Genomic DNA, 66,180 nt, shown 5'->3' with positions numbered 1-66,180 from the left:
TCCGGGGCCCTCCTGGGGGGCGGGCCGGTGAGGGGGGGGCCGGGGCGCAGGCCCAGCCTCCCCGGGCAGGGTCAGGGGGCCCCGATCCGGGAGGCGCCCCCAACTGGAAGAGCCGGCCCCTCGGCTCGGGGCGCACACCCTCGAGCAAGTGGGGTCCACCCTGACCCTCGGTCTCTTCTCAGATGGGAATGATCTGGCATGGAACCCACTTCCTGCAGCCCCGGGGGGGCTGGCCAGCAGCTGTCCGCCCAGGGCCCCTGCCTGGTCACCGCTGCCCCCGGGGACCACTTGGGGGGCCACTGAGGAAAATCTGGGCCTCACTAGTCTGAACTAGTGCACCCATTTCCTCTCCCTTCATTCATTCATTCATTCATTCATTCACATGTCAAAGCCCCCCGGCACCTCCTCTCTGAAGAGCCCTAATGGGTGATGCTGGGGTCCCCAAGGGGCCACGCCCCCCAGCCTCGCCCCCTAAATCTCGAACACATCTCAGCGGGGCCCCTGGAGCACGGCTTGAGACCACGTGTCCCGCGCTCCCGAGCCACCGGGAAGGACACATGACTCAGCCGTGCGCGGCTCCAGGTCCCGCCCTCCACACGAGGCGCGCACCCGGCGGGAATGCAGATGTGATGGGGAACCGCAAGCAGCCGCTTTGGGCCACGAGGTAGAGGCCGCAGGGCAAACGCGGCAGCGCAACGAGGTGGCGGGAGCCCAGTCCCTGTCCCCTCCGTGGGCTGCCACGGGAGGCCGGGGCGTCTGAGACAGTGTCAGGAGACTGGCGCGAACGTCCCCCTTGTTTAGCCGCCGGCCTCTGGTCCCTGCTCCCCCAGCGCTCACCTCGTTGGACTGGCGGATGCTCTGCAGCGGGATCCACACGGTACCCACCATCGTGTCCCAGATGAGCCCCTTGTTCCACACCTCCACCGTCAGCCCCAGGTCCAGCCGGTTGATCTCGCTGTGGAGAGAGGCGCGTGGGAAGAGGCTCAGAGAGGTCGATTCTCTCGCCCAAGGACACACAGCGGCCAAGCCAGGAAGGTGAAACGAGAGGATTGCAGTGGCTCCTGTTCCACAAAGGGGAAACTGAGGCCCATGGGGAGAGGTGACCAGCTCGGAGCCTAAGGTGTGGGGGGCGGCGTCACACACCAGCCCACCGGCCCCCGACGACGCGGGTGAGCGAGGAGGAGGCTCGAACACCCCGCCGTGGCCCCCCGTGGCCGCAGGAGGCACCTCCCCCCTTCCGAGGGTCGGTGCCCCCCCGAGCCCGCGCCGCACCCCCTGCAGCCCCCGCCCTGGAAAGGAGGGGTCCTGGCGAACGGCCGAGCTGACCAAGTCACGCCCGCAAGGACGGCTGTGCTCCGCCGAGCGACCTGCTCGTTGGCTGTGGCCTCGGGGGCTCCCCCGCCACAGCCCTGCCCCCTTCTCCCAGAGCCCCCCGTCCAGACCCCAAGTGGGGGCTCTCCTGGCCCCACCGTGGGCCGCCCCCAGCCAGGGCCGTTCATTTACTGAGTCACTGGGCAGGTATTTATTGAGCGCCTACTGTGTGCCTAGTCGTAAGTGGGGACAGAGGCGGGGCGCTGCCCGGCCCTCCTGGAGCTCAGAGCCCAGTGGTGCGTCCAGGAGTGACGGCCACGAGCAGACAGCAGCGGGGCAAGGCCTGGGGGGAACCGCTCGGACATTGCAGCATGGGGGGCGGTCAGGGAGGGCTTCCTGGAGGAGGTGCTGCGGCCGAGCCATGAAGGACAAAGGCGGAGCAAGTGCAAAGCCCCGGGGCCGGGGGCTGGTGAGCTGCGGGGGGCCAGTGGAGGTGGCGGGAGGGGCGCGGGCTGGAGGGGGCGGCAGCCGGGGGAGGTGGGCCACAACAGGGGGCCGGGCTGCGGCCTGCAGTTTGACTAATCGCCCCCTGGCTCCTGGACAGCGAGGCAGGGGTCCTGGGCAGGGAGGGCAAGATGTGGGGTGGGGTGGGGTCCCAGAGAGCTGGGCGGGGGTCCCAGACGGCTGGGTTCTGGGGGCGGGGCTCCAGTGGGGCGGGGTCTGGTGCACCAGGGCGGGATCCAGGGGGCGGGGTCCCTGGGGGCTGGGTTCCTGTGGGCAGGGGCCTGGGGGCCGGTGCCCAGGGCAGGGCGGGGTGGGGACCCAGAGGGGCGGGTCCCGGGCAGGCAGGACCGGGGATCGGGGGTTCCAGGGGGGGCGGGGTCCCGGGCAGGCAGGGTCGGCGATCGGGGCTCCAGGGGGGCGGGGCCCGGGCGGGGCCCAGGTGGGTGGGGGCTCAAGGGGGCGTGGTCGCGGGGCGGGGGGTGGGGCGGGGCTGGGCCCTGGGGGTGGGGTGGAGCCCAGAGGCGAGCCTGAGGCCGGGGGCGGTGGCGGGGCAGTCCCGGGGGCCGGGCTGGGGGCGGTCCTGGGGCAGTCCCGGGGGCGGGGCGTGGATCTGGGGGCGGGACCGGGGGCTGTCCCGGGGGCGGGGCTGAGGCGGGGCGTGGATATGGGGGCGGGACTGGGGCGGTCCGGGGGCGGGGGGCTGAGGCGGGGCGTGGATATGGGGGCGGGACCGTGGCGGTCCCGGGGGCGGGGCTGAGGTGGGGTGTGGATATGGGGGCGGGGCCGGGGCCGGGGCGTGGATCTGGGGGCGGGGGCCCGGGGGCGGCGCGGCGGCGCTCACAACATGAAGTCCTGCTCCCAGCTGGGGCGGTCCCGGGGGGCGTGGCTGGGTGGTCCCGGGGCGTGGCTGGGTGGCCCCAGGGGTGGGGCCTGGGGCGGGGCGTGGATCTGGGGGCGGGGCCGGGGCGGTCCCGGGGGCGGGGCTGAGGCGGGGTGTGGATCTGGGGGCGGGGCGGGGCGTGGATCTGGGGGCGGGGCCCGGGGCGGGGCGGCGGCGCTCACAACATGAAGTCCTGCTCCAGCTGGGGGCGGTCCCGGGGGGCGTGGCTGGGGCGGCGTCCCGGGGTTGTGGCTGGGCGGGCCCCAGGGGCGGGGCCTGGGGTGGGGCGTGGATCTGGGGGCGGGACTGGGGCGGGACCGGGGCGGGGCGTGGATCTGGGGGCGGGGCCCGGGGCGGGGGCGGCGGCGCTCACAACATGAAGTCCTGCTCCAGCTGGGCTGGCTGCCGCGCACGGCGATGGTCGTGCTCTTGACGTTCTGCACCTTCAGCGTCACGTACGTGTTGAATTTCTCTGGCGGGAGAGCAGTGGGCGGTCAGCGCTGGGCCCGGGCCCCGCCAGCTCTCGCGACACCCCTCAGGCCCCCCGGGGGCCCCGCGGCTCGGGACGCCCCAGGTCAGGGGCCAGAGCGCAGGAGGCGCCCCGCGGGGTGGAGGGTGCCTGGGCCGCGGCTGTGAACGACAGTGCCCAGTGCCGGGGAGCCGGGGCCGTGGCCGTGGGAGGGCCCGGGAGAGTGGGACCCCTTCTCCTCTCAGAGCCGGGGGTCTCAGGGCCCCCCAGGACCCCGAGCCCGTCCAAGGCCTGCCCACCCCTCGGTCTCTGCGCCCGCGGACACCCACACGGGCTCGGAGCCCCCCACCCCGAGGCTCAGAGGGACAGACAGGCAGGCAGACAGGCGGACAGACTGACAGACGGTCCAGGACAGGGCAGGAGGAGAGCACGTACCTTGAGCACCATCAAACTTGCTTTTTTGACTGTGAAGAGAGACAGAAAAAGGGAGGGGGGAGAGGGAGAGAACAGTGGGGAGGGGACAGCCAGAGACAGAGAGACACAGGGACGGAGGAGAGCAGAGAGCGAGAGCGTGGAGAGAGAGAGAGAGCGCGGAGGGAGAGAGAGAGAGAGCAGAAAGTGGAGGGGAGAGATTCAGAGAGATAGGAGGGGGGAGAGGAGGGGGAAGGATGGGGGAGGAGGGGAGGGAGAGATTCAGAGAGATAGGAGGGGAGAGGAAGGGAGAGGAAAGGGGAGGGGGAGAAGGGGAGGGGAGGGGAGGAGGAGATTCAGAGAGACAGGAGGGGAAGAGGAGGAGGGAGGGGAGGAGGGAGGGATGAGGGGGGTGAGGGGGAGGGGAGGAGGAGGAAGAGGAGTGGGAGGAGGGGAGGGGAGAGAGGCCGTCAGGCGCGGGCACAGTGGCCTGGGGAAGAGGCAATGTGGCCCTGGGAGCAGCCCCCCACGGAAGCCCCCACCCCAGCCTCTACCCACAGTCGAACAAGACTCAAAAGAAGGAGCGGGGCGGCAGCGGCCTCCCCCAGGAAGCCTCCGGGGTCGCCTCAGCTGAAGGAGGGAAGTTGAGGAAAAGAAGGGTGGGGGAGGCTGGGAGCTCCGATGCCCCCCCAAGCCCGGGCACCCCTCCCTCTGCCCGCAGCCGAGTCTGCCCCCCCCCAGCGCTCCTGGGCCGTGGGGTCAAGCCTCACGGGGGGAGGCACGTCTGGGGGGGCTGAGGCCAGGCCCCCTCCCGGCGCCTCCTCCTCCAGCCCTCACTCCCCCGGCCCGCCTCCCCTCCTGCTCCTTCCTTTCCAAATCCCTTATGTCCCCGGAGGTCAAGGTTTGGGGGTGAATTCGAGCCCCCTCCCCGTCCCCCGCGTTCGGGTCCTCACCCGACCGTTAGGGGGACCTGCTGGAAACGGGGCCTCTGGGAAGCAGGAGCGAGGCTGGGTGAGGCGGGCCCGCGGGGGGGGGGGGCAGGGGGCAGCGCCAGGGGCCCCAGCCCTGCAGATCCCGAGGCACTTCAGTGCCCCGCGGGCTTTAGGGAGCTGCGCGGAGGTGGCACGGGTGGGGGGACGAGGTCCTGTTCCGCCCCCGCCCAGGAACGCAGACCCCCCCCGCGGGGCCTTTGAGAAGCCCCCCCTCGTCCCTGAGCCCCCCGCGCCCCGCGCCCCGCAGGGTGGGCGCCCAAGCTGCAGCGCGAAGTCTTGGGAGTGGGATGGAGCTCGGTCCCCCCTCTTCTGGGGCTCCCCGGGCAGGCGCTGGGCGTGACTTCTGCTCCCCCCCCCCAGTCCCCCCGCGGAGTTTCTCTCACAAAAGCCCCCGGGGGGCCGGCGCGGAGCGAATCCGCCAAGGGCGGCTCCCAGCGGCGTCGCCAGGCCCGTCTGTTCCCCCACAGAAGGCGGGGGGCCCAGCCCGAGGCACCGCGGGAGGAAGCCCCCTTCCCGGCCTGCGCCCCCCCCCAAAAGCGCGCCCCGACCTCGGATGCAGCGGCCGGGCCTGACCTCGGCCTCCCGCAGGCAGTGTGGGGGGGGGAGGACCCCATCTGCTCCTTCCTGGGGCTCCGACGAGAGGGGAGCGGGTGCGGGGTGGGAGGGGGCCCAAGGGAGCACCGCCGGGGGGGGGGGGGGAACTCAGGAAGGGGGAGGCGTCCATTTGGGGCGGGGGTCGCGGGGGCTCCGAGAGCAGGAGGGGGCTCGGCGGGGCGGCGGGTCGCGGGCAGAGGCGCTCCAGGGAAGAGGGGCGCGGGGCGAGGAGGGGTAGGGGCGACGCGGGCAGGGAAGGGGCGCCCCCCGCCCTCTCGGGTCCGCGCCGCCTCCCTCCCGCGGCCTCGTCCCAGCCGCCCGCCCCCGCGCCGCCGGGCTGCGGTATCCGGGTCACCGGGGCGGAACCCCGCAGCTCCCCGCAGGCCCGGGTCACACGCACGGGCTATTTATAACGCGGGCGCCGAGCGCGCGGCGGCCGGGCGGAGCAGGGAGGGTTCCGGCCGGCTCGGCGGCGTCCAGGAGGGGCGTGGGGGGTGGCCGGTGGCCTCGACGGGTGTCCCCGCCCCGCCCGCGTACAGTGGGTGCGGGGGCGGGGGGGCGGAACCCCGGGCGCGTGGCCTCCCACTCCCCACGCTGCCCCCCGCATCAGCTAACACTGTTTCCTTCCTCGTTTGTCTCTGGGGTGGGCTCCGGGGGTGCCCCTGATTCTGAGGCGGGGTCCGCTCTCGGGGCGCCTGGGGCGGGGGGGAAGCGAGGGGCCATCCAGCCACCAAGGCGCAAGCCCACCCGCGGCCCTCACGGGTCAGATCACGCTAGAAAGTCGCGGTCGTCCGGTCAGCCTGGCCGGGGTCAGCGCCCGGAACACGCGTGGATTCCAGGACTCGTGGGAGCTCACGGGCCGCGGCGGGTGGACCCCGAGGGAAGGGCGCTGCCCGCCTTGGCACGCTAGCCGGAGGCCTCGGGGTGAAAACAAACGGCGGGCCCAAGGGGGTATCTGCGCTCCGCAGGGCGCACTGGCACACAGTAGGCGCTCACTAAGAGCGGCTCGTTGAAAGGACGGCGTCGCTTCACCCTCTGCCCGTGTCCCCGCTCGTTGAGCCCTCCTCAGGCCTGGGCACGCCGCGGACTCTTTCCAGAGCCTTTTCGCACCTTCAGCGCCGAGGCCGCCGCCGATTCGCGCGCCTCTGGCTCCGCCCTTGGCCCTTCCACGCGGGCATCGCGCCAGATGGGCACATGGCACGGCGGGCAGGGGTAAGGCCGAGTGGGGATGAGCCAGAACAGACCCCCAGTTTGGTGGTTTGGGGGGCGGCTGGGGGCACAGGGGGCAGCGAACGAATGGAAGGCGCTGTGCGCCCACGGAGGGGGACTCCCCACCCGCAAGGGACTTGGTGTCTCCAGGGTCCTGGGGGCGAGGGGAGGCGTAAACCTCTCCCCGAGCAGGCCGAGGGGTGGGGGGCCGCCCTCGGCCCCGTTTTCTGCCGTGAAGGCGGAGGCGGGCGTCGGGCTAAGGCCCCGCATGTGGGCGCCGAATGCAGGACTGGGGGTGAGCGCGTTTAATTTGGAGGCCCGCCAGCGCCTCCTGCGTTCCGCGGCTGGTTGGTCCGTCTTGCGGAGCCTCTGAAGCCCCGGAGCGGAAGTGCCTGAGCCAGGAAGCTCTGGGCGTGGATCCCCACGCCCCCCACCCCACCCCCAGGTGCCAGCGCTTCGCCTGCGCTCCAGCTCTGACGCACCAGCTGGGTGCCCGGAGCCGTGCCTGGCGTGGAGTAGGTGCTCACTTAACACGCGCATGGAGGGGTGGCTCCAGGGAGCCAACACCCAGCAGGGGGAAAGGCGAGGGGGGGGGGAGGCGCGACAGGTCCAGGGTGGGCTGTGGGCGCCGGCGCCGGGTGGGTACCCAGGAGCTGGCGTTGGCGTGGGCTCGTGTGCACGGGCAGGGAGGCGTTTGCTCGCCTTACGAGCCTGGCAGCTGCGTGTCCCTGGATGCACGTGTGGAGGTAGGCGTGCTTGTGCCTGGGTGGGTGTGCCTGGGGATAAGTGTGCCTGGGGAGGTGTGCTTGGGGGGATGTCACGGCTTGCAGGACGTGCAGGCCCCTGTGACCTCAGGTGTGCGCGGCCCAGTAGGTGAGCTGTTAGGCGCTGGGGTGTGTGCGCCTTACGCAGGTGTGCGGCCACGCGTGCGCCCGGAAGTGGCCTCTTCAGTCGTCCCGGCTAGTGGCGTGTGCGCACAGCCCCCACGCGCGCTTACGTGCACACGCGCGTTCCTCGGGACTGGTGCATGTGCGCGTGTGGGGACGGGGTCCTCCCGCGGCAGGGCCGTCGTGGACGCGCCTGAAGCACGCGTGCGCGCAGAGGCCTGGGCGCCCGAGGTGGGGCTCGCGCACTCGTACCGCGTGCGTGCGTGGCCGGGTGTGCCCCCAGGGACCAGTCCGGGGGGTGAGCGGGTGTGGTGCGGGTGGGGCCGCGGGTGGGGGCGGCACTGCCTTGACTCCCCAGGATGAGCTCGCCCCGCTCGGCTCCCGCCCCCCGCCCCCTCCCCCTCCCACGGCGGGCTCCCGCGCGGTTTCCCTCCCCCCTCCCCCCGACCTCCCCCCCCCAGGCTTTACCCCCCAGCCTTGCCCCTCCCCTCGGCTCCTGACGCCTTCCCGATAAGGTCCCCAGATTCTAGCGATCCTCCCCAAGGCTGTTTCTGGAGGCCTCCCCCTCCCGCTGCCCCCTCCCACGCTGTCCCCCCCCAGCCTGAACCTCCAGTGTGCGTCAGAGGGAGAGAATCCCGCCTCAGCCCCGCGAACCTTCCAGAGAAGCTCCGAAGGGAGGTGGTGAGGAGGGGCGGGGTGGGGGGCAGAGAGGAGGGAGGGGTTTGCGGGAACCCCCCCCCCCAAGGGCCAGGCGGGTTCAGCGATTGGAGGAGGGGAGGGGTCTGGAGGGTCTGCAGCTCACCCCTCGCCCCTTCCGCCCCCCCCCACGGCGGGGCTGAATGGGGTCGCCTCCGCCCCCCCCCCCCCAATTCCACAGGTTCCCATAGGCCGGAGGCCGAGGATTGGATGAATTGACCTTCCATCCTGCGGACCCTCCGGCCCCCACCCCACGCCCGGAGCGAGCCCGGGGAAAGAGAAGGGGGCAGGGGACCGCGGCCGCTGTCGCTTTAAGAACCCCCGCGTCCACGCCGGCGCCGCCCGCTGTGCGCTCGAGAGGCGGCGGCGGGAGCGGGCGGGGCCGGGTTTGTGAATGGAGCGGGGGAGGGGCGGCCGGCGCGCGCTCCCCGCCGCCCGAGGTCTCCCCGCCGCCCGAGGTCCCCGGGGTCTGACCCCTCGGGCCGGCCGCCACACCCTTCCCCCCACCCCCCTTCCTCAATGGGGGGGGGGGACCCCAGCCTCAAGCCGGGGGTTCTGGCCCGTGTGTCCTGGGGCCCGGCCCGCCGCCCGAGGTCGGCCTGGCCCCCACCCCAGCCTCCGGGCGCAGGGGGACGGCCCCCCCACCTCCGCGGCTCCCTGCTCCCCCCGCCCCCAGCGCGGCGCCTGGGCGTGGGCCCGGGTGCAGACGGCGCTCCGGCCCCAAAATAGCCGTCCCCCCGCGTCACCCTCCCTGCGCCCGCGCCGGGTGGGTGAGGCGAGCGCGGGCCAGCGGGGGTCGGGCCACTGCCCCCCACGGCTCGGCGCCCTGCCGGGAAGGCCGCGCGTGCGTTTGGGGGCCGGGGGGAGGGGAAGGCCGCTTCCCAGCCCCCACTCGGGGGGCGAAAGGGTGAAGCGGCAACGCGCCCCCAGACCCCCGCCCCGGCCCTGGGCGCACGTTGGGCGGGGTCTCCGCGGGCCCACCCCTGGGCTGGGGGCGCTCGGCACCCAGATGGCCAAGGCCCCAGCCCAGGCCTCCCGCCCCCGGGCCCTGGAGACCCCTCCCCTGCCGCCCGCCTCGGGTTCCAAGGTGGGTGCGGCCCCCGGCCCCCGGCCCCCGGCCCCGGCCCCGGCCGGGACCCCTCGAGCGCCCAGCCCAGCCCCCGCCACGCGGCCGCGAGCAGCCGCGTCTACACAGGCGCCCGGGCCGAGACCGTGTCCGGTGGAGCCCGGGTCCCTACCGGGTCCCCCCGGGCCTCCGCGTCACGCCGCGTCCAGGGGGCCCCCCGCCGCCTACCTCCCACGCACAGCAGCGACATCTCTCCGGGGCGGCGGCGGCCGGGGCGGCCGGGCGGGGGTCGCGGCGGGGCGCGGGCTCAGCGGACGCGGGGCAGGGGCGGCGCGGGGGCCCGGCGGGCGCCGGCCATCTTGGTTCAGCACCGGGGGGCGGACAGCGCCCGACGCGGCGCGGCGCGGGGCGGGGCCTGGGGGCGGGGCCTGGAGGGGCGGGGCGGGGCCTGGAGAGACGGGGCGGGGCGGGGCCTGGAGAGGCGGGGGCGGGGCCTGGAGAGGCGGGGCCTGGAGGGGCGGGGCCTGGAGAGACGGGGCGGGGCCTGGAGAGGCGGGGGCGGGGCCTGGAGAGACGGGGCCGGGGCCTGGAGGGGCGGGGCCTGGAAAGCTGGGACGGGGGCGGGGCGAGGCCTGGAGAGGCGGGGCGGGGCGGAGCCTGAAGAGACAGGGGCGGGGCCTGGGCCGACGGGGCAGGGGCAGGGCCTGGAGGGGCGTGGCCTGGGGGCGTGGGCTGGAGAGCTGGGGCGGGCTTGGAGAGGCGGGGCGGGGCCTGGAGAGACGGGGCGGGGCCTGGGCAGATAGGGGCGGGGCCATGGCGCCGCGGTGGGGGTGCGTTAAAGGGCCCGGCTCCTGCCCGCGACCTCACACGCCCCTCGAGGCCGGGGGCGCCCCGCAGACAGAGCTGTGCGCCCTGCCTGCTCCTGCCGCCACCTGGGTGCCCTCCCGGTGTCCGTCTGTCTGCCGCTGCTTGTCCGTCCCCCTCAGCCTCTGCACGGGTCCGTGCCTCCCTCGGAGCCGCCCCGGCTGGGGTCTCGAGCACCCCGGCGGCCTGGCTGCCCCTCCTGGTGTGTGGGTAGCAGGTGAACGGGATTTCCTGACGTTCCCTCGTTAAGCTGTGGCCACGCCGAGGGGGGGCTTGGATCCGGGTTACTCCTGGGGCCCTTTGTAAGCAGAGTCAGGGGAGAGAGAAGCCACGGGGGGGGGGGGGGGGGGGTTGGGAGAAGCTGCCATGGGTAACGCCACGTGATATGGGAGCCAAGCAACCCCCAAGACTGCGGGCCAGCCTCAAGATGCCGACCCCCGGGAGGGAGCGAGCCTTCTAGGCCCTGAAACCCTGCGTCGACACCTCACCCTTGTATGGTATTTGTTTTAGCAAACTCCTATTCATCCATCAAAGTGTGATGCCCAGTGTGAAGATGCCCCTCCTCCAGGAAGCCTTCCCTGACTCCCCCAACGGGAGACTTTCCTCTGCCCTTCCGGGCTCCCCAAGCCCAGACCCCTTGCTCGGATCAGCTCTGCCCACCTCTCCCCCGACCCCCAGCACCCCGCGTCTAACTGGACAGCTCTGTGGGGCCGGTATCCCCCAGCACTAGAGAGTGACCCTCTCTGGGTCCCCCGTCCCCACCACACAAGGAGATTCATAACGCGTGAAATGTGCACGGAGACGGTTGCCAGTGCGCCTCAGGCAAGCCATGTGGCCCCTCTGAGCCTCAGTTTCCCCACCCGTAGAACGGGGACCCCGGCGGGCCCTGTCCCCGGGCTGCAGGTGCTCGGGTTCGCACTAACGGCGGCCAGTGCTGACCGCTGTCCTTCCTCTCGCTGCCCCCCCCCCCCCCCGGCGTTTGCTCAGTGTCGTTTCTCTGGACGTGAGGAAGGGGCGGCGCTCGCCCCAGGCTTGGAGAAGAGCATCCGGGCCACAGCGGGCGCCCCCACGCTTCTCCCCACCTCGCCCCCTCCGCTCAGACGGAGGCCCTAACCCCCAGCTCTTTTCATTCCCCTGCTTTGCTTTTTAAGAAAGCAGTTTCATTGAGATATATTCACACACCGTACAGTCCACTCAAAGCGGGCAATCACTGGCTTTTAGCATAATCCCACTGTTGTGCATTCATCGTCCCAAAAACTTTCAGAACCATTTCATTCCTCCAAAAAGAAAGCCCCACACCCCATGCCACCCTTCCCCAGCCCTGCATACTGATCGAATTTCCTCTTCATGGTTTAGGGGAGCGGAGGCAGCTCAGTGGCTGAGCACCTGCTTCCCATGTGCGAGGTCCTGGGTTCAATCCCCAGGACCTCCAAAAATAAAAATAAAATAAATTGGTTTATATTTACATTTTGTATACATGGACTCATACAATATGTAGTAATTTGTGTCTGGTTTCTTTCACTTAGTGTTTTTGTTTTTTTTAATTGCCTGAGATTAACATCTTGTAACATTAACATACGTTTGTTCAATTTCATAGAAAAACAGTCTTGTATTTGCAATATTATCCATGTTCATATTTCCCATGAGGTTTTGCTATTCTATATAGTCCCGTGGGATATATTTTTAAGCTTTCCTTCTAGTAATATGCATGACCTTAGACTTTTCTTTCAACCACAGGCATACCCATGTAATAACACCAGTAGTTACAAACATTGTGTTTCTATTCATTTCCAAAGATTAACACACGTCCTTTTTACCAATTCTGCACAAGTTACCCTCAGCTTTCCATTCTCTAACCTCGTTCTATCTTCTGGTGACCCGTCTTGAAGTTATTACCTCCATGAGATTACACAAATTCCCCTGCTTTTCTGCACTGTTTTTTTAAAAGGATTAATTTTATTCATTTACTCCCCTCCCCCCTCTCTGTTTGCACTCGCTGTCTGCTCTGTGCTCATTTGTCATGTGCTCTCTGTGTCTGCGCGTCTTCTCTTTAGGAGGCACCAGGAACTGAACTCGGACCCTCCCGTGTGGGAGGGAGGCGCTCAATTGCCTGAGCCTGCTTGCTCGTGTCTCCCATTATCTCTCCTCTTTGTGTCTCCTTGTTGCGTCATCCTGTGTCAGCTCGTTGTACCTGCCCATCGCACCAGCTCGCTGTCTTGCTTGTCTTCTCTGGGAGGCACCGGGAGCCCACCTCAGGACCTCCCCTGTGGTAGACGGGAGCTCACTTGAGCCACCTCCGCTTCCCTCTGCACTGTTTGACCGTGTTTATCCGTAAACCACACCGGGCTTAACTTTTATGTTTCTGAGCTTTACGTCAAAATCAAATGTTCCCTATTTGTACCTGTTTACTCATCCTGTATGTGCATGTTGTTGTGCCACGGTTCATCTGAGTTACCGCGCGTGGCTGTAAGTCGCTCCTTTCTCAGTGCTGTATAGTATTCCGTTGTGCGAATACCCCTTCAGTTATGCACCTTTCACTGGGCGTGTTCCACGTGGCTTTAGCGGAAACAGCCTTTGTGAGCAGTCCTTCGTGTCTGCTGGGTCAGAGGGCACAGGCTAACGCCGACGGGTTTGCCCCAGCGCCTGCAGCAGCTCGTAGCGCGCCAGCCGCATGTGGGATTTCAGCCGCTCCCGCTGTCGCAGCACGGCAGGGGCGCAGCAGTGTCTTCTGGTTTTCATCCGCTCTAATCGCTAAGGAGGTTGAACTTTTTATGCGATTATTGGTGAAGTAACTGTTCAAGTCTTTAATGAATGTTTTAAAATTTTGATCATGTGTCTTTCCGTAGTTCCTTTTGCATATTAGATACTCATCTTTTGCTGGTTTCCTGTGTTGTAACAATTGTTTTTCTTTTTGCAGGCGGTCCCAGGGTTTGAACCCAGGACCTCGTGTTTGGAAGCAGGTGCTCCACCACCGAGCGCCACCTGCTCCCCCATCGTCGCTTCTGAGGCTCCTCTACTTACGGTGTCATTTCCTGAACAGAACCTCTTCATTTTGGAAAATGTTTAGACATGCAGACAAGCTGTGAAGACTGTGCGGGGAGCTCCTGCATCCACTTCACAGCTTTTCCTGATGTTACTGTGTTACGTTACCGGGGAACACGTGTCAAAACCACACCTGGCTCTGGCAGTCACTGCTCCCTAAGTCACAGCCCGCCCGGGTGGACTGCCCTTTCTGGTCATGTTCTCTCTGGGGTCCAGGACTCGACCCGAGGCGCCGCACCGCCTTCTGGCCTCCTGAGTCCTTGGCCTTCTCCACGGTGACAGTTGCTTTGTCTGTTCTTCTTCTTTTTTAAAAAAGATTTATTTTACTTATTTCTCTCCTCTTCCCCCCGTTGTCTGCTCTCTGTGTCCATTCGTGTGTTCTTCCTTTATCAGCAGCACCAGAATCCATGTCCCTTTTTGTCGCATCTCCTTGTTGCGTCAGCTCTGTGTGTGTGTGGCATCACTCCTGGGCAGGCTGCACTTTCTTTCGCGCTGGGCGGCTCTCCTTACGGGGCGCACTCCTTGCACGTGGGGCTCCCCTACACGGGGGACACCCCTGAGTGGCACGGCACTCCTTGCGCGCATCAGCACTGCGCATGGGCCAGCTCCACACGGGTCAGGAGGCCCGGGGCTTGAACCGCGGACCTCCCATGTGGTAGACGGACGCTCTAGTCGTTGAGCCAAATCCGCCTCCCTGTGCCTGGATCTTCAGGAGAACGCCTCCACCCTCCCACCGTCGGGCTGGCGTGTGCACTAGGGGATTTTGTTTGTTTCTTTAGAAAATCAGGTTAAGGAGCTTCGTTCCGAGTGCCAGTTCCCTACGATTTCTTCTTTTATCACAGATGGGCGGTGGCTGTTGGCAGAGGCCTCCCTGCTCAAGTGAGAAGCCTTTTCTCCTTATTCTGTTCAACCCCCGAATCGCATTGACAATTTTCTGACCCGCTGCTCTCTCTCTTTTCCTTTCTCTCCCACCCCTCAGGCCGTTCCTTTCAGCTGAAACCACTGGCACATTGACCGCTGGATCCCGCTGTGTTACCGCCCTGCTGCCCCTTCCCGTCCACTGGCCCGCCCGGGCCTGCCCCTGCCCCCGCGGCCGCTGTCCTCCCTCTCCTCCCGCCGTGCCTCCCCAGCTCCCGGGGGGCCTTTTCCTGTGTCCTTTCTCGGCTTTTGGTGCTCGCTCTCCGCAGAGAAAAATTGTGGAAAGGGGCGCGATGGCGAGCGGCCTCGGGCCAGGGGCCAGGCCGTCCCCCAGGGACCAGCCCTCAGGGAGCTTGCCGGGCCCCGGGCCAGGAGCACCCGAGGCTGACGGAGGCGGGCCAGGTCCGGCCTCTGCGGCGCCGCGCTCGGCTTTTCCACCTGGAAGGGGCAGAGCTTCCCGCGGCCGCGACGCCGCGGGGCGCAAATCACTTCCCAGGCCCTAACCGGGCGCGTCCGCTGTTCCCGCGCGGGGGTCTCGGCGGGAGGTCCGCGGGGTGAGCGCTAGTACCGCCTGGGCCCGGAGCTGCTTCTGTGTCCCGCGGAGGGACGCGGTCCCCGTCCCCACGGCGCCCGGGATGAGAGAAGGCTGTGGGGAAAACGCGCACGGGAAGGGGGCTGCGCGCGCAACCGGGAGGGTCACAGGCGAGAGAGGACAGAGACGGCCCTGCGTGGGGAGGGGGCTCTCAGCCGAGACCCCCCAAGAGCAGCAGGGGCTGGCGAGGCGAGCGCGGGGGAGAGCTCCGGGCAGCCAGGGGCAGGTGCAAAGGGCCTGGGGCGGGCGGGGGCCCGGTGGGCTGAGGGGACGGCGAGGGCGACAGGAGGGGCGGGGGCCTGCAGGAGCGGGGCGGGGAGGGGCCTGGGGTCCACTCTGCGGTGAGGGACCCCGAGGCGGGGCCGGGGGCTGAGTGGGAGGGGGCGAGGCGGGCAGGTGGGGGGCGTGGGCAGGTGCGGAGCTAGAACTGGAGGCGGAGGGAGAGGAAAGGGGCGACGCGGCGGGTGGGGTGCGGGGCCCGGGGGGCCGGGGCCGCCGCCAGGTGGGCGAGGGGGCCCGGTGCCCGCGCCGGCGCAGCTGGGAGTCGCGGCGGAACTGCCAGGGCGAGCTCGGGGTCCCCCGGGGTCCCCCAGGGCCCCCCGGGGCAGCGGGCGGGGGTCTGTGCGGCGCTGGAATCCGGGGACCTCCTCCCCCGCCCGTCTGTGGCCGGCGGCCCCGCCCGGCACGGGGCTGGGTGGGGGGCCCGGGGTGGGCGGGGGCGGCTGCTCTCCACCAGGTCGTGCTCGGAGCCCCGCCCATGCTCTCCGCTGAGTCCGCCGCTGCCTGGGGAGGGCTGGGAGCGGGGCGCAGGGGGCTCAGTCCTCCTCCCCTTCAACCAGCGGCCCGGGTCCCCCTTGGGGGCGCATCCAGGACCCTGGGGTGCTGCTGGAGTCAGGACGAGGGGTGGGAGCCGCGGGACCCAACCCGGGCTGGGCCAGAGGGGGAGGGCGGGCCCGGGCGGCTTCCTGGAGGAGGCGGCGCGCGGGGGAGGCGGAGAGGGGCATGCGCATGCGCTGCCCGCCGTAAAATGGGGGCGAAGCAGCAACCGGCCCGGACCACCAGGGGGCGGGCTCCGAGCCCGGCGCGGGCGGGAGCGGGCGGGGCGGGGCCAGCAGAAAGGAGGCCTGCGATTGGGCGCGGCGGCCGCGGGGCGGAACTAGCGCGAGGGAGGACGCGATTGGCTGAGGGGCTGAGGCGGGGGCGGGGCCAGCGGCGAGCGGGTGAACGCGATAGGCCCCGGCGGGCGGCGCTGGGCCAATGGGCGGCCCCGGGCGCGACGAAGGCCCGGGGTCGGTGTCCTGGGGGGGAAACTGAGGCTCAGGGCGGCCGCCCCTTCGCGCGGGCCCCGGAGCAGGCAGGGCGGCGTGGGCTTCGCCCCCGGGGCTCCCTAAACCGGCGGCTGCCCCGGCGCCGCCCCCAGATTTACAGGCGAGGAAACTGAGGCAGGAGGAGCGAAGCTGCGAGTCCGGGAGATGCTGATCCCAGTGTTGGGGAACCGGCGTCCCGGCCGCTCAGGGTCCTGGGGCCCAGCCCGACCCTCTGCCCAGCTCGAGGCTGCCCCCCGCTCGTGCCGGCTGCACCCCATTCCTGTCCTCTCTGCACCCCACTCGTGCCGGCTGCACCCCATTCCTGTCCTCTCTGCACCCACTCGTGCCGGCTGCACCCCATTCCTGTCCTCTCTGCACCCCACTCGTGCCGGCTGCACCCCATTCCTGTCCTCTCTGCACCCCACTCGTGCCGGCTGCACCCCATTCCTGTCCTCTCTGCACCCCACTTGTGCCAGCTGCACCCCATTCCTTTGTCCTCTCCACACCCCACTTGTGCCAGCTGCACCCCATTCCTTTGTCCTCTCCACACCCCACTCGTGCTGGCTGCACCCCATTCCTGTCCTCTCTGCACCCCACTTGTGCCAGCTGCACCCCATTCCTTCCTCTCTGCACCCCGCTCGTGCCGGCTGCACCCCATTCCTGTCCTCTCTGCACCCACTCGTGCCAGCTGCACCCCATTCCTGTCCTCTCTGCACCCCACTTGTGCCAGCTGCACCCCATTCCTGTCCTCTCTGCACCCCACTTGTGCCAGCTGCACCCCATTCCTGTCCTCTCTGCACCCCACTTGTGCCGGCTGCACCCCATTCCTGTCCTCTCTGCACCCCACTCGTGCTGGCTGCACCCCATTCCTGTCCTCTCTGCACCCCACTTGTGCCCAGGGCTGCACCCCATTTCTTTGTCCTCTCCACACCCTATTTGTGCCCAGGGCTGCACCCCATTCCTGTCCTCTCCACACCCCACTCGTGCTGGCTGCACCCCATTCCTGTCCTCTCCACACCCCGGCCTAGGAGGGGGCAGCACTCAGAACACACACCCCGACAGCCAGGAGCCAGATCTGGAACCGGGGTGTCTGCCCGACGCCCCCAGGGCTGCCGGCCCCGTCCGTGGCCCCTCGATGCCGAGACACGTGGGCGACTCGAGGCGCGCATGCGCCGGGGCTCCTAAGCGCAAAAGGGCTGCTGGGGCGCCGAGCTGAGGCTTAATCCAGCCCCGGGCGCCAGCTTCCTCCCGGGGGAGACGCGGGCGGCTGCGCCGGCTGTTTTTTCGGAGAGTTATTTGTGGCCAGCCGGTGTCCAAAGCAAAAGGCTAAATTACAAAAATAACCAGCCCTCCAGGGCAACGCAAAGAGTTGGTGACGCAGGAGCCCCGTGTGGTGCTCTGTGTTCATTTTGTAAGTTCACAATCTTTACTATGCACTTCCTGTTTATGCGTGTTCGTGTGTGAATGATATACTTAAATAAAAAGTAAAAAAATATAACAACTAGCACGGCCAGCCCTTAGCCCCCGGGGTGGGCTGCACAGCGGCCACGTTTTACTACTTTAATCTCATAATGACCCCTAATCTAGGGGCTGACCTTACAGCTGTTTAAGAGGCTGGGAAACTGAGGCCCAGGACAGTCCTGGGATTTGAACGCCGGCAGGCTGGGGGCTCGTGCCCTTTTTTATTTTCCTCTGGAGGAGCCAGGAATTGAACCCAGGGCCTCTGCCGCGGGCAGGCGCTCGGCCGCTGAGCTGCCTCCGCTCCCCGGTTTCGTGGGCCGTGTCATCCTCAGCCTCGTGTCTCATGTGGGGGACAGGCGGGGGACAGGCCCAGGGGGTCACTGGGACTGCTTGGCTCCTCCATCCCTCTGGACCCGCCCCGAAGGCCGGCCCACCCCGACACAGCCCCTGGGGCTTTTTTGTTGTTGTTTTAAAGATTTATTTTACTTATTTATTTCTCTCCCCTTCCCCCCACCCTGGTTGTCTGCTCTCTGTGTCTCTGTGTCAGGCCACGCGGCAGCTTCGGCCTGGACCCCGCTGGGGGCAGCGACGGGAGGGGAGGGGCGGGGCAGGACCCCGTTGGGGGGTGCAGTTGGCTGTGGCCTGCCCAGAGCCCCTCCCACTGGCACAGAAACACCCCCAGAACGGGTGCCTCCCTCCCCCATCTCGGGGTCCCCCCGGCCCACCCCAGGGGCCTAGAGGAGATGCAGGGGCCAACGCAGGGGCAGGTCCTGGGGACCGAGGGGGGGACAGCGGGCGGGGCTTGGGGTCCTTGGTCCTGGGCTGCGAAGGGCCCCGAGCCTCCTCCCTTCTGCACGCGTATTGAGCGCCTGCTGTGTACCAGGCATGCTCCCCAATCCTTAGGGCCAGATTAATTCATCCGTCCACCCTCCACTCTCACCCGCGGCCTCCACAAATCCCCGGGCCCCGGCCCTGCCCGCGCCTCCCGCACTCCCGCCTCTCCTGCCGCCCCCGCTGTCTCCTGCGGCCCCGTCCCCCCACCCCTGACGTCCCCTGCAGCCCCGTCCCCCCACTTCCCCTGCAGCCCCCACTGTCTCCTGCACCCCCACTGTCCCCTGCAGCCCCCCACTATCTCCTGCAGCCCCCACTGTCTCCTGAAGCCCCCTCCCCCTCCCCCCACGTCCCCTGCACCCCCACTGTCTCCTGCAGCCCCGTCCCCCCACTTCCCCTGCAGCCCCCCCACTGTCTCCTGCAGGCCCCACGTCCCCGGCAGCCCCCCACTATCTCCTGCACCCCCACTGTCTCCTGCATCCCCGTCCCCCCACTTCCCCTGCAGCCCCCCCACTGTCTCCTGCACCCCCACTTCCCCGGCAGCCCCCCACTATCTCCTGCACCCTCCACTGTCTCCTGCAGCCCCCCCACTGTCTCCTGCACTCCCCACTGTCACCTCCACCCCCCATCCCCTGCAGCCCCCCACTGTCCCCTGCAGCCCCCCCCGTCCCCTGCAGCCCCGTCCCCCCACTTCCCCTGCAGCCCCCCCCCGTCCCCTGCAGCCTCGCACAGGCTCTGCTGGCCCCACAGGAGATGCTCGTCCTTCCACTGGCCTCGGGCACTGCCCCCCAGGTGCTCAACGCCCCTGCTACCTCAGGTCCTGGCTGCAGCACCGCCTCCTCCTCCTCCGGGAAGTCCTCCCGGGTCAGACGCCGGCCAGGGTCCCAGATCCCATTTAGCCGCTTGACCTCTGACCCTCAGGTTTCCTTCAGGCGTTCACTCAGCGCACAGGCGGGCTGTCACGAGGATGACACGAGCTTGCACAACTGCGCTGAGCGACGGCGACGGCGACGCGCTGGATGCACGTGGACAGGGTCTGCGTGGGAGGGCGGGGCCGGCCCCCCGTGTGGGCCTGGGGGGGCGACACGGCTCGGCCACCTCTTTCCGCCAGGGGCCCTTTCCAGGGAGAACGACCTGGACGCACAGGAAAATGCTCCAAGCCGCTGGACTGGCCGCAGCCCCGGGCTGGACACGTCCACGACCAGGTAAGCGGAGAGGCCTGGAAAACCGGCACCCGGTGGCTACAATAACAACGATAAACAAAATAAAAAAAAAAAAACAGAAAGTAACAAGCGTGGGAGAAACCCGAACCCTCCCGCGTGGTCGCGAGGACGTAAAAGGGCGCAGCGGCCGGGGAAAGCGGTTTGGCGGCTCCTCGAGAAGGAAAGCGCGGAGTTACCCCACGGCCCGGCAGCCCCACGCCGCTCGGGAGATGCACAAGAAGAGGAGCAGGCGCTCAGACAAAACCCCGGCCACCGCGTCCCCGGCTGCGGTGCTCACGGCGGCCCCCAGGTGGCAGCACCAGGCCCCGTGGACACGCGTGGGTCCCCGTCCGGCGGGGGCGACGCGCGCCACGACTCCACCTGCGCGAAACGCCAGGACAGGCAGGGCCCCGGGCGCGGGCAGCAGCCGGGGGCCAGGGGCCGGGGTGAGCGCGGGCAGGGTTTGCACCGGGTGATGAGAACTTTCTGGAATTAGGGGAGACGGCTGTTCAGCATCGTGGGTGCCCCGATCCCACTGAACTGTGCGCCCCGAGGCGGGTAAAGCGGCGATTTCTACGTTGTGTAGGTTTCCTAACAAAAGAGGAAAAACGCTGGTGTGTGGGAGGACCACACCGCCGCGCACCTGCCCCTCGCCATGACCAGAGGCGCGAGGTCCCCTCTGATCCCGTTTGGGTGACGTTTAAAACCAGAGAAGGGGAGCAGAGGTCGCTCAGCGGTTGAGCACCTGCCTCCCACTCACGAGGTCCCGGGTTCGATCCCCATTACTTCCGAAAAACAAACAAGCACACAAACGAGAAACCATCTCTGGGTCAAGAGCCCGAGTAACTCGGTGGTTGAGCACCAGTTTCCCACTTACGAGGTCCCGGGTTCAATCCCCGGCCCCGATACCTCAAAACAAAAAACTAAAAAATGATGAAAACCAGGTAAGACTGTGTTACAGCAACACGGGACAGGCCAGGGGACACCAGCGGGGAGGGGGTCCACGGCATCCAGGCTAACCCTCCGCCCAAACTTCCAAGAGGAGGAAGAATTGCAGGGGGGAAGCTGGGACCCCCCGGCGGCCTTGGGGGGGGGCAGGCTGTGTCCCCACAGGTGCTGTCACCTGGCCCCTCTGCGGCCGTGGACAGAGGCGGGAGGGCAGGGCCCCGAGTGGGATGCCTGGGGTTTGGGAAATGACCCTCAGGTGCCTCTTCCTCTGGGGAGGGGCTTCCCAGGCCCCCCGCCCCAAAGACCAAGGGGGGGAGGGACTCTTCTCTGCAAACTGGAACCCCGTGGAGACATGTCTTGGCATCTCGAGACCCCCCAAAAGCAACCGGAATTAATATCAAAGCCAGACCTTGGCCTCTGGCGCAGGGAAGCTCCGGGTTCGAATCCTGCCCCGGTCCGGTCCAGAAGTCCGTATGGCAGCCTTCCCGTCCTGCTCCAGGCCAGGGACCCAGGGAGCCTCAGGCCGGGGAGACGCGGCCTGACCCCGGCCACTGCTCAGAGCAACCACGAGGAAATCACGGGCGCCAGGACGCGAGCCGGACAGGGCGGCAGCCAAGTGGGGGCGGCGGGGACAGAGGAAGGATGCGGGCCCCAAGGAGAGAGGAAGTTAGAGTGTCGAGGCTGGCGGCCCCGCGGCCGTTACACCCTGGCCAGGAGGAAGTTGGGAGAAGGAGAGGCGGCGGGCGGGACGCCGAGGCGCCCGGGGCCTTCCTCTCCCGGCCTCTTAAACGGCCGCAGGCACGGCGGCTGCCTCGTGGACCTGGGCTCGTAGGCAAGGCGCTAATGGAGTAAAATGACACCGAAGGCGCTGCGTGTGTCGCCAGCTCATCGCTTTCTCCCCTCCGAACCTTGGCACTTGCTGTAACTTGCTCTGGCCCCATCAGCCCCGACCCCGCACGCTTACTGAACTCCTACACATCCCTCAAAGCCCTAAGGACAAGAGGAGTTTTGTTTCTCTGGCCAAAACCGAGACTCGGGGCCCAGTGCGCGGGGAGCGCGGGGCGGGCCCCGAGTCCCCTGCAGTCACGTGACGCGCGCTCCCGAATGAATGAATGAATGAATGAATGATGGGCCGGGCGGGGGCCCAGGGCAGGGCCCGGAGTCGGCCGAGGGCCTCTGCGCCCCCAGCCCCCGCGCGCGCCGAGCCCGAGGGGCCACGGGCGGGCGGACAAAGGCGCGCGGCGGGCGGGGGGCTCGCGGGCGGGGCGGCGCCTGCGGCCAGCGCGGCCGGGGCCTTTAAGGGGCGGGGCCCGCGCCCGGCGCGCCGCCTTCTGATTGGCCGCGGGTGACGTCACGGCGGGGCGGGGCGGCGCCTGCGGCCAGCGCGGCCGGGGCCTTTAAGGGGCGGGGCCCGCGCCCGGCGCGCCGCCTCCCGATTGGCCGCGGGTGACGTCACGGCGGGGCGGGGCGGGGCGGCGCCTGCGGCTCCCGCGCGGCCGGGGCCTTTAAGGGGCGGGGCCCGCGCCCGGCGCGCCGCCTCCCGATTGGCCGCGGGTGACGTCACGGCGGGGCGGGGCGGGGCGGGCGCGGCGGCGCGAAGATGGCGGCGGGGCCTGCGCGGCCGGGGGCGGCGGGCGCGGCGGGGGCGGCGGGGGCGCTGCTGCTCGTGGTGGGCGGCGAGTGCGGGCGCCCCGCGCTGCTGGGCTACGCGCGGGAGCAGCTGGAGCGAGGTCGGCGGCCGGGCCGGGCCGGGGGGCGGGGGGCGGGGGCGGGGGGAGGGGGAGGGGAGAGGGGGGGAGGGGGGAGGGGGAGGGGAGGGGTCCCGGGGGGGGAGCGAGCGCCCGGGGGGCCTGGGGGGACCTGGGGGCGATCGCGGGGTCGCGGGGGGCCCGGGATGAGCGCGGGGCACGGGGAAGGGGGGCCCGGGGAAGGGGGAGGGGGGCGCGGGGCCACCTCGGGGGGGGGGGGGACCCGGGGGTCGGGGCCGCCCCCCCCCCCCTCCGGGCGCAGGCCCAGGCGCTCCCCGCGGGCGCCCCCTGGGGTCACGGCCGGGCCTCGGGCCCGCGCTCGTGGGGAGGGGCCCGCGCTGCAGCCCCGCGGGGCGCCCCCTCTCCGCCCCCGGGGTCCGTCATGCGCCAAGTGGGTCGCGCGCGCAGACGCCCCCCCTTCCCCCGGCGGCCAGGCCCCCCGGCCCTGCGCCCCAGGCCCCTTTCGGGGCGCCCCACCTCCCTGCAGCGGGTGGGGGCAGGGCGGGGCCGGGGGGCCTCGTGCCGGGGGGGGGGGTGGGGGGTCCCTGCGGGTGCGGGCAGGGAGGGCGCCGGGCCAGGCCCGCGGGGCGCGCTTTCCGCACTGGGCGCGGCCGGGGTGGCCTGGGGCACCTGAAAGCACCGGGTGAGTCAGGCGGCACCTGTGCCCTCACCTGGCAGCGCTGGGGTTCACCCCTGCCCCACCCTCAGAAGCACCCAGGGGCGTGTCCCGAGCACCCATGGGCCGGTGCAGGGATGCGCGGGGTCAGGGTGGGGAAGGGCCCACAGCTTTAGGCGCGCCTTGGCAGGTGGGCTTGGAAGGGCCAGTAGGGTGGGGAGGGGGCGTCCCCAGGAGAGAGGCCGGGTGGGGCCTGGGGTGGCACTGCCCGGCAGGTGGGGGGGCTGGGGGTCCGCGTCCGGGGGTGCTGGGACAGGTGGGGGGGCGGCCGGCTCACACCCCCTGCCCCGCCAGGTGTCCGCTCCTGGGACGTGGACCCCGGCGTGTGCAGCCTGGACGAGCAGCTGAAGGCCTTCGTGTCCCGCCACTCGGCCACCTTCTCCAGCATCGTGAAAGGTGGGGTGGCGGCAGGGCTGGCGCGTCGCGCCGCTGCACCGATGGGGAAACCGAGGCGTGGGGGGGCCGGGACCCTGGCTCTCGGGGGGCTGGGAAGCAGGGCCTGGGCGTGGCCGGTGGAGGGAGGGGCCTCACGGGCCTGGCACACAGTAGGCGCTCAACGCACGGGGACCCGGGAGGCGCGAGGCGGGGGCTGTGGGGTGCCCGGGGGCCGCGGGGCGGGGCCCGCGTGTCGCCATAGGCTCCTGCTGAGTCACCCTGGCGGTCGGCGGCAGGAAGTGACCGTCCCTCGTCCCGGCCGGTCCTCGCGGCTCCCTGACCCCTCGCGGGCGGGGCTGGGAGTCCCGTCCACTCACGGCGCGGCAGCCGCGTGCCCGCCCCGTGCCTTGATCTCCCCGATGCGCCCTAGGGAGCACCACTGGCGGGGTCCGAGCTGGGGACGGGGGCCTCGGGGCCTCGCAGAGGGCACGGCGCAGGCTGTGGGCGCCGGAACCCGCCCTGCCCGCGCTCCTCGGCCTCCTGGGCTCGTGCCTGGCCGGGAGACGGGGCGCCCGAGGGGCTCACAGCCCTGGATGCCCGAGCCAAAACCAGGGGGGCCTGGCTCCCGCTCCTGCCCCCCGACGTCTGCCTGTCCGTGTCCCAAGGCCCGGTCGGGGCTCCCCCACCCCGCGTGGCCTCGTCCGAAGGACATGTCTTCAGGGGCCCCCGTTTGCAGACAGAGTCACGTCCGCGGGGCGGGGGGTGCCTCGACCGGCCCTTGGGGGACACGGTCGCCCCACCGGGCGCCCGGTGCTCGGCCCGATGAGGGGGCTGCTGCGCGGGCGCCGCCGTGAGGGCTGCTGGGCTCACACCCGCTACCCGCAGGCCAGCGCAGCCTGCACCACCGCGGAGACGCCCTGGAGACGCTGGTTCTGCTCAACCCATCGGACAAGTCCCTGTGTGACGAGGTAGGACGGCGCCCCGGGGGTCCCCGGAGCTCGGCCCCAGCTCCCAGGCCCACAGGGGAGACAGAGTGTCAGGAACGGCCACAGGGAGTCCAGGGGGAGCAGGGCGGGCTTCCTGGCAGAGGCGACGCGGGGCCGGGCGTTGCAGGATGAGCAGGAGTCTGCCAAGGGCACAGGGGGGGCTCCGAGCTCCTTCCCGGCGCACGGCAGGGACACAGTCTAGGGTCGGGGGTGCACCCGGGGTGCCGGCTGCGTCCTGCGGGGGCACGCCCTTGATGCTGTGCCCTCCTCAGCTCCGGAACCTTCTGCTGGACCCCGCCCCGCACAAGCTGCTGGTGCTGGCAGGGCCCTGCCTGGAGGACACGGGGGAGCTGCTGCTGCAGACGGGCGGCTTCTCGCCCCACCACTTCCTGCAGGTCCTGGCGGACAAAGAGGTGCGCCCCCCCACCCCACCTCCGTGCGGGCATCCGGGGTGCCGGGGGCCAGACTGACCCCCGAGGCGGGGCGTGAACCTGAGCCCGCGTGGAGCCGAGTCACGCTGCGTGCCTGGGTCCTCGGGGCTGTTGGGAAGGTCGGGTGAAGCCCCCAGTGTCCCCAGGCAGGAGATCAGGGGGCGGCTAAGGGGGAGCGGCTCCCCAAAGGGCTGCGTGTGGAGAACGGTGAGTGCAAAGGGCCTGGGGCAGTGAGGGGCTCGGGCGGTCTGGGGCCCGGCAGGGCGTCTCGCTCTGGGGTTTCGGCGGAGGGGCCTGGGTGAGTCGGGGGGCGTCCTCACGCGCCACCCCACCCGCAGGTTGGGGAGCTCCTGGCCTCCACGCCCGCGCCCCCCGCCCCGCCGACGCTCACCATCGCCTGCCCGGCCTTCGGGGGCTGGGACCGGCTGGCGTCGGGCGCGCCCGGCCTGGGGGGCCGCGTGCGGCTGCGGCTGAACCCCCCGGCGCAGCTGCCGGCCTCCGAGGGCCTGCGCGAGTTCGTGGAGTACGTGGCGGAGTCGCTGGAGCCGCCGTCGCCCTTCGAGCTGCTGGAGCCGCCGGCCGCCGCCGGCTTCCTCAAGATCGCGCGGCCCTGCTGCTACGTGTTCCCCGGCGGCCTGGGCGACGCCGCCTTCTTCGCCGTCAGCGGCTTCACCGTGCTGGTCAACGGCGGCTCCAGCCCGCGGTCCAGCTTCTGGAAGCTGGTGCGCCACCTGGACCGCGTGGACGCCGTGCTGGTGACGCACGCGGGCGCCGACAGCCTGCCCGGCCTCAACAGCCTGCTGCGGCGCAAGGTGGCCGAGCGCGAGGCGGCGGGCGCGGCCGGCGGGGACGACGCGCTGCGCAGCCTCGTGTCGCCCGACCTGGGCGTCGTGTTCCTGAACGCGCGCGGCGCGCCCGGGGCCCCGGCGGCCGAGGCGCCGCTGGTGCGCGGCGAGGACGAGGCGGCGCTGGCGCTGCGCCTGCTGGGCCGCCTGGGCATCGCGCCCCTGCCCCTGCGCCGCGGCCCGCAGCCCGCGCAGCCCGCCGTGCTCTTCCAGAAGCTCGGCGTGGGCCGCCTGGACCTGTACGTGCTGCACCCCGCGGCCGAGCCCGAGCCCGCGCCCTCGGCGTGCGCGCTGCTGGTGTGGCGGCCCGCGGGCGCCGGCGACAAGGTGGTGCGCGCGCTCTTCCCGGGGCGCACGCCGCCCGCGCGCCTCCTCGAGGGCCTGGCGCGCCTGCAGCACCTGCGCTTCCTGCGCGAGCCCGCGGTCACCGCGCGCGACCTGGACGCGCCGCCGCGCGCCGACAGCCGCGAGAGCCTGGGCTCGCGCGACAGCCTGCGGCGGGAGGGCCGGCCGGCGTCCGCCAGGCCCGGCCAGGAGCGCCCCGGGGCCCCCCGCAAGGAGCCGGCACGGCCCGAGAGGGAGACCCGGGTCCCCGGAGCGCGCGATGCGAAGAGAGAGCCCCGGCCCGGCAGCGCCCGGACACAGCCCCGGGACGCGCGGCGTGTGGCATCCGCGCCCGACCCCAAAAAGGCGGGGGCCCCTGGGACCAAACCCCGGAGGGCGCCCGGGGCCCCTGCAGAGGGGCCGCACAGCACCCCCAGCTTCCGCTGCGCCGAAGGAGGGACCCCCCCGGGCCCCGGCGGCGGCTCCCCCGCCTCCCCGCTGGCGGCCACGCCCGGCCTGGAGCACAGCCTGGAGCTGGGCCCGAGCCCGGGGGGCGGGGAGGGCCCCGAGACCAGCCCGCCGCGCCCGCGCTCGCCCGAGCCCCCCGAGCCCCCCGAGCCCCGCCCCGGGCCCGACGGCTCCGGGCGCCTGTCCCTGAGCCCGCTGCGCGCCGGGGAGCCCGCGCCCGACGCCTCGCCCACCGTGACCACGCCCTCGCTGCCCGCCGAGGTGGGCTCCCCGCACTCCACCGAGGTGGACGAGTCGCTGTCCGTGTCCTCCGAGCAGGTGCTGCCGCCGGCCGCGGGCGAGGCGGGACTGGTGCTCCCGCTGCGCGGCCCCCCGCGCGCGCCGCTCCGCCTCGCCGCACGACGTGGACCTGTGTCTGGTGTCGCCCTGCGAGTTCGAGCACCGCAAGGGCGCGCCCCGCGGCCTCGCCCGGCGGCTCCGACGGCAGCAGCGCGCGGTCCCAGCAGCGGGCGGGCGGCCCGGGGCCCGAGGAGACGCCCCCCACGTCCGTCAGCGAGTCCCTGCCCACCCTGTCCGACTCCGACCCCCTGCCCGCCGCGCCCGGCCCCGTCGACTCCGACGAGGACCCCGAGAGCTTGGAGTGTCCTCGCCGCCGCGACCCGCCGCCCGCCCCGCTCAAGGACCCCCGCCCGCTGCCCGCTGCCCCCGGCATCTGCATGGTGGACCCCGAGCTGCTGCCCCCCGAGCGGGCCCGGAGGCCCCCTGCTCGCTCCGGCTCCGGCCCGGGCCCGGCCGGCCCCAGAGCCGCTCCAGCGGCCGCTGCCAAGGCCAAGGCGCTGGCCAGTGGGGACCGGGCTGCGCGGCCGTCCAGCGCCCGGGGAGCGCCCGGCGAGAAGGCTGGCGCGGCGCCCCTGTCTCGGAAGCCCTCCGTCCCCAAAGCGGCCGCACGGGCAGTGTCGGGTGAGTGCAGGGCGCGCCCGCGGGTCCGCTGGGAGTTTCCCACCCGCAGGTCGGGAGGTGGAGAGGGAGGGGCGCCCTCAGCAGGAACCACGTTTCCTTTCAGGTGCCGCCTTCTCCGGGGGTCCCTAGAGCGTGCGCCCCAGCCAGGCTCAGGACCCGCGGGGGGAGGTGGGGCGGGGCCACTTAGGGACCCGGCCACGTGGGGACCCCGTCCAGACCCCGGAGGACGGGACTGCAGCACGAGCAGCTCGGGCCCTCGAGCCCCCGTTGCTGGCGGGTCCCAGTTCCCAGCTCCGCCCGCAGCCCCTGGGGGCGCGCCGCCTCGGGCTCCATGCAGCTCTGGCCCTGAGCCACGTCTGGACAGGCCACCCGTGCAGCGGGCCCGGGCGGCTCGGGGGCTCTTCTCGGCCCGCGGGGTCCCGCGCTCTTAGCTCAGCGCGCCCAGAGCCTCGGGCCGGCGGCTGGGAGAAGGGCGGGGGGGCGGGGGGGGGGCCGGGGTCCTCACTGGCGCGGCTCACGGAGGGTGTCCTCCCGGCTGGACTGGGTTCCGGGGGTCCCCAGGCCCTGCTCCCGACGCGGTGGCGGGAAGGGGTGGCACCCACGGCCGGGTAGGTCCACACGGGGCAGCTGTTGTCCAAAAGGGGCTCTCCAGGGCGGGGAGCACGCGGCCCCCTCCCGGCGCTCCTGCGGCTCAGGGAAACCGAGGCTGGGGGGCGCCACTCACCCCAAGCTTGTCCGCCCCGTAGCGCCCACCCGGGCTCCTGAGACCCCCGCCCTCACTCCCAGCGGGTGGGGGGAGCCCCCTCCTCGCTCCGGCCGGGGAGGGGCTTTGACCAGCCCCCCTCCCCGCAGGGACCGCCGGCAGCCGGTCAGGGGGCGCGGTGGCCGCCCCCGGCAGCCCCGTCTACGTGGACCTGGCCTACCTGCCCGGGGGGCGCAGCGCGCAGCAGGTGGGCGAGGAGTTCTTCTCGCGGGTGCGCGCGCTCTGCTACGTCATCAGCGGCCAGGACCAGGGCAAGGAGACGGCGCTGCGCGGCATCCTGGACGCGCTGCTGGCGGCCAAGGCGCGGTGGGACCGCGAGCTGCAGGTGCGCGCCCCCCTGCCCTCCCCCTCCCCTCCCCTCTCCTCTCCTCCTAGCTCCCTGGAGTCGGAAGGCGTGGGGGTGCGCATGCGCTCGTCCCTGGCGGACCCAGCGCAATGGGAGCCTAGCCGGGGGGGCGTGGTCAAACCCGGGGGCGTGGCCAACCCCTCCCCGGACGTGGGGGGGCGTGGCCGACGGGGCTGTAACCTGGCGGGGGCGTGGTCGGGCCTGGGGGCGTGGCCGGGGGCGGAACCCGGTGGGGGCATGGCTGGATCCAGGGACATGGCTGGGACAGGGGCATGGTCTGGTGGGAGTGGTCGGCCCGGGCCGGACCATAACCTGGTGTGGGCGTGGCCGACGGCTGTAATCTGCTGTGGGCGTGGCCGGCCCGGGGCGTGGCCTGGTATGGCCTGCGGGGCTGTAATCTGGTGAGGGTGTGGCCGGCCCTGGGCGTGGTCTGGTGTGGGCGTGGTCTGGCGTGGGCGTGGCCGACGACTGTAATCTGGTGTGGGCGTGGCCGGCCCAGGGGCGTGGCCTGGTATGGCCTGCGGGGCTGTAATCTGGTGAGGGTGTGGCCAGGCCCGGGGGCGTGGTGTGGGCGTGGCGGGCCCTGGGCGTGGTCTGGCGGGGGCGGCCCCGGGGGCGTGATGTGGGCGTGGCCGACCCAGGGCTGGTCTGGGCGTGGGTGGCCCGGGGGCGTGGTGTGGGCGTGGCGGGCCCTGGGCGTGGTCTGGCGGGGGCGGCCCCGGGGGCGTGATGTGGGTGTGGCCGACCCAGGGCTGGTCTGGGCGTGGGCGGCCCGGGGGCGTGGTCTGGCGGGGGCGGCCCCGGGGGCGTGATGTGGGCGTGGCCGACCCAGGTCTGGTCTGGTCTGGGCGTGGGCGGCCCGGGGGCGTGGTGTGGGCGTGGCCGGGGGCGTGGCCTGGCATGGTCTGCGGGGCTGTAATCTGGTGAGGGTGTGGCCAGGACGGGGGGCGGGGCATGGCCTAGCGTGGGCGTGGCTAGCATGGGCGTGGGCGGTGGCCCGGGGGCGTGGTGCGGGCGTGGTCTGGCGGGGCGGCCCGGGGGCGTGGCCGGTGGCCTGGGGGCGTGGTGTGGGCGGGGCCGGCGGCGCCCTCACCTGCGCCCCCCGCAGGTCACCGTGGTCCCCACCTTCGAGTCGGCGGCCATGCGCGAGTGGTACCAGGAGACGCGCGCGGCGCAGCAGGCGCTCGGCGTGACGGTGCTGGGCAGCAGCAGCACGGTGGCCATGCAGGACGAGACCTTCCCCGCCTGCAAGGTGGAGTTCTAGCCCCGGGAATAAACGCCTGCCCCCGGCTGCCGCCTCTTCCTTCTGGCTCGCTGGCGGGGAAACTGAGGCGGGGCGGGCCTTCCAGCGCACACACCTGCGACGGCTGCAACCCCCCCCCCAATCAGGCCCCGAGACTGACCGCGGGTGGTGGTGCGTGGAGGGGAGTGGGAGGGGGGCTGTGGGGGGGTGAGGAGCCTGCTTCCAGTGTGGGGGGGGGCGGTCCCCTAAACGGCTCCCTCCGGGTGCTGGCCGCGGCCTGGGGAAGGGGTCTCTGCAGGTGTGCGGCCGTGAGGGTCCCAGATGACGCCCACTGGGTTATCCGGCGCCCCCTGAACCCAGCGGCAGGTGTCCCTAGGGAAGGAGGCAGCAGGCACGGGGAGGGGGCCGGGGTGGCAGGGCGGGGGCCACAGCAGCTGGGAGGGGCAGGGTCCCCCCCCCAGAGCTGCGGGGTGACAGAACCCTGCCAGTCAATTCCCGCTGTTTTCAAACGAAGATCACGGCCTGTCCTGAGCCGGTGCAGACGACTCCACGTGGCCTGTGGTCCCGAAGGGTGTCCCCGTGTGGACCCTGTGTCCACAGGCGATGCCAGAGGCAGAGCCACCGGCCAGTGCAGGCTGTGCGATTCAAGCTGAAATTAAACGTAGAGAAGGACAAGCCGGAGTGAAATGGGAGGGCCCTAAAATCCTCATGTTATTTGAAGAGGGCCACGTTTAATTTGGATGAGCAAAGTAAGAATATTTAAAGTTTCTACAGTAGAAATAGTCCATAACCTTCACATCAGTAGAGGAGGAAAATTAGAGTTAAAATGAATGAGAAAATTCAATAGAAGGCTCATAAAGGTGGTGGTACACATGGAAAGCCCAAAGATCATGGAAATACATAAAAATTGCTGGTATTTTTAGAAAATATAAACAGATGAAAATTCTACTTAAAAGGTAGTGTCAGGCTTTTTTTTTTTTTTAACTCAAGCTCTATGTTGGTTACAAGAAATGCTTAAGTTAAAGATGCTGAAAAATTTAAAGGATGGGAAAAGATAAATCTGGTAAATATTTTAAAAAGCAAATTGGAAAAATTAAAGCAGATATAGTCATGCCAATAATAAAGTTATATTTTTGGTATGTTCCTGGAAATAAGGCGCATCAAATCAGACCTTTTACTTAAGCAAGATCTAACCGTTCCAAACTTGTACACACTTAATAACAGAGCCCCAAAATGCATAAAGCTAAGAGTCACTGGAGGACATCACAAGTTAGTCTTCTTTTCCTTATAGTCTAATAAATTTCCTAAAATTGATATGTTTCAAGGAAGAACTCCACCTGGTCTTGGTAAACTTGTGGAAATCTGGGCTTTTCACTCTCAGTCCTTGGTGGTTCTCCCGTTGCCGCTGTGTCCCTCCTCACATGGGCCTCAGGTCACGAGACGGGGGCTCCGGCAGCTGCCACATTTCCTTGGACACGGCAGGTGACAGGAGCCTGCCCACAGCTGAGCAGGGAAGCTCCCCCTGCCTTGAACCCAAGACCCCCAACACCCCTCCGTGCTGCTCACTGTTCCCCGCAGAGTTCCTTTTGCCTCAGGCAGCTGGTGATTGTCTGAGGCCGTGGGGCGCTCTGGGCCCTGCGGGCGCTGCTCTCCCGCTGGGGGATGAAAGCGTACGTGGATGAGCGGGGCCGTGTGCCAATAAAACTTTATTGACACAAACAGCAGTGGGCCAGACGCCTGGTCTGGGGCCTCCGTCCCTAACCGTTTCCCACCCATGTGGGGCCTGGGGAGCTGTTTGGGGAAGGAAAGACCCCCGAGGCAGGATTTTGGCATGAATTATTAATAGAATGTTTTCAGGTACAAGGAAGGGGCCTGCTGTTGTTTTTTGAACAAATGAAGTGAAAGGGGAATTTATCGGCCGCCACGCCTGGAGTCCAGGAGGGTGCAGCCTTGCGCACGGCTGGCCGGCGGTGGCACTGTCCAGCTTGGCCCTGCCCCTCTGTCCCTTTGAGCTGGGCCTGCAGCGCTGCGTGCCCAGGCTGGGGTGCTCGGCCCTCGGGCTCAGCGGGGGGGCTGCCCCAGCCCCCGCCTTCCCGGCCCTGCCCGCAGCCGTCACCCTGCCGGGCTCCTTCCCCTGGCTCTGAGGTGGGCTCTGTCTTCCCTCCCCCCCATCGTCTATTTGCGTCCGTCTGTCTCTCTACCTCTTGTCTATCTTTGTCTCCCACCAGCAGCTGTCTGGCCCAGCCCGGCTGCACTCTGCTGGGAGCACTAAAAATACCTCCCGAGCACCTGGGGGCCGTTGAGTGGGGGGGGCAGGAGCAGCTGGCAGCCCCCACATCCTGCCCACCTGCGCCCCCAGGGCTGCCGCCGCCCCCGCGTTCGCTGCTGCCCTTAGCGGGCAGGCGTCCTGCCGGCCCCGCAGCTGCCGGCAGACGCGCCCACGGGGTCCTGGGCAGAGGTGGGGCCAGGGCCCGAGGCGAGGTGCCGGCCGCATCCGGAGAGGGGGGCGCGCGGGGCTGCAGAGTCGGCCCGGTCCAGGCCCACCTGCTCCACCTCCGGGGAGCCCCCCGGCCCCCCTGGCGCTTTCATGCCACCCCATCCATGGCCACATTTCCGCGTCCACCTGTACCTCGTTTGTTCCTACACGCTGACTTACGTCCGTCCTCCCTGCAGATGGAGCCATGAGGGCAGGGCCAGGCTGCCACGGGGTCCCCAGTGCCCAGGACACAGGCTAGCAGTAGCTTCACACAGTAGGTGCCCACCTCCAGCACACAGTAGGTGCTTACCACCCTCTGGCACAGTGGGTGCCCACACCCCAGCTCACAGTAGGTGCTTACCACCCGCTGGCACACAGTGGGTGCCCACACCCCAGCTCACAGTAGGTGCTCGCCACACACTGGCACACAGTAGGTGCTCATCACCGGCCAGCACACAGTAGGTGTCCAGGAGAAGTTGTAGTACTCTGCAGTACTTACTGGGTGACTGCAGGCCCCTGGCTTAACCTCTCTGGGTATTGCCCCCCTCCTTGGCCGCCTGGGGCTATACTGGGGGGTTGGGACCCCAATTTCCTTCCACTGCCTGCTCGGCCGGTGCCCCCTTGGAGCATCACCACCTGTCCCCGAGCCTCAGTTGCCTTCAAACAGGAGCCACTGCCCTCCCCCCCAGGGAAGCAAGGGGCTCCGGGGAGGCCAGAGGGGGGCTCTCCAGTTGAGGGCCCACGAGGGGCTGAGTGCTGAAGGCAGATGCAGAGGGGGCCGTCCCCAGGTGCAGGACGGGCAGGTGCAGCAGGAGCAGCTTCCTGCCGTGGCGAGGGGCGGGGGAGGTGGGAGGGGGTTCTGGGTTTGGAGTGGGGGGCTGCCTCTGTTTCAGCCTCCCCCTGCCTCCGCCCGGGGAGGGGTGCACTCACAGTTTTGAAACCACCACTGCGCTGCTGCAATCCAACAGTTATGTAAGCCGAGGGTGGGGGGCCGGGGGCTGGGTGCTGGAGGGCGCGGGTGACCCCGGGGGAGGCCGAGAGTGGGCGCCGGGCGCGCGTAGGTGCCCGCGTGGGGCCGGCGCCGTGAGGTGGCCTCGAGAGGCCAGCAGCGGGCACACCTAGCGCGGGTCCTGCGGCAACACCAGGGGCCCCGTGCAGGAAGGGCGGGAAGGGAAGTGTTTCAGCCCGGGGATGAGGCGCGCCCGCGGGAGCCACCGCCACCAGCTCGGGCCCGGGGCCGGCCACAGCCCCTCCCCTGTCCGCCCAGCTGAGGGCCGCACGCGGGAAGAGCCCGGAGGGGAGCGCGCCTCCAAACCATCTTCTGACCGGGCCCCCCAAGACCGCCTGGGACGGGAGGGGCACGCAGGGGGCCTGGGTGGAGCGCACGCGGCGCCTCGTCCCGCGCGGCTTCGGTCCTCAGTGGTGACGCGTGCGCTGCTGATGTGCGGTGCTCACGAGGGCGCCACAGTAATTCTGTAAATCCAAAGCCGGCCTCCAATAAAATACTGATTGCAACAAGCAGAGGCCGTGGTTGCCAGGGGGACGTGGAGGCCGGCGGGGAGCAGGGGGGCCCCGGGGACGGGAAGGGGCCGCTCGGACTTGGAAACACCCGTGGGATGCTCCTCCCGGACGGTGGACTGGCGCAGCCTCAGTTTCCCCATCTGTACAGTGAGGCCTGAGCGTGTCCCGCTCCCACGCTTGCCAGGAGCCTCGCGCGCCCTGCTCAGCGCCTGGCGCCCCGTGGGGGCTCAACGAGCGGCCGCCGCCCCTCCGCGCGTGCCGCCGTCCCCGGAGGCGGGAGCCGCGCCTGTCGCTTTAAAATATGCAAATGCCGGGGGAATAAAAGCGGAGCCGCCTCTCCGGCTCGTCCAATCGGCGCGCCGGGCGGGCGGCGCGGCCAAGGGGGCCCGCCCACGGCGCCGTCGCGGGGGCGGGGCCTCTCGGGGCCACGCCCCGGGGGCGGGGCCAGGCGGCGGCGCGCCGCAGCCGCGGAGGGCGGGGCGGCTCGGGTGTCGGCGCCGGCGCGGCAGGTGGCGCGGGCGGGGGGCTCGGCGCGGGCGCGAGGTGAGTGCGACCCCGGCCCCGGCCCCGCGCGCGCGCCCCGCGCCCCGCGCCCCGCGCCCCGCGCGCGCCCACGGCGGCAGGGCCCGGGGGCTGCGCGGGGGGCGCCCGGGCCCCCCACGGCGGCGATGGGGGGGGGCTCGGCGGGCGTAGACGGGGACCCCCTCCCCGAGACCCCCGTCCTCCGGCTCCACCCGGCGTGCAGGGGGGCGCCTGCGACGCGAGACCCCTCCCCGGATCCCTTTATTCTAAGCCTGCCACCTGGCGTGGGGCTCCGGGGCTGCCAAGACGGGGGCGACAGCGAGGGGAGACCACCCCCCAAATCCTCTCTTCCCAGCTCCCACCCGCCGGCCCGGGGGGACGGAGATGGGGGGCTCGTGCCCCTTTGTGACCCCAGCCGGGCCCGGAGGGCGCGGGGACGGGGGCTCCCTGGTCTACACCATCCGGCCGAGTGCCCCGCCCCCAGCGGTGCAGGGCGGTGGGGGGCTCCCCGCCCCCCCCCCCCGGCAGCCCCCCCAGAGCCTCGAATGGTGGGGAGGGACGAGCGGGGGTCCCCAGCCTGGCGGGCCCAGGCCTGACGGGGCGGGAGGTGGACTGGGGGGGCCTGGGGAGGGGCCGAGCATCTGTCCCCCCCGGAGACTGAAATAAATGGAGGTAAATGGGGATCCGGCCGGGCTGGCGGGGAGTGGGGTGCGGGGAGTGGGGTGCGGGCAGGGGGCGGGGGCGGCCCTCCGTCCGCGCGGCCGGAGCAGGAGCGCCGGGTCAGGCCTGACCCACCACTGACCTTGGGCAGGTGGAGGCCCTCCCCGGGCCGCACCTTCCGGCTGAGAATCGGGGTGCGTCCCCGAGACCCCCCCCCACACACACACACCCCTCTTTGCGGCTTTGGGACACCACGGCTTTGCGTCAAGGGCGTGTGGCTTCGGGGCCGGAGACGCAGGGGTCTGGAGCCCCCGACGGGCCTCAGTTTACCTCTCTACGAAATGGGCTGGCGGCCGCACCCCGGCGATGCCCGGGGCCCCGAGGGGCCCACGGGGGAGGCCGAGAGGCTCTGCCAGCCCGGGGCGCCCCACGCAGGCACGCCCTGCCCCACATACCGCCTCCCACGCCAGGGGCAACCGGTCCTGCTGGGTGGGCCGGGCTGGGGGGGGCACCAGGCGCCGCGGCCCCGCCCCACGCCCCCGGCTTCCCATCGGCCCCCGCCCGGGCGTGGGCAGCTCCCCACCCAGCGCCCCATGTGTTCTGCCGTGAAGTGGGGGAGGCCGCGGGGCCCCAGTGGTCGTTGAACGCGCGCTGCCGCCCGAGCGAGCGTGAAACGGGGTCACGGCTGACGGGGGGGGCGCGAGGAGACGCCTGCCTGGCGGTCAGGTACACAGTCGGCGCTCAATAGGTGTTTGCCGATGAAGCGGGCAGGGCGCCAGTGGGAAGAGCTGCCGTCGCCCGGGCAGGTGCCTCAGTCTCCCCACGGGGGTCACGGCTGACGGGGGGGCGCGAGGAGACGCCTGCCTGGCGGTCAGGTACACAGTCGGCGCTCAATAGGTGTTTGCCGATGAAGCGGGCAGGGCGCCAGTGGGAAGAGCTGCCGTCGCTCGGGCAGGTGCCTCGGTCTCCCCACGGGGGTCACGGCTGACGGGGGGCGCGAGGAGACGCCTGCCTGGCGGTCAGGTACACAGTCGGCGCTCAATAGATGTTTGCCGATGAAGCGGGCAGGGCGCCAGTGGGAAGAGCTGCCGTCGCCCCGGGCAGGTGCCTCGGTCTCCCCACGGGCCGTGACCCAAATGAGAAGCGGCCGGATTGTCCGAGGGGCCGCGGCCCGGTGGGAGAGCCACGGACGTGCGCCCCCGCCGGGAGGACCCCGAAACGCCCTCCTGTGTGCGCCGGGGGGCTGCCAAGCCCGAGGCCCCCCCGTTCCTCGGGACAGGTCACCCAGCGGGTGTCAGAGGCTCGGGACGACCTGGGGTGCAGGGTCAGGCCGCCTGGCCACTGACCGGCTCCCGCCCCGTTTTATCTGCTCGTGCACCCCAGGTTTTTGGGAAACGGTGGGGGGCGATGGGCCGCCCTTCCAGAAGCTTCCGGGGGGGCACTCTGTCCCCGCCCACCCGCAGCCTGAGACGGGGCGTCCGCGCCAGCCTCGGGCCTGCTGTGTGGCCTTGGGCAGGCGTCCGTGCCGCTCTGGGCTTTGTCCACGTCTGGGGAGGCACAGGGGCCCCCGCAAACGTTGTGACTTTTAAAACGAGGAGGGAGAAGCCAACTCCGGGGTCCGAGAAAGGGCCCGAGCTGCTCGGTGGCCGGCGCCTCTTTCGTGGACGTGGTGGGAGAACGTCGTTTCGAGTCTTTTCTGGTAGACGAAGCGGCGAGGCCCTCGGTGGCCGCCGCCGCGGGCAGGGGGCCCCCCGTCTGCGCTCGGGTGGGCCGCCGTGGCAGGGCCTCAGTTTCCCCGCCCGGCCGGGGCCCGCGCGGCAGCAGGTGCACTGGCGGTTGAAGGCGTCGCTTCCTGTGCGAGCGCACAGGGGCCTCCCCCGCGGGCGGAAGTGACAGTGCCCGCATGGCCCCCGGCGCCTCCGCTCTGAGGGGCTCCGGCCCCCCTCGCCGCCCCGCCTGGCGAGTCCACGCCCCCCCCGGCCAGGCCAGGAAGCCGCGTCGCCCCCCCACCCGCCCGGGGACAGCGGGAGCCCCTCGCCCGCCCTGGACTTGGGCAGAAGCAGCAGGTGCCACTTCCGGGGCCGGGGCAGGGCGGCGGGGGGCAGCTGAGTCGCCCCAGCAGGGCTGAGAGCAGCGGGGGGCGGGGAGGGGACCCCAGGCCCGGCGCCGGCCGCGGAGGCTCCGGCGGGCGTGCTTTGGCGCCGGGCCGGGCCTCAGTTTCCTTGCCGGTCTGTGGCGTGGCCTGAAGAGCGGGCCGCGAGCTGGCCGCCGGGGGCCGGTGGGGGCGTGCGGGGGCTGTGAAGGCCACCGCGGGGGGCTCGGGGACCGCCAGCGCGGGGCTGCTACGCCCTGGAAGCAGGCGGGGGCCCCTGGGGCCGCCTGACCGTGTTGCGTTTTACCTCCTGTGGTGCCTGGGGACAAAACTGAGGAACGAGACAGGGACTTAGAGCTTCCCCCGGCTGTGGCGTCAGCCCAGGGCAGCCCCCCGCCGGCCCCCCGTGGGGACCGCACCAGAGGCCGAGGTTCCTTCCCCGCCCCCACGCCGCACAGGCTGGGAATTGAGAGTATTGGTCAAACCAAAGACTCAGTGAACTCCTATTCATGTTTTAAAACCCCAACTCCCATGTCCACTCCCGCAGTCCGGGTTCCCCCAGCCCCTGTCCACCCGGCCCGGGCCTGAGTCCACAGGAGTGGACCGGCTGTGCCCAGCTCCGTCCCCCTGCGCTAGGGGCTCCCTGGGGGCTGGGGCTGAAGCGTCCCAGGGGCCCTGGCAGGGTGGGCCAAGACGTGGCCGGCTGACGATGGGGCAGAGTGACCTTGCTTCCAGGCTCAGGGGACCCGAGGGGCGGCGAGGCGCGGCCTGGCTCGGGGCCGGTCCTGGGGAGGCCCGGAGCTCCCGTCCTACGCCCCGGCCCGTCGCCCCGCGCCTCAGGCTCCCGGCTGCGCCGCGCGCCCGGGCCATGAATTATGGATGGGGCCTGCCGGCTCCAGTGACAAGCCGGCCTCCGCCTGCCGGGCTCGGCCTCCCCAGCCGCGCCGCCCGCGCAGCCCCTTCCAGGGCCGGCCTGGGTCCCCCCGCGGGGCCGCGGCTAGACCTTGCTTCTCGTTCTGCAGATGGGGAAACTGAGGCACAGCGCCGGCCAGTGACTCGGGCGCCAGGTGAGCACGGGCCCCGGGGGGGTCCGAGTCGTGACTTGCGGGGGTCCGATGATGCCAGCGGGTGACCTCGGGGGGGCAAGCTCCCCGCCTCGGGGGGCCGCGGTCGAGGGGTTCAGGAGACGCCCCCCCCGCCCCGCGTGGCCGATCACAGGCCCCCGCGTCCGCCTCTCACCCCGGCGCTTCTCCCGCAGAGGCCGCCCCGGGGAGGAGCCGAGGGTGCGGGTCTGGGCCTGGCGGTCCAGGGAGCAGATCCGCTGCCGCCTCCTGGCTGAGTGACCTTGGCAAGTGACTTCCCTCTGGGAGCTTCTGTTTCCCCATCTTTGCAGTGACCCAGAGCTTCCCTGCCCAGCCCAGGGCTGCTCCAGCCCCGACCTGTGCACTCCTATTCATGCTTCAAAACCCCAACTCACATGCCCTCTCCTCCAGTCCGGGCTCCCCTGTCCCTCTTTCTCGCCCACCCCTGAGCCGCGGGACTGGGGTCTCCTCGGTGGCCACTCCCGCGCCTGACTCAGCACAGGGACCCTGGCACACACCCAGCCCTGGAGGGCTGGAAATCCCCCTCTCTGGGCCTCAGACGTGCCCTTTCCTTCAGGCAGGCACCGGCTGCCGGGGCTGACGGGGGCGTGCGGCGACCACCAGGATGTCGTATTTTGGGGAGCACTTTTGGGTAAGTAAGACCCTCCCGTCGGGGGGTTGGGGGGCTCGTGGGCGTGGCCTTGGGCGGGTGTTGCGGGGCTGGGGTCCAGGGCCCGCGCGCTCCCGGCGACGAGCAAGTGCAGGGTCAGCGGCGGCTCCCGGCTCGCGGGGACATTCCGGCGGGAATTTCCAAGCCCGGCTGGGGGGTTTCTGGGCTCGGCCCCCCGCAGACCCCTCACCCCGCGACGGGGGAGCGTGCTTGCGTTCATTCGCTGATTCATTCATTCACCACCCCCCCACCTGCTCTGGGAGACGCGGGGGTCCTGGCCCAGGGCTGAGCCCAGGCTCGGGGGCCCCGGGGGGGCGGCAAGGAGGGCAGGAGCGCGTAGCCGCACAGACCCGGCGTCCCTGGACGGAGAAGGGACAGGCGGGGGCAGCCAGGACAAAAGGCGGCACGGACGACCCTGGCGGCAAGCTCGGGGCCCGGGCCAGGCCACTGGGGAGCCACGGAGGGTGCTTGAGCGGAGGAGGGGCCCCGGCCGCAGCCCCTTCCCCAGTTGCAAGGCCTGAGCTGGCAGAGAGGAGGCCCGTTGCTAGGCGACTGGTTGCCCCTGGCAACAGGCCAGCTCCCGCCCTCCCCAGCTGGGGCTCCTTTGATTGGCTCTTCTGTTCTTAAAGGGGCGACACCCCTTTGCCACCCGTTGGGGGTGCGCGGGGGTCCGGTCTCCGCCCGGGCCCCCGGGTCGGGCTCCACACGAGGGGCTGCCCCTCCCTGGACCTCGGGTGGCATCTAGGGGCTCGGGAGACCGAGTGGGGGTCGCCTCGCCCGCGTCTTGGAACCCCGACAGCGGCGTCTAAATTTACCCTCCGTCCCCCTCAGCGGCGCGAGGCGCCTCCGTCTGTCTTAATCGCACGCGGCCCGCGCGCCTGCTGCGGGAACCCGGGATCCGCAGCGGGAAATAGCAGCCGCCCCCAGATCTCGTCCCCCCACCCCGGCGGCCCGGCGCAGAGCGCCCAGGAGCTCGGGGTGCAGGGCTCGAAAGTGGGGGGCCTTGGGCGGCTGGCTTCGCCTCCCCGAGCCTCAGTTTCCCCATCTGGGAAAGGGCGTTGAAACGCCGGCTGTGGCCGCGTCTGTTAATCGTGGTTTGCGTTTGGGGGCGCGGGGGGGTCCCTGCGGGGAGATGGGCGCGTGGAGGGCGCCGGGGAGCCACGGGAGAAGCGTGAGCAGGAGAGGCGCACGGTGGGGCCGAGTTTGAAAGCTCCCGCCGGGGCCCCGGGGGCTCGGGGAGGAGCAGGAGGGAGGCAGCGCCGCGGGGGGCTCTGCCAGGCCCGGGCACCCGGCCAGCGGCTGGCCCCGCGTCAGCCCAGATGCCGGCCTGGGCGGCGGTGCCTGGCGCAGCCTCACCCGCGGGTGCCCCGGGCGGGGCGGGCGGGGGCGGCTCGCCCACCGCCACGGGGGGTGGGTGGGTGGCGATTTGCCAGCCTCGCCCGGCCGAGGGGCTGGCGCGGCAGGTGTGACGCCGCCCCGCTGTGCCAGGGAAGCCACGGGCCCGAGGTGACCCGGTGCTTTCAAAGGCAGGCGCGCCGGGCGGCCTGGAAGGCGCGGCTGTGAGGCAGCGCGCGGGGAAACAGGGCGGCCGAGGGGGCCCGGGAAGGCCGGGCGGGGACCCTGGAGAGGTGGAAGGACCCGCAGGGACGGAAAGAGGAGCGAGATGCCAGCGGGTGTTTGCTGTGTTGCCAGCCGGGCCAGGAGGAAGCCGAGAGGAGAAAGGCGATTCTAGGCCCGGGACTCGGAGCTTTAGCTGCTGGGCAATAGGGAGCCACTGACGCTTCCAGGATGAGGGAGTTGACACTGGGAGGTCTGGGCTCGAGGCCCGATCCACCTGCGCTTGACTCCCCGGGCCGGGACGTTGGCTTTAGCCCACACGCTCCCTGCTACTGGAGGCGTGAACTCCTGGGCAGAGGCGCGCGCCGTTGTCGCTTAGGGGGACCCGGCGCGCACAGAGCACTTTCCAGGGAGGAGTGTGGCAGAGTGGGCGCGGCGGTGACGTGCGCTACGGCGGTGGGTCCCTCCAGAGCCGCCTCTGTGTGACCTAGTGCAGGGCCCTGCTTGGTGCCAAAAGGCCTGTGATTTCCCCGGATGCCCGCCCATCTGCCCGTTTTAAAATGCAGTTTGGTCGAGACGTCTTCCCTCGCCACACACTCCATCCCCACCATCTCCCTTTTTTTTTTTTTTTAAGATTTATTTATTTCTCTCCCCTTTCCCCCATTGTCTGCTCTCTGTGTCCATTTGCAGTGTGTTCTTCTGTGTCTGCTTGCATTCTTGTCAGCAGCACCGGGAATCTGTGTCTTTTTGTTGCGTCATCTCGTTGTGTCAGCTCTCCGTGTGTGTGGCGCCATTCCTGGGCAGGCTGCACTTTCTTTCGCTCTGCGCGGCTCTCCTTACCGGGCGTACTCCTTGCACGTGGGGCTCCCCTACGCGGGGGACACCCCTGCGTGGCACAGCACTCCTTGTTCGCATCAGCACTGCGCATGGCCCAGCTGCACACAGGTCAGGAGGCCCGGGGTTTTAACCGTGGACCTCCCATGTGTAGACAGATGCCCTATCCATTGCGTCCACTTCCCTCATCTCCCTTTTGAATGGGCAGCTCGGGGATCGGACCCGCCGCCCCTCCCAGGCAGAGGCTCTGGCTGGCAATAAAAGATACCTGAGGCCTTATTTTCCCTGTCTCCAGCATTGTGACGAGGGGTCTGGGTTTCCACTTAGAAGAGTGGCAAAAGCTGCCCTTTTAAAAATCAACGTAGAGGAGTGGATGTGGCTCAGATGGTTGAGCATCTGCTTCCAAAATGGGAGGTCCTGGGTTCGGTTCCTGGTGCCTCATGCAAAAAACAGAAACAAATAACAGCCAAAACAAACGAGATAACTCAGGGAAGCTGATGTGGCTCAGTGGTTGAGCACCAGCCTCCACATACCAGGTCTCGTTTTAATCCCTAGTCCCTGGTACCTCAAAAAAAAATTATTTGAGGGAAGAAACATGAGCAAAATTAAAGGACAATGCTAAACAGCAACCACCACAAATCAGTGGAAACCGAGGGGCACTTGGTTTGCGCGTTCAGTCAGCACTCCCAGACACGCCTTCCGCGTTGGAGCCCACTGTGGGTTCTCCGAGGGGCAGAAAACACAACTGCAGGGACTCAAACTCCAGGGGTCCTATTGGCTCACGACATTGAAAAGCTGTGGGGTGATATGGCTTTCAGGCTCGGTTTGATCCAGCAGCTCAACTCAGGACACTTTAAATTTGGACTCTCTCCAATCCAGCTTCTTTGCAAAGTTTATGGTTTTTGCTTGGTCTCCACCAGTATCTTTTGTGACCAAATAATTCCTCATTTCTGGAAAGACGCAGACAGGAAAGCAGCGGCACAGAGGTCCCTTGCGTCGCCGGGGAGGACGCCCCTCCCTCAGCCAGGAGACAAAAGTCTCGGACTTTTCCCTGGGTGGACCCACTTCAGGCTCAGGAGCCGATCCCGGCTACCAGGGGCGACCGACATGCTGATTGGCTCAGGCCTGAACCAATCCCTGCGGCGGGGTGGGGATGGACTCTCCTGATTGGCTCCTGCCCCCCCGTTGCTAGGCAACCCGGTCCCCTGCATCCCTCCTCCCCATCCCTTGCAGGGGGAGAAGAACCACGGCTTCGAGGTGCTGTACCACTGCGTGAAGCAGGGCCCGGCCGCCACCAAGGAGCTGGCGGACTTCATCCGGGAGCGGTGAGGCCCCGCCCCGCCCGGAGGCCCCGCCCACCCACAAGGGAGCCCCGCCCTCCCCGTGGCCCAGGAAAGCCCCGCCCACTCCCCACAAGGAGGTCCCGCCCGCTTCCCAGTCCAGGAAAGTCCCGCCCACCCCCCCCTGCCCATGAAAGCCCCGCCCACCCCGCAAGGAAGCCCGCCCACTCGCCCAGCCCCCCGGCAGCTCCGCCCACTCCCGCCCGGGAAGCCACGCCCGCTCGCGCCCCCGCCCCCCCCCCCCCCGTCCAGTTGGTCCCGCCCACTTCCCCGTCCGGGAAAGCCCCGCCCACATATGCGGTCACGCCACGCTGGTGGGGCCCCCCCCACCCGCTCCCCGCCCGCTGCCCCGCCCGGGAAGCCCCGCCCACTGCCCTGTCTGGGAAGCCCCGCCCGGGAAGCCCCGCCCACTACCCTTCCCTGGGAAGTCCCGCGTGCGCGCGCACACACACACACACACTGGACACAGGCAGCCCCCCCCTCCTCTGCCCGGGAAGCCCCTCCCACTCGCCGCCCACGAAGCCCCGCCCACTCCCGTCCGGGAAGTCACGCCCACTGCCCCCGTCCAGGAAAGGCTCCGCCCCCCGCTCCCCCCCCCCCGCAGGAAGCCCCACCCACTCGCCCCCCACCCGCTCCCCCTGCCCGGCCTGCCCTGCCGGGGGCTCCGGACGCCAAAGGGGCTGCAAGGCCGCAGCCCCCAGCGCTCTGCTCGCCCCCCATGCTCGCCCCCCCCGGCCTCGCCCTGACAGCGCCTCCTGGGAAGGAATCTTAAACAGCACCCCCACAAGAGACCCTCAGACACCCCCGCCCCTCCGCGAGGACAGGCACGCGCCCCTGAGCCGGGAGGGCGCAGCCGCCGCGCCCCAGGGCCTCGCCGCCCCCGCTGCCCCCGGCTCAGCCCCCGCCCTGGACCCGCGTCCCCGCCCGGCAGCCGCCGCCAGGCTCGCTCTCCCGGGGGGCGCCACGCGGGGCCCCTCGCCCCCCTCCCCGTGGGCCCCGAAGCGCGCGCGCTCAGGCCGCGCCCCCGGCGCTCTGCCCCCCAGGGCCGCCGTGGAAGAGACCTACTCCAAGGCGATGGCGAAGCTTTCCAAGCTGGCGAGCAGCGGGGCCCCCGCGGGGTGAGTGGGCGCCGCGGCCAGAGCGAGACGCGCGTTCCTTCCCCGCACGCGCGCTCGGCCGCAGCCCCCCACGCCCTGGGCGCCTTAACCGCAGCCGCAGCAGCGGAGGAGCGGGCGCGGGGGGCTGGGGAGGGGCCGGCAGTGCGCCCCCGGGGCGGGCGCAGCTCCTGGGAGCCGAGGAGAGGGCCGGGGAGGAGACCCCGGCAGGCCAGGCGTGCAAAGGCCCTGGGGCCGCGGGAAGGAGCAGGCGGCAGGTGGGGCTGGGGGCGGGCGACTCCTAAGCACGGAGGAGGCGGGGTCCCGGGAGCCTTTTGCCAGGTTCCCCGCGGCTGTGGGGGGAGGCCCGGGGGCGCTTCCGTGATCTGGGGGCTTTGGGCAGCTGCCCGCGGGTATCAGGAGGGTCCTGGAGCCCGAGCGGGCATGGGGGGGTCCTGGGGGCAGATCCCGGCTCCGACGCGCCGTGGCTGGGGGCCCCTGGGTGGGCTACGGAGTCACCGTGCCTCAGTTTCCCCACCTGGTGCGGTCGTCGTGAGGGCGAACTGGCTCTGAGCAGAGACGCGCAGCGGGGCCGGCGCCCAGTGGGTGCCCGGGGGGCGGTGGGGGGGCTGCTGACCCCCCGGTGTGACCCGGCCGGTCTCCAGGACGTTCGCCCCGCTCTGGGAAGTCTTCCGGGTGTCGTCGGACAAGCTGGCGCTGTGCCACCTGGAGCTGACGCGGAAGCTGCAGGACCTCATCAAGGACGTGCTGCGCTACGGCGAGGAACAGCTGAAGGCGCACAAGAAGGTGGGGTGCAGGCCCCCCCACACCCGGCCCCCGGAAGCTGGGGAGGCGGGAAAGGATACCCCGAGCCTCGCGGGGCCACCTCCGCGGAGCCCAGAGCGCAAGGCCGAGCGCGCCCTCGGCCCCTCCGCCAGGACCCCGGGAGGCCCGCAGCTCCGTGCGCCCCGTTCCTAGACGCCCCCAAACCCGGAGCCGGGGGGCTAGCGCGCCTTCCGGGCTCGGGTCGCCCCAGTGCTCCGGCCGCACCTTCTAGAACCGACGAGGCTCTGCCCCCGCGGCTGTGGAGTTCGGGGCTGGGGGAGGCGCGGCTTCTCCAGGTTTCGTGCCATGCAAATCCCAGACACGAGGGTTTGGGACGCCGTGGGGGGGGGGCTCTGGGCGCGGCGGGCGCACCCACTCCCCTCGGCCGCCCCCGCAGTGCAAGGAGGAGGCGGTGGGCACCCTGGACGCCGTGCAGGCCCTGGCCGGCGTCTCCCAGCTGCTGCCCAAGACGCGCGAGAACTACCTGAGCCGCTGCCTGGAGCAGGAGCGGCTGCGCCGGGAGAGCACGAGCCAGAAGGAGCTGGACAAGGTGGGCCGGGCGGCTGCGCCCCCTCCCCGGGCCCCTGCGCGACCCCCCCTACCCGGCCTGACCCCGGACCCCCCCCCCCCCGTGCCCCCCCAGGCCGAGGCGAAGACCAAGAAGGCGGCCGAGAGCCTGCGGCGCTCCGTGGAGAAGTACAACGCGGCCCGCGCCGACTTCGAGCAGAAGATGCTGGACTCGGCGCTGGTGAGGCCGCGCCCCCGGGCCCCGGCTTACAGCCCCCGGCCTCGAGGCGGGTGGGCCGGGGTGGCGGTGATTTTGAAGGCATCCTGTGCCTCGGTTTCCCCACCTGCGACAGGGAGCTCAGCGCGGTGCCGGGGCTGCCGTGAATATCTCAGCCGTTTTCTCTGCTGCTACAGGGGAGCTTTTGAACAAGGGGAGGGCTTAGATGTTGGGAAGGCGGGGGTCCGGCCCGGCCTCCGCCCCCACGACTGCGCGGCCCCCCCTGGACCCAGGCGTGTGACTGTGATCGGAATCTCAGGGTTATCCGTGAGAATTTCTCGAGGCATGAGTGAGGGAAGCCTTCGTGCAAACCGATGGAGATTTATAGGCGCAGGGAATGGAAAAGGCCGGGGCTGGGGCTTCAGGCACAGCTGGATCCGGGCGCTCGGCCCGCGTTGGCGGGAAATCCCGCCTCGCTGCTCCCCCGCTGGTTTCCACTCTGGGGGGGCCTACCCCGGCAAGCAGACGCGCGCACGGCAGAACGGCCCCCGCTGCCTCCCCGGGCGACGCGAGCCACTCGTTCCCCCCTGTTCCGGCGGAAACCAGCCGCGGAGGCGGGGCTGGGGAGTTCTGAGGGGCGGGCTGGGCGCCGGGGCGCCCCTGGGACCCCCCCCCGAGCTCCCCGGCTGCCCCCCCCCCCACAGCGCTTCCAGGCCATGGAGGAGACGCACCTGCAGCACATGAAGGCACTGCTGGGTTCCTACGCGCACTCGGTGGAGGACACCCACGTGCAGATCGGGCAGGTGAGGCGGCGGGCGCGGGGGCGGGGGGCGCCGGGCCGGGGGCCGCTCGGTGACACCCCAGCCCGCGCCAGGTCCACGAGGAGTTCAAGCAGAACATAGACAACGTCAGCGTGGAGATGCTGCTGCGCAAGTTCGCGGAGAGCCGCGGGACAGGCCGGGAGAAGCCAGGTGAGGCTGGGGGGCCGCTGGCGGGGCCCGGCTGGGGGAAGAGCGGGGGGCCCGGGGCCCGGGGCTGCTGCTGCAGGGCAACATCCAGAGCCTGAACGCCCCGGGCCTCAGTTTGCGCATCAGAGAAATGGGCGGACAGAGAGCTGCCTCGTAGCCTCGTAGGAGGAGGACGTGGCTCCGAACCTCACGTATAAATCCCTCAGTTCCCCGAGGGGTCTGGAGGGCCAGGCCCAGTTGTCCGGACTTTATTACCCGAGGGAGCCACCGAGGGTTGCTGAGCAGAAGACGAGGGTTGGGGAGGAGTGGAGCGCAGCCGCTTTGGCGTCAGGCTCGGGTTCCCGAGGCGCTGTGTGACCGGGAGGAGGGTCTTGACTTCTCTGAGCCTCAGTTTCCACCCTTGGTGGTGTCGGCATCTTGGGGATGGGATGCAGCTGGAGGGTGGGGCGTGTCCTGGCACACAGTAGGCGCTCAGCAGAGGCCCCTCCCCAGGCCGGCTGCTCCCAGCACCCCCTTCGGCCCCTCCCCGGCCCCCCCCCCAGCTCAGGAACCTTCCGTGGCTCCCCCCCCCCAGGGCCTCTGGACTTCGAGGCGTACAGCGCGGCCGCCCTGCAGGAAGGCAAGTACGTCTGGGCCTGGGTGCCCAGGCTGGCCCCGGGGGCGCGGGGGCAGGCGGGGGCGGGACGGGGTGCCCCCCACTTACCCCCCCCCGCCTGACCCACAGCAATGAAGCGTCTGCGCGGAGCCAAGGCCTTTCGCCTCCCAGGACTGAGCTGGCGCGAGCGGGAGTCCCGTGGGGCCACGTGAGGAAGCGCCCAGCCGGCCCGGGCACAGGCTAGCCCGATCCCCCCCATGCTAGCCCGAGTCCCCTCCAGGCTAGCCCGATTCCCTCCCCCAGGCTAGACCGATTCCTCCTCCCAGGCTAGCCCGATCCCCCCCATGCTAGCCCGATTCCCTCCCCCAGGCTAGACCAATTCCTCCTCCCAGGCTAGCCCGGGAGTCCTCCTCCCGCGCACAAGTTCCCAGGCCAGCCGAGAATGACGGAACCCAGGCTAGCCCCGAGCCCCTGCCTAGGCTAGCCCAGGACTGCGCCTTTGCCGAGGCTAGCCCCCACATCCCCTCGCCTCCCAGGCCAGCCCTCCAGGCCGGCTCACAGATGTTTTTTTTTTGAGGGCACCCGTGCCGGGGCTGGCCCCCCTCCCGGACCCCAGGGTCCCCCTCCTCAGGGCTAGCTCCCGACTGCTCAGCCAGGGGCTGGCCCGGGGGCCGTGTGGGTGCCGGGGGCCGGGGCCGGGGCGGGGCCGTGCGGGGTGGGGGGTGGGCGCTGACACCATCTTTCTCTCCATCCCAGAGACCCCCTGGAGCCCAGTTCAGGGGTGAGTGTCACGGGAGGGGTGGGACGGGCGGAGCGGGGGCGGCGCGGCCGGGGAGCCAGTCCCGCCGGCTGTGGGCTCCTGGGCGCACACCCAGCCTCAGTTTCCCCCCGGTCCCCTCTCGGCAGGGGAGGGCGTCCTCGTCCTCAGGGCAGAGCCGGCTCTCGGCACCGGAGTTGCCTTCAGGCCGGGGCTGGGCGGGGGGCAGAGGCGCCGGGCGTTTCTGGGGAGACCCTAACCCCGCTGCCCCCCCAGATGTGTCCAGAGGTGGATGAAGAAGGCTTTACCGTCCGGCCGGATGCGGCTCCCCAGAGCAATATCCTCCTGAGCGCCCCCTGGGGGCCGTCGTCAGCACTGCAAGGACAAAAGCGCGGGTGGGCAGGGCCTGCTGGAGCCCCCCCCCCATGTGCCTGCGGAGCCCCCGGCGTAAAGGAGGCAGAGCCGGATGCAGATGCCCTCCCAGTCGGGTCAGGGCTGGGCTGGAGGGACAGAGGGACGCTTCCCGGAAGAGGGGCACCGGCGTTGGGGTTTAGCAGTTGAATAGGAGTTCACAGGGGAAGGGAGGGCGTGGCTTGTGCGGAGGTCTGGGGGGTCGCGGCAAACACGCAGGGTCAGGGCGGAGGGCGGCCAGTGCTGGGAGGTGGGATGGGTTAGGGTTAGGGTGTTAGGGTCAGGGTCAGGGTCAGGATTAGGGTTTTAGGGTCAGGGTCGGGTAGGGTCAGGCTAGGGAGGGTTAGGGTTTGGGTTTTCGGGTCAGGGTCAGGTTTTTAGTGTTAGGGTCAAGGTCATGTCACGGTTGGGTTAGTGTCAGAGTCAGGTCAGTTAGAGTTAAGGTCGGGATCAAGGTCAAGGTTTTAGGGTCAGGGTCGGGTTAGGTTTAGGGTTTTAGGGTTTGGGTCAGGTTCAGGTCAGATAGGGTCAAGGTCAGGTCAAGGTCAGGTCAGTTAGGGTTAGGGTCAGGTCAAGGTCGGGTTAGGGTTAGGGTTTTAGGATCAGGGTCAGAGTTTTAGGGTCTGGGTCAGGTTTGGGTCAGGGTCAGGTTATAGGGTCAGGGTCAAGGTCGGGTCAAGGTCGGGTCAGGGTCAGGTCAGGGAGGCCCCTAGCCGTCGGCTTGGCCCTTGACCGCACGCACGCCCGGCGGAGCCTGCCCGCTGCTCGTCCAGCGACTCCGACTTCGACGACGAGGAGCCGCGCAAGTTCTTCGTGCACATCAAACCGGCGCCCGCCCGGCCCCCCGCCTGCAGCGCCGAGGCGGCGGCCGCGCAGCTCAGGGCCACGGCCGGCAGCCTCATCCTTCCTCCCGGCCCCGGGGTGAGGCGGGCGGCCTGCTGGGGGGCGCTGGTGGCCGTGCCCGGCCTGACACCACCCTCTCTGTCCACAGGGCACCATGAGGCGCCACTCTTCACGTGAGTAGCCCGCTGGGGGTCTGGGTTAGGGGCGGCGCAGGTGGAGGGGAGGCGGGGCCGGGGCCAGGGATGGAGCCTGCAGCGCAGGTGTGGGTTCGAATCCTAGCTCTAGCTGTGTGACTTCAGACCGGTGCTTAGCCACTCTGAACCTCAGTCTCTTCTTCAGTAACATGGGGTCATTATGAGAAGTAAACGAGAGCCAAAAGGCAGGGGCAGCTGGGCCAGAGAAAGCACTGAACTTGGAGGCTGGCGCAGGGTCGGAGCCCTCCCTGCTCGCTTGCCGGGCCCCTGGGCACCGGTTGCGCAGCCCGAAGCCTGGGGCTCAGACGAGGAGCGCAGCAGGCAGGCTGATGGTGGGACTCAGAGCCCGCGTCTCTCGTAGGGGATGCTGCTGGGAAGCCACCGAGGCCGCGATCCGCCCCAAGGACCAGCTGGTGGGTCCCGCGTGGGGGGTGGGCTCAGGCCACTTGGTCACTCTTTCAGTGGGCATTTATTGAGTGCCTGCTGTATGCCCGTGCTGGTCTAGGCTCCGGGGACAGTGGGGTGAGCAAGACAGGTCATCCTCTCCGTCCCATTTGAGTGAGTCCCGATGTTAAAAGTGGCGACTAAATCAGGGCGTTCTCGCCACTGCCAAGTGCTGGGGAGGAAAGGCAGCAGCGGCCGGGGCTCCTCACTGGGGGGGGCTCTCAGGCCAGGCCCTGAGGGGGGGCAGGCCAGGCCAGCGCAGCGCTGGGGCCACGCAGCCGCGGGCACGGCGTTGCAGGCCGTGGGGGGGCCACGTGGAGGGAGCAGCCCCCCACGCGCCCCTGCACCCCCAGCTGTGCGGAGAAGCTGCAGGCGGACGAGCAGGTGTCCAGGAGCCTCTGGCCGCCGCTGGAGTCCGCGTTGGACCACGAGGACTTCACAGGTGCCGGGGGCGGGGCTTCGGGGCATGGGCGTGGCCGGGGGGAGGTGGGCCTGGCTGAGGCGCAGGCGGGCGGGCCGGGGTGGGCGTGGCCACGGTTGGTGGGCGTGGCCAGGAAGAAGGCGGGCGCTGGTGGGGTAACCCCGCCCAGAAGGCCTGGCACGCCAGGCCCCTTGCTATGAGTGGGCGTGGCCAGCGGGCGCGGATAGAGGTGGCCCCGCCCAGAAGGCGTGGCCGGGAACGCACCTTATGAGCGGGCGTGTCCTGCACGGGCGGGCGTGGCCAACGAATGGGCGGGGATGCGGCGAGGATAACTTCCTCGTGCTGGGCGGGGCCTCCACCGGGCGTGGCCAGGGAGAGGGCGGGCACGGGATGCCCCTTCCTTGGGTGGGCGTGGCCACAGCGGGTGGGCGTGGCCCGCAGACGCTGGTGGAGGCGGCCCCGCCCAGAAGGCGTGGCCAGGAACGCACCTTACTAATGGGTGTGACCTGCATTGGTGGGCGTGGCCGGCGGGAATGGGCGGGGACGTGGTCGGGATAACTTCCTCGTGCTGGGCGGGGCCTCCACCGGGCGTGGCCAGGGAGAGGGCGGACAAGGAGGCCCCTTCCTGTGGGCGTGGCCCGCGGGTGCTGGTTGGGCGGCCCCGCCCAGAAGGCGTGGCCAGGACCGCAATTTATGAATGGGCATGGCCTGCATGGGTGGGCGTGGCCGACGGGAATGGGCGGGGAAGTGGCCGGGATAACTTCCCCGTGCTGGGCGGGGCCTCGCCTGGGCGGGGCCTCCGCTGGGCGGGGCCTGCGCCCACCGCCCCCTCCCCTCCTCACAGGCTCCAGCGGCCTCGGCTTCACCTCCAGCCCCTCCCCCTTCTCCTCCTCGTCGCCCGAGAACGTGGAGGACTCGGGCCTGGACTCCCCGTTCCACGCGGTGCCCGGCCCCTCCCCGGACTCCTGGGTTCCCCGCCCGGGGACCCCGCAGAGCCCGCCGGCCCGGAGGGCGCCGCCCCCTGACTCGAGGGGGGCGCGGGCCCCGCCGCCCCCGGACTCCCCGCAGCCGCTCGCACCGTCGCCGGGCCCCTGGGGCGTGGAGGCCGGGGCGGGAGGTGAGTCCCGGGTCCCGGGTTCGAGAGGGGCGGCAGGGCCTGGGGTCTGGAGGGGGCGTCGGGACAGCAGGGCCCCAAGGCGGGCAGCAGCCTGGGGGCGCCACGAGCTGGCCGCTCAGGGTCGTCGGGGGGCGGAGGTGTAGGGTGGGGGTCGTCCGGGGGGGGGCCGTCTGAGCCGAGGCTGCACGGAGCAGAGGGAGGTCCGGGCTCGGCCGTGCAAAGGCCCTGTGGCCGGAGCCAGGGGCAAACGAGTCTGGCGGGACCTGACGCCCCTGGTGGAGGGGGAGGGGGAGGCACCCTCGGGTCCAGACTAGGGTGGAGGGAAGTGGAGGGCAGGCTCGGGTGTGCCAGCCTGGGGGTCCAGGATTGGGGGGGCAGCCCGAAGCAGGGGAGGGGGTGAGAATCTGGGCTGGGGTCCCGGGGCCTGTGCCTTGAGGTGTCCGTTCGGAGAGGCAAAGCTGCCCCCCCAGGGGGCCTGTGGAGGTGTCAGGGAAGCCAGGCTGGGGGTCGCCCGGGGGGGAGGGCTGTGACCTCAGGAGGCCCCCAGGGGCGGTGACCGGGCGCCATGGTGGGTAGAGAGGGGTCTGGGGGGGCTGTGAGGGGCATCGAGTGGGCCGTGTCCCTCAACGCCCGACTGCTTGGGTGGTCTCTGAAGACCCTCTGCCCCCCATCCATCGCCTGGCTCCTAAGCATCCAGCCCTGGCTTGCGTACTCCCAACGACGGGGCGCTCACCCCCTCTCGGCCGCCTGCCTGCGGTCTGGGGGCCGTGTGGCCTCTCTGCAGCGCCGAGGCGGCAGCCTTTCCCTCCGGGTGCTCAGGGTCTCCCCGGCGCACCCCGCCTCCCAGACCCCTGCCCCCGCGGCCCCGGGCAGCGTCTCACCAGCGCTGGCCTCTGCACCCCCTCCCCAGAGCTGCCGCCCGCTCTCGGCGACCCAGCGGCCAGGGAGGGCCTGGCCGCCCCCTCCCGGAGGCCCCGCTCCAAGAAGGCGTCCTGCCCCCTGGCGCGCAGCAACGGGGACCTGGTAGGGCGAGGGGCCTGGGGGGTTGAGGGGGTCTGGGGGGGCCGAGGGCCTGGGGGGGGGCTGAGGGGGCATGGGGGGCACAAGGGGCCCAGGGGTTCGGGCCTGGGGGGTTGAGGGGGCCGGGGGGCGGGCGGGGGCCAGCTCCCAGGCTCTTGGGGCTCACAGCCCAGCTCCTCTCCTTCTCCCCCAGTTTCGCTCCCTGAGCCCGGAACGGCCCAGCTTCTCCCACACAGCACACGGTAGGGGGCCGGGGGTCGCCCTCTGGGTGGGCGGCGCTGGCAGGGGCGGGGCTCTGGGCCGGGCGCTCACTCTCTCTGCCTGTCCCCGTCCCGCCCCCCACCCCGTCCCCAGGCGCCTCTCGAGGCCCCAGCCCCGTGGTCCTGGGCTCCCAGGACGCCCTGCCGGTGGCCACGGCCTTCACGGAGTACGTCCACGCCTGTTTCCGTGGCCACAGCCCCAGGTACGCTGTGCGGGGACGGCGAAGGCGCACCAGGAGGCGCCTGGTCCCCGTCAGTGGCCTGAGGGCGACGGGAGCCTGCAGGGGCATCGAGCTGGAGGGGGCAAGGCTGGAGCCCGGCGAGGGGCCTGGGGGCATCGCCCTGTAAAGGAAAAACCACAGGAAGAGGACAGTGTTGGACCTGAAGTCCCAGCCCAGGACAGCCACAGAACAGGGTGTTTTGCTGCGAGCTTCCTGGGAGCCTGGGAGAAAAGGGAAATAGGACGGGGCCCTTCCCTCTCCATTCAGCCCGAGGCCCCGGATCGCTGCGGTTTGGGGGAAGGTTGGGGCAGTGTCCTCAGGGCCTGGGGGGCCCCCCCGAGCCAACGCCCAGCCTCCCCCCCCATCCCCGCAGCTGCCTGGCGCGAGTCACCGGGGAGCTGACCATGACCTTCCCAGCGGGCATCGTGCGCGTGTTCTCGGGGTCCCCGGCGCCCCCTGTCCTCAGCTTCCGCCTGGTGCACAAGGCCCCCATCGAGCACTTCCAGCCCAACGCCGACCTGCTCTTCAGGTGCCGCGCGCGGGGGGGCGCGGGCCGGGGGCCCCTGGGGAGGGGCGGCGCGGGCCCGGGCAGGGGCCGGCCCTCCGCGAGGGGGGGTGACGGCGCCGTCCCTCCGCAGCGACCCTTCCCAGAGCGACCCCGAGGCCAAGGACTTCTGGCTGAACATGGCGGCGCTGACCGAGGCCCTGCAGCGCCAGGCGCAGCAGAACCCGGCGGCCTCTTACTACAACGTGGTGCTGCTGCGCTACCAGGTGCGCGGGGGCGCGGCGCGGGGAGGGGGCCCGAGGGCAGGGCCGCGGACGGGGGCGCGGGTGGAAGGGCGCGCGGGGTGAGGGCGAGTGCGCGAGGGCAGGGGCGGGAGGACGGGGGCGTCGGGAGGAGGCGCGGGTGCAGGGGCGATGGGGCGGGTGCGCGAGGGCGCGGAGACGAGGGCGCGGGTGCGCGGGCGCGGTGTGCGCGGGGCGGGTGCGCGGGGTGGGGCGGGGCTCGGGGGCGCGCGCCTCCCGGCTCCTGCGGGAAACCTGGTGCCACGGCCGCTCCCGCCTGGGAACGCGCGGCGGGGGGCGCGCCGCTCGGGGGCGCGCGCAGCGTGGGTCGTGGCGGGACAGGGCAGCGCGGCGGGCGCGGCCCGCGGCACCGGTGGGCAGCCCCGTCCCGCCCGCAGCTGTCCCGGCCGGGCGCGCAGGCCGTGCCCCTGCAGCTGAGCGCGCACTGGCAGTGCGGCGCCAGCCTGACGCGCGTGTCGGTGGAGTACAGCTACCGCCCGGGCGCCACGGCCGTGCCCACGCCGCTCACCAACTTCCAGATCGGGCTGCCCGTGGGCGAGCGCGTGACCAACGTCCGCCTGCAGCCGGCCGCCACCTGGTGAGGGCGTGCGCTCGGCGGGGGGGGGGGGGGCCGGGGTCCCACAGCGGCCTCAGAGCCGCCCCCACCCGGGCGTTCCGACCCCGTGACCCACCCTGCGGGAGGGAGGGCAGCCCCGCCCCGCGCGCGGAGCCCCGTTTACAGAAGGGGAAACTGAGTCACCGGTGCGAGGTCTCCCCAGGACTTGAGCCCTTGGGGACAGAGGACCCCAAAGCATCGCCCTAGCTCAAAGCCGCGGGACCCTTTGGCCGGCTGCTCACCACGCCGCGCTGCATTGCGCAGATGGGGAAACCGAGGCACGAGAGGGCGGTGGGCTGGCTGGGGAAAACCTAACCGAGGGGTGCTGGCTGCCAGGAACCTGGAGGAGAAGCGGCTCCTGTGGAAGCTTCCAGACGTGTCCGAGGCCGGGGGTGAGTTCCAGCTCAGGCCGGGGGCGCGGGAGGCCGGAAGGCGCCGGAGCGGCTGACCTTGGCTAGCGGTGGCCCCAGGACAGAGGCTTCTCGCCCACTGCCGGGCCCCTCCCGTGAGCCCAGGGATCCCCGCTCAGGGCCCCGGGGACCCCTAAAATTCTGACTCCCCCCATGCTCTCCTGGCGGGCACTCGGGGTGCTCCGGCCACTTGGCAACTGTACACAAAGTTGCCACGAACGTTGCCGCGGAAAGGGGAGCCGTTCCGGGGGGCGCACGGCAGGTGCAAAGGCCCCGGGGCCGGGCCCGAGCAGGAGGGGACGCTGGAGGGGACGGGCGCGGGGGCGCCGCTGACCCTCGCGTCCCCCCCAGGCTCCGGCCGCCTCTCGGCCAGCTGGGAGCCGTGCCCGGGGCCCAGCACCCCCAGCCCGGTGGCCGCGCAGTTCACCGGCGAGGGGGCCACGCTCTCGGGCGTCGACGTGGAGCTGGTGGGCAGCGGCTACCGCATGTCGCTGGTCAAGAGGAGATTCGCCACAGGTACGCCCCCCCGCGCCCCGGAAGCCGGCGCCGCGCCAGGTGCGGCGGGGGCGCGTGTGGGGGGGGCGCGGGCCCCGGGGAGTCGGGGCCCCCTGGCCCTCCTGCCCCCACAGGCGGGTACCGGGGAGCGGGGACAGGTGCTGCGGAGTGTGGGGGGCTCAGAGTCCAGGACCCTCCCTCACGCCGCCGTCCCCTCCCCAGGGATGTACCTGGTGAGCTGCTGAGGCTGCGGGGGGCCGAGGAGCCCCCGGGGGGCCGGCGCCCCCCCAGCTCGTGCCCTGGTGCTCACTGGCCGCTCTCACCGGACCCTGCGCCCCCCACCCCGCCCCGGCCTCCACGCAGAGGGGCCCACACGCCGCCTGGCTGGGCCAGAGACCCGCGCCCCCCCCATGCCGAGCTCGCGCAGGGCCCGGCCTTTTAATGTTCTTTGAGAAAAACACTCTATTTTCTAATAAAACAATAAACGAGCTCTGTCCTGCGCCCCGAGCTTCCTTCACACCAACTGGGGTGGGGACCGGGCCGCAGGGAGCAATGGGGGCCCCAGGTGAGGGGAGCCAGGGAGGCTCCCTAAGGCAGGGGCGTTCTAAGTGGGGCTTTGTGGGGTGAATAGGAGTTTGCAAGGTGGGCCGTTGCCTCCCAAGCAGAGGGCTGGCAAAGCAATCGGGTGACCCATGAATACCGAGCGCCTACTGTATGCCAGGTGCTGGGGGCACAGCTATGAGCAGGACAAAGCTCGCGGAGCCCGGCAGCCTGCGTTTGGGACCTGCTTGGCCACAAACGGCTGTGTGGCTTTGATCAAGTGACCTGATGTCTCTGGGCCTCAGCTTCCTCGCGTGGAAACCACGTCAGCTGGTGACTGTGGGGGCTGAAAGCTTAGAGCAGCGCCTGGGCCGGGAGCCGGGGGGTGGGGGGGCTGGCTGCAATTGTGGGGGGCAGCGGCGGGCAGGCCAGGGCTGGCGTCCCTTTTACTGAGATGACAGTCGCGGAGCCTGGAAGCGGCCGCCTCAGAGAAAGGCATCCGGCCCTCAGCGCGCAGCTGCCGCCACCGTCTGCGTCGCGTTCCAGAACATTCTCAGCACCCCAGGGGAGACCCCGGGCCCCCTCGGAGCCGCCGCGCGCTCCCCCTCCCCGCCCGGCAGCCTCTGAGCCGCTCTCCGTGTCCGTGGAGCTGCGCGGGGGGGAAGATTGCGCGAGGACCCCGGAAGCGCCGCCGCCCCCCGCGCCTCTCGCCCCGCACGGCCCCCGGGCCACCCCTCCCCCTCTTGGTTACTTTCCTTTCTCTTCTTTTCTCGTGCCCGGGAGGCAGGCGCTCAACCGCGGAACCCGGCCGCTCCTTCTTTAGGGCCGGCTCTGTGCGCCCCTCCCCGTGGGCGCGCGCGCGGCTGCGTCTGCCCTCTGGCCACTGCCTGGACCCTGCCCGGCGCCGCCCGCTTCCCCCCCCCCCCCCAGACCTTCCCGCTCTTGGGGGGCCGCCTGTGAGGGCATCAGAGGTCCGCTACTCCGCCGCCGCCCAGGATCCTCCTCCCGCCGGGACCCGCCCGTGGCTCCCAGCGGGGGGCGGGCCCGAAGCCACTTCCTCCCAGAGGTGCGCGCCCTGCCGCGGGGCGGGGGATGCGCAAGGCCGCGACCCCGGTCACCGCGCGGGGGTCCCGCGGGGCGGGGGGGGGTCCCGCGGGGCGGGGGCCGCCTCCAGCCTCCCCACCTGAGGACCCAGGGGCTAGCCCCTCCCCACAGAGGGGGAAACGGAGGCACAGCCGGAGCCCGGGGATGGGAAACAGGGACTGCCCACTGCGCCCACGGCGGGAACCTGCCCCCCCCATAGGGGTCAAGTCTGGACGCGGGGGGGGGGGGTCCCGACTTGCGCCCCCAGAGCTCAGGGCTGTGTTTGGGCTTCCAGGGCCTTCCCCGGCAGCCCACGCGGGGTGGCCTTCGCGGTTCTGGAATTTTCGATCCCCCTGCAGAGCCCCGCGCGCGCCCCGCGCCCCGCCTCCGCGCGTTGCTTCCTCGCTGGGCCCGGCCGGGGGGGGGCGGTGCCAGGGGCTGGGAAGGAGCTGCTGGGCCTGGGGGGGGCCCGGACCCGCGGCGGGGGGCGGAGGAGGGGGCGGGAGGAAGGGAGGGGGCGGGAGGGGGCGGAGGAGGGGGCGGGAGGGGGAGGAAGGAAGGGGCGGGGGGAAGGGGGCGGCGCGGGCGAGGGCGCTTCCCTGCCTCCGAGCCGCGGGGCCGCGCGCCCAGGGGACCTCGCCGGCGGGGAGCGAGCGGTGAGGCGAACTCGGGGGGCTGGGGGCTCCCGCGCACTCGGGGAGGGGGTCGCCCCGCAGAGCTGGGTCCGGCCGCGGGCCCCGAGGCGCGACCCCGCAGCCGCGCCCCCTCCCCGGCGTGGGCGGGCGCGGGGTGCAGGGCGCGGGGCGCAGGGCGCGGGGCGCAGGGGCGCGGGGCGCGGGGCGCTCAGTAGGCGCCGGCGGCTCCGGGCCAGGCGGGCGGGGACCCCCGCCGTCTGTGGAGAGGACCCCCAGCCAACCCCCCCCACGACCTCGGAGTGTGCCTCAGTTTCCCCGTTGTGAGAAGGGAGCGCGCACGGGCCGTGGCGCGGGCGCCCGCGGCAGAGGCTTCTGTGCTTAGCCGATTCCGGGCCCCTGGGGGCCGCGGGCCGGCGGATTTCCGCGTCTGGGCCTCAGTTTCCCCATCCGTCACGCGGGGCTCCTGGCAGGCGGCGAGGGGGGAACGAACTGAGCCGGGGGCGACCCCGCGCGCCCACCTGCGGCCGTCGCGGGATCGTAAAAAAGAATGTCGTGCCCCCCCCTTTCCACGTGGCTGGGTTTCCGGGGTCAGGGAGGAAACTGGGCTCCCCCCCCCCCCCCCGGTCCCCGGGGGCTCGGGCTCCCCAGCGGCAGCCCCTGCGCGCATGCGCGGGGGGAGCTGGCGGCCCCCCGGGGGGCTGGCACCTGCGCAGGAGAGCGAGGTGTGGCCTCCGCGCGCCACCCTGCCACCCCCGCGGCGAGGGGACCCCGGCAGGTGCCCAGCCCCTGCGCCCCCCCCCCCGGCCAGGTTTTGGGGCGCCTGCCCTCCTGGCGGGAGCCTGGCCCCACCTCACCGCGCGGCGGGGAGCTCACTACCAGCCCAGCCCCCCGGGGCTGCCTCACGCTCCGTGCCTCGGTTTCCCCACCCGTCACAGCAGGCTCACGCAGCCGTCCCTCTAGAGGGGCGGATGGCGGGAGGGCGCCCGGCCGTCAGCTCGCTTGGAGAGCGTGGGGGCCCCCTCGGGGGGTCTCTGGGGCGCACGGCACCCCCTCCGCCTGCCTCAGTTTCCTCCTGGGAAATTGGGCCTGCCAGCCCCCCCCCCCCCAGCCTCCCTGACGCGCGCGGGCGCCCTGGGCGTCTCCGGGCGGGGGCGCCGCTCATCCGTGAGTCACCTGCGTGTCGCCAGGGCCCACGGGCCGGAGAGGAAGGACGAGGTGCAAAGGGCGCCCCCGCCCGCTGCCATCTGCTCCCCGAGACAGCGCGGCGCTGCCGCCGCCGGCGGGGTGGGTGGACACAAGGTCGCGCCGCCCCCCCCCCCCGGCTTTCCAAGCGGCCACCCGGGGGGCCCGTGGTGAGACGGGGGACCCCACCTGCCCTCCCTGACAGGTGTCCCGTCCCCCCAAAGGCCCCGGCGAGCGAGCGGGGGGCTCGGCCTCGCGGTCCGCATCTTCCCGGCTCGCTCCCCACGGAAGCCCCTCGAGCGCGGCCCCCCCACTGCTGCGCACGCCTCCCGGGACCCCCAGTGCTCGGCCCTCCCCCCCCGGGCCCCACGCCCGCCCGGGACGCGCCCCCCAGGCTCCCCCCGAGCCCCTCGTCCCTCGACCGCGTCTGTTGAGGCTGTGGGGGCCGGGGCTGGCGCCACGCTCGGGGCCCGCATACAGCAGGTGCTCAGCAGGTGCTCCGAGGCGACGGGGCGACGCGGGCGGGGCGTTTGGGGGGGCCGCCCGGCGCCTGCGTCTCTCGCCCCCCCCGTGGCCGCTCCGCGTCGCGCGCCGTCCCCCTCGGTGACAGCCCCGCGCTGACGGGAGCGCCGGCGGCCGCGCGCCTTTGCGGTCCCCGCTTCCAGGACTTTGGGGCGCGCGTGCGGGGCTTGCGGGGCCGCGCGGCCGCTGCTGGTTGAGCTGTGGGACCCGCCGGCTCCCCGCGGCTCCAGTCGCCCCGTTGTCAGCCTCGTGGGCCCGGGGAAGCGGCGCCCCGCCCCGGCTGGCGCCCCAAGGTGGGGTCTCCCGCGCCCACCGCGCCCCCCCACTTCCTGCCTCGGGCCGCGGCGCCTCCCCGCGAGCTGGGAACCCACAGCAGGTGCCGCGTCCTCGCGGCCCTGGGCGCCCCACGCCGTGTCACCGGGTCGCCGGCCTGGGGTGGGGCCCCCTGGGGGGAGGGGTCCCGGGGGGGAGGGGCTCGGCCGTGCCCCACTCCTGTCCCCGCGGGGTCCCCAGGGGAACAGCATGGCGGCAGAGGGAACAGCCAGTGCGAAGCCCAGACTGGGCCCAGAAACTGGCCTCCGCGCTCAGCGCCGATTCCCCTGCTGCCGATCTCCAGGGCTCAGAGAGGCCGAGCTGTTTTCCCAGGGGCACACAGCGGCCCGGGCGCTGCGCGGGGACGGGGTCGGGCGTGCGGGGAGCCGGGAGAGGCCACCTCACGGCCCCAGGCGGACGCCTGCCTGCGCGAGGGCGACGGCCCCGGGGGTCCCGCCGGGGGCTGAGGGGCCCGGGGACGCTGTTTCAGGCGCTGTCGGGAGCCCGAGGTGACCCCAGCTCGGCGCAGGCGCCCCAGGACAGGCCGAGGTAAGCGCGGGGCCGCAGCGCGGGTCGCTCAGCGGACGCTGACCGGGTGCCCACCGGACGCCCGCGGGCCCCTGCGGGCGGGGGGCCCGCTCGGGAGGCCACAGGGCGGGAGGCCCGCAGTCGGGCTCCAGGGTCTGTGCTCTCGGGGGCCCGGGGTGTCCGGTGCCCCTCGCATGAGCCGGGAGGTCCTGCCTTGGGTCTAATCCATCGCTTTCATGCTGCACTGGACAGATGATCACATCCAGGGCTGGGAAACAGCATAGACGCCAGTTTCCAAACATGGAATCCTTGGGGAAGGGACCAAGGGCTTGGTGTGAGGAAGGCAAACTTCCAGGAGGAAGGGTCATAGAGCTGGGGCTCTGAAGGGTGCATAGGAGTTTGCCAGAGATAAAGTTAAACTCACGTTTATTCTTGATCACATCAAGCCGTTCTTGCCTCCTCCATGGTCTGTCTCAGGCAGGTTTCCTCCAAGGCCCCCTCTATAGGTGGGCAACCGAGTCCAGCTTACGGGGTACACAGCCACAGACCTCCTCCTCTACAAGCTCCTCATCTGGGAAGACAGCCAGAGCCACACACCCCCAGCGCTGCGGGACTAGGGCAGGACCCGAGAGAGAGTTGCCAAACAGGGCGGACTTCACGAGGGAAGGATCATTTGAGATGGTTTTGAAGGAAGAGTAGGAGTTTTCCAAGGAAGACCCTGAACTAAGTTTGGCTTGTGCAGGGCAGGAGGGGCCTCTGAGGGGCTGGGGGCAGAGCGAGGAAGGACGAGAGGGCTTGTGCTCTGAGCTTCCCGGAGGGGGGAGTGAAGAGGGAAGCAGGAGGAACGTGCTGCTGAAGGGGGGCATTTTTGAGACTGCTGGCAGCTCCAGGTTGGGGGCACTCGGACTCGGGGTCCCCCCGGAGTCCCTCCTAGACGGGGTGGGCGGGGGACTTATCTGCAGGGCTCAGCCCGCCTGGGCACCTGCCCAGGTGCGCCCAGGGGCGGGGCCTCCAGGGCGGGGCTCGGCGCCCCAGCGGCTCGTTGTTCCTCCGCAGGCACCGCCAGGACCTGCCGGCATGCGGGGTCAACGCGCGCGCGCGGGCCTGTGCGCCCTGGGCGCCGCCGCCCTCCTCTTCCTCGCGGGCCTGCGCGTGGCCCCGCCCGCCTGCCCGCGCCCCGCGCCCACGGAGCCCCCGGAGCCCCCCGCGCCCTCGGCCGCGCCCCCCGCGCCCCCCGCGCCCCCGGCCGCGCGCTGCGGGGCCAACGCGTCGGCGGCGGAGCAGCCGGGCTTCGCGGAGCTGCCGCGGCGCGTGCGGGACTTCCTGCGGTTCCGGCACTGCCGGCGCTTCGCGCTGCTGCAGGACGCGCCCCGCGCCAAGTGCGCGCCGCCGCCCTTCCTGCTGCTCGCCGTCAAGTCCGCGCCGCGCCACCTCGAGCGCCGCGAGCTCGTGCGCCGCACCTGGGGGCGCGAGCGGCAGGTGCGGGGCGCGCAGCTGCGCCGCCTCTTCCTCGTGGGCACCGCGGCCGAGCCGCGCGAGGCGCGCAAGGTGAACCGGCTGCTGGCGCTGGAGGCGCGCTGCGCACGGCGACGTGCTGCAGTGGGACTTCCACGACACCTTCTTCAACCTCTCGCTCAAGCAGGTGCGCCCCCCCACGGCCCCCACGGCCCCCACCGCCCCCCACGGCCCCCACGGCCCCCACGGCCCCCACGGCCCCCACCGCCCCCACTGCCTCCCACTGCCTCCCACTGTCCCCCCACTGCCCCGCACTGCCCCCAACAGCCCCGCACTGCCCCCCACGGCCTCCACCGCCCCCACGGCCCCCACCGCCCCCACCGCCCCCACTGCCTCCCACTGTCCCCCCACTGCCCCGCACTGCCCCCAACAGCCCCGCACTGCCCCCCACGGCCCCCACCGGCCCCCACTGCCTCCCACTGTCCCCCCACGGCCCCCCACGGCCCCCACGGCCCCCCACGGCCCCCACCGGCCCCCACCGCCCCCCCACGGCCCCCCACGGCCCCCACGGCCCCCACCGGCCCCCACCGCCCCCCACGGCCCCGCACTGCCCCCAACGGCCCCGCACTGCCCCCCACCGGCCCCCACCGCCCCCCCACGGCCCCCACCGCCCCCACCGCCCCCCACGGCCCCCACGGCCCCCCACGGCCCCCACGGCCCCCACCGGCCCCCACCGCCCCCCACGTCCCCCCACTGTCCCCCACCGTCCCCCACGGCCCCGCACTGCCCCCCGCTGCCCCCCACTGTCCCCCACTGTCCCCCCACTGCCCCCCACCACTCCTGCCCCCACTGCCCCCCACCGCTCCTGCCCCCACTGCCACCCACTGCCCCCAACAGCTCCGCGCTGCCCCCCACTGTCCCCCACTGTCCCCCCACTGCCCCCCACGGCCCCCCACTGCCCCCCACCGCTCCTGCCCCCACTGCCCCCCACTGCCCCCCACCGCTCCTGCCCCCACTGTCCCCCCATGCCCCCCACTGCCCCCACTGCCCCCTCCACTGCCCCCTCCACTGTCCCCCATTGCCCCTCACTGCCCCCCACTGCCCCCTCCACTGCCCCCTGCTGCCCCCCACTGCCTCCTCCACTGACCCCCCCACTGCCCCCTCCACTGTCCCCCATTGCCCCTCACTGCCCCCCGCTGCCCCCCACTGTCCCCACTGCTCTCCTGTGCCACTGGCCTCTGGAGTCTTCTCCCAGGGGGGGAGGCGGGAGCACTGGGCCCTGAGTCTCCGCGCCCAGACCCCGGAGCCCGAGGAGCCGCGTTCCCAAGCGCAGGCCCCACCGCACGTTCTGGGGAAACGGCCCGAGGGCGGGAGAGCAGCCCCCGGCCCGAGCGAGCGCACAGCCCGCCGGGAGAGGCAGATGCTCAGGAGCGATGGCACGCTTAATCACCTAAAGGCGGAGCGCGAAGGAATTGCAATAAACGTAAACGTGACAATTTTCGGGCACTTTCCCGTGCCTCGGGGACCGTCGTCCCTGCGGACCCCCCGCACCGCCGAGGCAGGTCCCGCCCGGCGACGCCCCGTCCTCAAGGCTGGGCCCCGCCCGCAGGTGCTGTTCCTCGAGTGGCAGCAGGCGCGGTGTCCCAACGCCAGCTTCCTGCTCAGCGGGGACGACGACGTCTTCGCGCACACGGACAACATGGTCGCCTACCTGCAGGACCACCAGCCCGACCGCCACCTCTTCGTGGGACACCTGATCCTCAACGTGGGTCCCGTCCGGTCGCCCGAGAGCAAGTACTACGTGCCGCAGGCGGTGACGCGGGCCGAGCGCTACCCGCCGTACTGCGGGGGCGGCGGCCTCCTGCTGTCCCGCTTCACGCTGGCCGCCGTGGCCCGGGCCGCCCGCGCCCTGGACGTCTTCCCCATCGACGACGTCTTCCTGGGCATGTGCCTGGAGCACGCGGGGCTGCGGCCGGCCTCGCACGCCGGCATCCGCACCGCGGGCGTGCGCGCCCCCGCCGAGCGCGAGAGCTCGTTCGACCCCTGCTTCTACCGCGAGCTGCTGCTGGTGCACCGCTTCCTGCCCTACGAGATGCTGCTCATGTGGGAGGCGCTGAGCCGGCCCGCGCCTCGCGTGCGGCAAGCAGGTGCGGGTGTACTGAGCGCGCAGCGTGCCGAGCGCGGGTGTACTGAGCGCGCAGCGTGCCGAGCGCAGGTGTGCCGAGCGCCCAGGCGTGCCGAGCGCAGGTGTGCCGAGGGCCCAGGCGTGCCGAGCGCAGGTGTGCCGAGGGCCCAGGCGTGCCGAGCGCAGGTGTGCCGAGGGCCCAGGCGTGCCGAGCACAGGCGTGCCAAGCGCCCAGGTGTGCCGAGCGCCCAGGCGTGCCGAGCGCCCAGGTGTGCCGAGCACGCAGGCATGCCGAGCACACAGGTGTGCTAAGGGCCTAGGTGTACTGAGCTCCCAGGTATGCTGAGGGCCCAGGCGTGCTGAGTGCGCGGGTGTGCTGAGCGCGCGGGTGTGCTGAGTGCGCGGGTGTGCTGAGCGTGCGGGTGTGCTGAGTGCGCGGGTGTGCTGAGCGTGCGGGTGTGCTGAGAGCGCAGGTGTGCTGAGCGCGCGGGTGTGCTGAGTGCGCGGGTGTGCTGAGTGCGCGGGTGTGCTGAGTGCGCAGGTGTGCTGAGCGTGTAGGTATGCTGAGAGCGCAGGTGTGCTGAGTGCACAGGTGTGCTGAGCGTGCAGGTGTGCTGAGTGCACAGGTGTGCTGAGTGCGCAGGTGTGCTGAGCGTGCAGGTGTGCTGAGAGCGCAGGTGTGCTGAGCGCACAGGTGTGCTGAGCTTGAAGGTGTGCTGAGAGCGCAGGTGTGCTGAGCGCGCAGGTGTGCTGAGCGCGCAGGTGTGCTGAGCGCGCAGGTGTGTTGAGCGTGCAGGTGTGCTGAGGGCGCAGGTGTGCTGAGTGCGCAGGTGTGCTGAGCTTGAAGGTGTGCTGAGAGCGCAGGTGTGCTGAGTGCGCAGGTGTGCTGAGCGCGCAGGTGTGCTGAGGGCGCAGGTGTGTTGAGCGTGCAAGTGTGCTGAGGGCGCAGGTGTGCTGAGAGACCCCGCCCCTGCGCTGCTGTGGAAGGGGCAGCGCCCTCCCCGCAGGAGCCGGCCGTTCTCCCAGGTGAGCTGGGAAGAGAGCAAAGCCGGGCAGGTCTGTCGAAATTACCATTTCGGTTGTTCTTCAGGTTTTTTCTAGAGGTCTCGGTTATTTTTATCTGTTTGGTTGCTTTTAGCAGCTTTCTGATCCTTGCTCAGGGTCCGTCTCTACGTCTGTCCTTGTATCGGTACCAAGTTTCGGTTACTGTGGCTTTGTAACCAGGGAGTGTTTGACGCATGAATATTCCCACTGGCAAACTCCTACACATCTTTCAAAACCTACCTGGTACTGCCCAGACCGTGCTCCAGCATCCTCCGCAGACTCCCGGCTGGAGGGACGCTGGAAAACCGAGGCGCTCTCCGGAGCCCGGGCGCTGCTGCCCCAGCGTGGCTGCTGGGCTGGGGACGGCCCCCCGCGGCCCCCGGCCCCTCCGGCCTCGGGCAGGCGTCTGGAGAAGGGAGGGGTCCTGAGGGAATAAAACTGCGTGAAGACCTGGAGATGGTTGCTTTTGTTTTTATTCTAATTTTATTTTAGATTTTATTTCTCTCCCTTTCCCCTTCGTCGTCTGCTCTCTGTGTCCGTTCGCTGTGTGTTCTTCTGTGTCTCCTTGCCTTCTCAATGGAATCTGTGTTTCTCTTTGTTGCGTCACCTTGCTGCGTCAGCTCTCCGTGTGTGCGCCACCATTCCTGGGCAGGCTGCACTTTCTTTCACGCTGGGCGGCTCTCCTTACGGGGTGCACTCCTTGTGCGTGGGGCTCCCCTACGCGGGGACACCCCTGCGTGGCAGGGCACTCCTTGCGCGCATCAGCACTGCGCATGGGCCAGCTCCACGCGGTGTCAAGGAGGCCCGGGGTTTGGACCCTGGACCTCCGTGTGGTAGGCGGACGCCCTCACCACTGGGCCACGTCCGCTTCCCTGTTGTTTTTAAAACAAGTTCTAATACGAAACCCACCTCCCTTCACCCCTAAAGGCTCATTTCCGGCTGCAGGGGTCTCTAACATGGGGGGGTCTCACCTCGCCCCACCCCTGCTCACAACCCTCTCCTGCCGGCCGAGGCTCGCAGTGTGCAGGGGCCACACCGGGCGCCCCCGTCCGTCGCCCACGCACCCCGGGGTGTTTTCCCCTGTGCGCTGTGTCCCAGGACGCGGTGACGCGCGCCCGGCCCCGCTCTCAGCGCCGAGGTGCAGGGACGTGGGGCGCCTGGTTTCCCGGGGAGCCGCGTTGCGCCGGTGGAGCGCCCCCCCCCCCCCGCCGCCTTCCCCAGGAAGCGCTGGAGGCCAGGGCCGGCGCGGCGGGCGGGGAGGCTCCCGGGGCCTCCCCCTGCTCACCCGCCCTCCGTGGCTCCCGACGGACCCAGGGGACAGCCCAGCTCCCCCTGCCAGGAGCCGCGCACCCGTCACAAGGACGTCGCCCCAAGCGGCCGGGGGCGCCGGGGGTCCCGGCGCTGGTGGAAAGGGGCGGGAGAGGCCGAAATCTGCTCCTGCCTGAAATCCAGGAAGAGCCACAAGTCGAGGACACGGGCTGCCGGTGCGGAGCGGGGGAGACTGTTATTTTAAGGAGGTTTCAGGATTTGAACCCAGGACCTCGTACGTGGGAAGCAGGTGCTCAACCCCCGAGCGCCCCCCCCCCCCCGGGACAGAGCTGTTAATGGGTTTCTGACTCTGCGTGTGGGTCCCACGCTCACGCGCGGGCATCTGACAAGGGGCTCCTGTCATCCAGTGTCCGCGCCCCCCGGGGGGAAGGACTTGGGGAGAGGGAGGGCCCCAGGCATCCGGGCTTGGGTCGAGGCCGTCCACGGGCCTCGGCAGGGAACCGGGTTCAAATCCCGCACACGGCCATTCCCTCCCTTCTGACTCGGGCACGTGACCGTCTTCCCTGGGCCTCAGTTTCCCCACTTTGTGTGTGTGTGTGTTTTAAGATTTATTATTCATTTGTCTCCTCGTCCTCCCTGTTGTCTGCTCTCTGTGTCCATTTGCTGCGTGTTCTGTGTCCGCTTGCATTCTCGGTGGCACCAGGAATCTGTCTCTTTTTGTTGCATCTCCTCGTTGCGTCAGCTCTCCGTGTGTGCGGCGCCATTCCTGGGCAGGCTGCACTTTCTTTCGCGCTGGGCGGCTCTCCTTGTGGGGCGCACTCCTTGCGCGTGGGGCTCCCCTACGCTGGGGGCACCCCTGCGTGGCAGGGCACTCCTTGCGCGCATCAGCACTGCGCATGGGCCAGCTCCACGCGGGTCAAGGAGGCCCGGGGTTTGAACCCTGGACCTCCCATGTGGTGGGTGGACGCCCTATCCGTTGAGCCACATCTGCCCCCCCCACTTTGTGCTGTGATGACTCCCGCACCGTTCCCAAGCTCTGGGCGGTGCCCGCGAGTCGGGGCTGCGAGCCGACAGACAAAACTCACACGGGGGGCGGCCCCAGGCCTGTCACATTCCCAGAGAAAGCAAGACGCTGCCTCGGCTTCTGCGGGTTTATTTATTTACTACCGGGGGTCGGCAGG

At 70.9% G+C, this 66,180-nt stretch overlaps 3 protein-coding genes across 4 annotated transcripts; all 3 read left to right on the top strand.

Annotated features, from left to right (window-relative positions):
• Positions 1-21,784: 21,784 nt before the first annotated feature.
• Positions 21,785-30,663, top strand: MAP1S (microtubule associated protein 1S). Its single transcript, XM_058292812.1, is given in 9 exon segments — positions 21,785-21,914; positions 22,903-23,004; positions 23,869-23,951; positions 24,242-24,382; positions 24,739-26,406; positions 26,408-26,493; positions 26,495-26,997; positions 27,850-28,085; positions 29,215-30,663. Coding segments are annotated over 9 exon segments (3,105 nt in total). The 3' UTR covers positions 29,371-30,663.
• Positions 30,664-37,887: 7,224 nt separating this feature from the next.
• On the top strand, positions 37,888-54,793 carry FCHO1 (FCH and mu domain containing endocytic adaptor 1). Of its 2 annotated transcripts, none has more exons than XM_058292813.2 (27): positions 37,888-37,972; positions 38,284-38,354; positions 41,997-42,088; positions 43,147-43,221; positions 43,863-44,004; positions 44,420-44,572; positions 44,666-44,770; positions 45,451-45,549; positions 45,621-45,717; positions 46,289-46,333; positions 46,439-46,517; positions 47,066-47,090; positions 47,343-47,403; positions 48,220-48,398; positions 48,469-48,493; positions 48,876-48,927; positions 49,312-49,400; positions 50,224-50,496; positions 51,407-51,519; positions 51,710-51,758; positions 51,871-51,979; positions 52,371-52,526; positions 52,636-52,768; positions 53,274-53,381; positions 53,736-53,791; positions 54,161-54,325; positions 54,527-54,793. In XM_058292813.2, exons 2-27 carry the CDS (start codon positions 38,328-38,330, stop codon positions 54,744-54,746), a joined length of 2,727 nt encoding a protein of 908 aa, XP_058148796.1. In that variant the 5' UTR covers positions 37,888-37,972; positions 38,284-38,327; the 3' UTR covers positions 54,747-54,793. The 2 variants fall into 2 exon arrangements, with proteins under 2 accessions (XP_058148796.1, XP_058148797.1); XM_058292814.2 differs by having other exon boundaries at positions 53,182-53,381.
• Positions 54,794-56,535: 1,742 nt separating this feature from the next.
• On the top strand, positions 56,536-62,786 carry B3GNT3 (UDP-GlcNAc:betaGal beta-1,3-N-acetylglucosaminyltransferase 3). Its single transcript, XM_058292815.2, is given in 6 exon segments — positions 56,536-56,583; positions 59,069-59,127; positions 59,588-60,684; positions 60,686-60,748; positions 62,171-62,683; positions 62,685-62,786. Coding segments are annotated over 4 exon segments (1,116 nt in total). The 5' UTR covers positions 56,536-56,583; positions 59,069-59,127; positions 59,588-60,183; the 3' UTR covers positions 62,724-62,786.
• The last annotated feature ends 3,394 nt before the right edge of the window (positions 62,787-66,180 follow it).

This window comes from Dasypus novemcinctus, unplaced genomic scaffold (assembly GCF_030445035.2).
Source record: "Dasypus novemcinctus isolate mDasNov1 unplaced genomic scaffold, mDasNov1.1.hap2 scaffold_302, whole genome shotgun sequence".
Classification (NCBI taxonomy): Eukaryota; Metazoa; Chordata; class Mammalia; order Cingulata; family Dasypodidae; genus Dasypus; species Dasypus novemcinctus.
Note: the sequence above shows the minus strand (reverse complement) of the source record. Positions and strands in the feature narration are given on the sequence as shown.

Excerpts from the sequence above, each read along its gene's own strand:
- FCHO1 (XM_058292813.2), top strand. The coding sequence starts at position 38,328 with ATGTCGTATTTTGGGGAGCACTTTTGG. Across the intron at positions 45,718-46,288 it reads GACAGGCCGGGAGAAGCCAG|GGCCTCTGGACTTCGAGGCG; the intron begins GTGAGGCTGGGG and ends CCCCCCCCCCAG. Across the intron at positions 46,334-46,438 it reads CGCGGCCGCCCTGCAGGAAG|CAATGAAGCGTCTGCGCGGA; the intron begins GCAAGTACGTCT and ends CCTGACCCACAG.